Source organism: Mytilus edulis, chromosome 13, assembly GCF_963676685.1.
Source record: "Mytilus edulis chromosome 13, xbMytEdul2.2, whole genome shotgun sequence".
In the NCBI taxonomy this organism is placed as follows: domain Eukaryota; kingdom Metazoa; phylum Mollusca; class Bivalvia; order Mytilida; family Mytilidae; genus Mytilus; species Mytilus edulis.
In genome coordinates, this window is record NC_092356.1 from 35,632,178 (window position 1) to 35,693,125 (window position 60,948).

Below are 60,948 nucleotides of genomic sequence, written 5' to 3' on the forward strand. Positions count from 1 at the left end.
CTTCATTCGAGGTAGGGGTAGTTAAGAAAATTAGTGTTAGTTTAAACTCTGAAAAGTTCAGGGCATATAAACGATGAAAATATGCCGCACAGCCCTATATTTTGACCTTTGAAAGAATTGTAGTGCATATGAACTTTCAATTCTACGATAAGATTTTTTTCAAAACTTCATAGTAAAAGTGGTACAGTTTTAGCCGTAAAAGGAGTTCCTATGGGAAATTGAATTGTCAATATTTACAGAAATGCAACCTTGAAGTATAGATTCTGGGTAATAATGTTGTTTATTATCTTTATAACGTGTTACAGGTCATTGTTTAGTCCTGTTTGATACACATAACGGTGCTGAGTACTTATATATGCCTCCATTGCTTAATTGTTTTATGATAATTTTTGTATTCTTGATTTTCATTTTTGCCAATGTTCTTTGGTGTATAAGCCTTTTTGTGTTTCTTTGAGACATATGACGCAGCTCTGATTTTATACATCTTGTCATTATATAATTGAGAATGGAAATTGGGAATGTGTCAAAGAGACAGCAACCCGACCAAAGAGCAGAAATCAGCCGAAGGCCACCAATAATAGATACAAATCAAAATGACAATGATACATAAATTATCAAAGGAATACTATCAGTTACTGACATGCCAGCTCCAGATCTTACACTGATTAAAAGATTATGTCTTCATCATATGAATATCATTTCTGTATTTTTAATTTTTGCAAATATGCGTTGTCTGTATGCCTTTTTGTGCTTCTTTGTAACATATGTTGTTGTTTTTAAAGTGATTAAATTTATAACACAATGATGACTGCTGTTAATATAAAAAAGTAGATGTAGTATGATTGCCAATGAGACAACTGTCCACAAGAGACCAAATTGACACAGACATTTTAACAACTATAGGTCTAAGTACGGCTTTCAACAATGAACAAAGCCCATATCGCAAAGCCAATTACGAATCGTAAACAATTAAAAGCAAAATATGAAACCATTCAAACAACAGATCCCTAACGGTCTGATATATGACAAAACAATAACATGAATAAGAAAACCGGAAATTCAAGAGGGGGATAGGACCTTTATCGGGACTCCGGGATCGGGTGTTTTTAAGCTCGGGATTTCGAAATTGACCCTTTCGGGATCCGGGAATTCTTTTTTTCGGATTTCGGGATGTCGGGATTAAACTTATTTAAATTCGGAACTTCGGGGAATTTCATGTTTTTCAGCCCGGGATTTCGGGATCAGGACCCCCTCCTATCCCCCTCATTCAACAGATAGAAAACAACGACAGCCACGAAATGACAAGGAACCTGTTCAAATAGAATCTGACGGGTTGAAAAATATATGAGATCTAATTCCCATCCAGAACTTGCTTTGAAGAAACAATCATGTCAAAATTGTATGTATTTATCTAGAATTTATAACAAATTATATTTCAAAGTAATAAGATTCTCTCAAAAAGAGGGTGGTTCATTCATCTTTACTCTTTTCAAAAGTCTAAAAGTCCAATTAAGTGCTCATTATTATTTTACAGTATCCTCTATTTGCAACAATAGATGCAGAAACCTATTCAAGGGGTTGAATATAAACGTGAAAAGACATTGTTTTACTCTTTTTTACAATTATCTCATTAAGATGAAATGAACTTCGATCTTTTATATTTTAAAACGATTTAAGAAGAGTAAAATGAATCACTTGTTTCAAGATGCAGAATACAAAGCTGCTGATGTTATCTCATTATTCATTTTCAAAAAGATAATTGCACGAGATGAGATAAGCCACGTGCCTCATTTACGCGCCTACACCCTTTTCATTATACATGTTATAAATGAGACTATAAAACGGTGACAAATAAAGGCAACAGTAGTATACCGCTGATCAAAATTCATAAATCCATGGACAAAAAACAATCGGAGTAACAAACTAAAACTGAGGGAAACGCATTAAATATAAGAGGAGAAAAACGACACAACATTCAAATGCACACACACACACACACACACACACACACACACACACACACACACACACACACACACACACACACACACACACACACACACACACACACACACACACACACACACACACACACACACACACACACACACACACACACACACACACACACACACACACACACACACACAGAGAGAAACGGGCTAAGCATTAGACAAAGTCCTATGAGAATAACAACTATAACATCAAAACCAAATACATGAATTTGAGATAGATAAGTACCGTGACACGTCTTATAGTAATGTGAATTCACACAAAAATAAGAGAAAACAAAAGACACAACGGAAACACAACATTAAAATGTAGCACACACAGAAACGAACTATAATATAACAATGGCGTCATATAAATAAGTATATAAAAGAATAAGATTCAAGCAAAAATTTCTCTATGAAATAGATTCAGGAATATATTTTAATAATATCTTTCAAATATAAACTGATCATAATTACCTCCCTTTGATAAATTATGCAAATTTGTTCTACATTTGTGAAACATTTTATAATTACAGTAACATGAGTAAGGTATATATTGATTGTGAGTAACTTACACAGTAGTTAATGGGACTCTATTTCACAAGGTTCTGTGAAATACAGTAGGGCAAATATATACAAAGTATCCCAGGATAAAATATCACAGAGGAAGATATAAACCTTTACAATATCATCCCCGGTTTTTTGTTTGGTTCCTGATGCTCAGTTTGTATATCACCCCGTTGTTTTGTATCAGGCTAAACAGAATCGAGAACTTGGACTTGAATAATTTACAATAACAAAACTTGTAAACTTTGCTATTCCTACAAGTAGTAAGTGAACTCCTATCATTATCAATTCATAATATTTATACATTTTGATACGGACCCTCTATTTGTTAAATTAGTGTTGCGTGTGAGTGTAAGTATCAGTGTCTGTAAATTAAGACGACATTTCAAAATGTCTAATGAATTCCTGCCGATCGACCAATTATATTTGTTTGGATGAACTTATTCAGTTAATTTATAGATTTAAGAAATTCAAACAAATAATGCATCGCTCTGAAAAATAAAGGCTGTAGTATAACAGTGCTGTGTTCAAAATTCATAAATCGATTGATAGAACACAAATCCGGGTCACAAACTAAAACTAAAAACAAAGGATAAACAGGAACACTGAAGTGCACGAAAAACAAACGCCAACAACATGTCTAAACAGTTTTTTTATGCATCTGAATAATTTAGAGTGAGCATTGTCAAAGGTTGCACTAAATAATGGATTTATGCCCCTTTGAAAGTCGAAACGTGTATCACTGTACATGTAAACTTGAACTATCTTCTTTATTTGTTATTCCCGTAATATATGACAATATTAAATAAAGCGGGCAGTAGTATGGAATGAAAATTACTCTGTTTTGACTAAATATGAATACTTAAAAAAAAGAAAAATCTCAATAAGTGTATTTAAAGGTACGGATAGAAAACTCATGTCCGTTTAAAATCACAGACATAGAAATGTATAGTAGCATATAGACAAATCAAAATCAAAAACAGATGGTCCCTCAAAAAGTTTTATTTTGGGAATAAGGAATGGTTGATTAATGTATCATTTGTATGTTGGAAATGATAAGTCAACTATTGACTATCATTTTAACTGTATTTTATAACAAACTTTTGTTCCAATTTAAGTTGATGTGAAGAAGTATTTTTGTTCTTTATTGTGTATGGAAAAGAATGGATTGCCAGAAATTAAATTACCTTTAACAGGGCAATATGTACACGTACTAAATTTCAAAATCATCATTTTACGACAAAATAGTTTTCTAGTTTATTATCTACAGCGTTTTAATTCTGTTTGTTTATCTTCGTCGTCAGTTGTTCATAATATTTATATAATATTGCATATATTTAATGTTTCACTAAGAACATTCTGAGTATCGGGTAATTATATTGAAATGAACAGCCCGATCATTATGGAGCACAGTATTGAAATAAAGGTTTGTTTAATGCAGTATTGGATGTATGTATAATAGTCTCCCTTAAGTAAGGTTAATGTAAAACCTGAATGTAATCTTTGTAAACTTTGAGATTACCCCTTAACAAAAAAGTAACTATAGGTACAAGTGTCAGTGTTGATTAGATTTCGAAAATGTCGAAAATCAAAACATGAAGGAAACATACGCGTTTGATGTCTCTTATAATTAATTACAAGAGGTTTGCAGGTAAATATAGTAGATAGAAATATAGTCGTTAGCATGTAAATGGCAGGATAAGATATCCTGCTAGTATTACAAAATATTATTGTTATATACACCGAAGGTAATTTAAACCGGTTTTACCTGGGGTTATTTTTTGCTTACATTTTCAGTCTAATATAACTATAATAACATTAACGGTACCAATTTTCCTGCACCAGATGCGCATTTCGACAATACATGTCTCTTCAGTGATGCTTGTGGCCAAAATATTTGAAATCCAAAGCTTATATAAAAGATGAAGAGCTATAATCCAAAAGGTCCAAAAAGTATAGCCAAATCCGTGAATTCTCATGAAATGTTATACGTTCCACAACTAGAGAACACAATATTTATTCATCAAATATGAATAACACGGGGAGTCAGTCTAAAAATGGCTTTTGCAATGCAATTTGCAACCCATATTATATATTATAGTTTTCATTCTGACAATGCGTATTGTTTCTGAACTCAATCTTTTGGTTTTGTTAAATTTTATTTGTCCCTCATAACAAAAATTTCATAAAAGATAATTTTGTTATATACAAGAACAATCCTTTTTTAATACTTCTCACTGAGTTATCTGGTTTAATGTTAACGAAAAGAACAATTACTCACAATTTGTTTTATAAAAAAAAATGTAGTATTAGAGTATCATATTCTATAGCATGCATACTATGCAAACTTGTCATGCTAAAAACTAAATAAGTGTCTTTTATTTTAAACATGTTTTGTTCATTTTAAAAGATTTATGAAATGTCTGACATGGCATACTTAAAGTATATAAATGAGTAAAGCATAGATATAGGAAGATTTGGTGTGAGTGTCAATGAGACAACTCTCCATCCAAATAACAATTTTACAAAAGTAAACCATTTTAGGTCAATGTACGGCCTTAAAACATGTCTGTTTGAAAGCAATTTCGTCTTTCCCATCCAGTTTATTCTTCTTGATTCCTTTGACTTTAAATGGGTAAGCTACGAGACATTAAAACACATCAAAATGTAAATTGTGTTTGTTTAATCATTAGTATAAGAAAAATAGTGAAATAAAAATTCGCGTTTTAACAGTTATTATAGTTATTTTTTTCAAATAGGTGGAGAAAAATCTTTTTGATGAATTTTTCGCTTACAAGTTAAATATTCAACCTCATTGAATTCGGATTGATTTGGTTTTCAATTGGTAACGCATGTACTGTCCATGTTCAGCAATTTAAAAATAAAAAAAACGTCAACTTTAAAAGTGAAACACACGTGAACCAGGTCGTTGCTTGATTCGATCCACCAACAAAAAGTATTATTACACAAGTAAATACGATATATAACTTTTTTTTTTTTAAATCTATAACATGAAATCAAATTGACCTGAAAAGGTTCAATTGCAGGAGGTCTCTATCCATTTATAGTGATGTCTATGTTTATATCGTGTAATGTGACCATCAATAGTCTTCGAAGGTCATCAAAATGCCTACTAAGATGCTGTCTAGACTCAAATACACCAGAACTGCTGATACATATTGTCAAATCTTGTTAATTGTTTATTGCAGACTTATTATAATTTTGATATATTATAAATCAAATATGACAAATTGAGTCAAATTGGTGAACAAGAATTCAACAGTTAAATTAATAGGTATTGCAAATAGAAATTATAGAAAAATAGTTATTGTACAAAACTACTGAAATATGAAAACAACCATTTGTTTGTGTATGTATCTGTTGCATTACATAATTGTTAATCCTGTCACAGTTGTATGACCCAGTTCAAATTAAGGACCTTGTCAATGATTGTCTTTTGTTAAAATTCAAATGTTTTGTTGTTTAAGAAAATGTGCTACTTGTGGTAAATCTTGTATTGTTTCTATCGTGTTTTTTTTTTTTTTTTTTTTTGCGAAGTGTCTACACATGATTCAAGCCATTGATTAAATTTCGTATCTTATCTTTTGCTGTTCTTTATTGTTTGTTTAAACAAAGGCAACATTAGTATACCGCTGTTCGAAATTCATAAATCGATAGAAAAAAAAAACAAATACGGTTTACAAACAATAACTGAGGCAAACACATCAAATATAAGTGAAAAACGACACAACAGAAACACTTAAATGCAACACACTCAGAAACGAACTATAATATAACAATTGACAGTTTCCTGTCTTGGTACAGGATATTTTTCGAAAAAAGGTGGATTGAACCTGGTTTTGTGGCTAGCCAAACCTCCCGCTTCTATGGCAATGTTAAATATAACATAAACATATCAATATTACATGAATGGACTACAATGCAAATAAATGGAAGAACATACAGGACAGAGAAACACAAAAATAAACAATAGAAAGAAAAGCAAACAAAGATGAGTTTGTTAAAATGTTTAATGACAAATAATAAAAGAAAATTTGCATGAACTTAAGAAACAGGACGAAATGCAAGGCTCGGCCGAGCTTTTCATCTGTTTCGTGGCGAATACAAATAAATATTATATTTTTCGACAATGTACATATATTGTGTTTATCCTGAAATTACTCCTAACAATTGAAAATAGAGTAATTAAAATCTAAATCATTGTCTCTAATTTCTCAAAGAAATCGATATAGTTGAAACGCGGACCAGAAAGAGGACCCCAAAATGAAGTGGTTGAAAATCAGAAATATTTATATTACCGCTTTCTCAACATGAAAGTGGGGTAACAGGAGACTTTATTTGTACAAGTTCAAGTACAAATAAAGCAAACAATTATTTGTATACCTGTTATTTGTACAATATTTGTCTAATTGCAGGATAAATTACGTTATATGTATACTTACATGCTTATTAACAAATTCAAAAGGTATATTCGAAAAAGCCATTTGTTGGGTAAGTATAGAAACACTTTAATATGTTTAGACTGATTACGGAAATGGTTTTACTGGTAAACTAAAGGTTGATTTTTCGGGAAACTTGTTTTTATAAAGCGTTTTACTCTATGGGTCGTTTTTACTTTCCAATTGGATCTAAATAAATTTCTATATTGGAAATGATTTTTTATGAACTTTTAAAGTTCCAATAAGTTTTCATTGGATATTAGAGATTTCTCTATAGAAAGTTAAAATTTCTTTGAGGAAAAAGATTTCAGAAATGTTCCCGTGGGTCTTTATTATCCCATCGGGACTTTTATTTTCCCATAGACACCTTAGATTTTCTTATAAGTTTAACGAGTATACCATTGGAAATTCATCTCTATATGTGCATATTACCTTTTATAACATTCTTGACAAGTTTCATTACCATTTATTTCTTTTTTGGCCTTACCGTTGTTGATATAATGTTTACCATACAGTAGGGTGCCCAATTAACAAATTCGATCGATTTGCCTTAACGGAATGACACACGGCTATATTTTATATCATTGGAAAGAGAAGAACAAACCTCATCGAAATACCGTTGTCTGCCGTGGTCACGTTTTTTTCTTCGAATCACGGTCAAAGGTCAAAAGCAAAAATTTCAGAAAAATACACTTAGTGTTTTCATACTATAAAACGAACATACCGGTAGATCGTTACACTTGCAGTAGCTATTAAAGCGTTTGGTCATTCAAAAATTACGTATTATTAACGGAGCAAATTGTCCCCAAAATATAGAAACAAAACAACAATAATCGTATCATTTGTGCATGTTGTGCACGTGAATGAAGACGTAGTATGCAACGTACTATCATGATCACCTCGAAATTCAAATGAACTCAGTGAAGGCATGTTGGTGTAAAAAGGATTGATTTGTTACATCGGCGAAGTTTTTTTCTTTTTTATGTGTGGAACTAAAATAATAAATAAATAATTGTAAGAAATATCGTAGACTAGTTTATAAGGAATAATATAAATGTACTTTTTTCGATTTCAATTGACTGAAAACTTATCTTTTAATTTCATACCGAAAAATTAGTTGAACTATCCCCAAAGTGACGTGTTGCATGCATGCGTATTTAAAATGAAATACAAAATCATATATGAAAGATAAACTGAGAATCGAAATATTAAGTAACTACTAAGAAGGATGACTGAATGCATGTACAAGAAGGGACCTACCCGCTTTTTATCAATACATTTTTATCAACACGCTTTTAAAAACTGATTGTTTTCTATGTAAATATTTACAATATATAATTTACGTTCGTTTTTCGTTCGTTTTTCAACCGAGAATAGCAAAACGGATAATTATAAAATTCAAAAAGTATATCGCTGGAGTTTTTAAAGTAGATTCCTTCCACTGTGTCATGGTTTGCCATCTCCATTTTTCTCTAAACAAAGTATGGTTGGTTACGTGTTTTGAATTTACGTAGAATTCCGGATTTTTTTTTCAATTACAATTCAAAAAAGGAACAAAATGTTTCATCCAAGTCCCCCTCCCATCAAAATAAAATGGTAGATCTCTTAATTCAGAACCAAATGAGAGCACAGTTGAATATTTAAATATTTCGATGTAAAACTTATTATTAATAAGTTTTAAAATTTTACTATTGCACAAAATTATGAATCCAATGAATTTTACATGCACAATGTATAAAAGCTAGAATTGCTATGGGATAATCAAGAACACAATCACGTACGTGAATACGACGATGGAAGATTATAACAACCTTGACCGGCTACGAGAATACTTATCAGTCCATTCAACTTATAGTACGCGTGTTCTATTTTCGCAGGTGTGAGATCGAAGGTTTGAATTGACCAATGAAAACGATCGTTCCTTTACGAGTTATCTAATAAAGTTTGACTGATTACGTCGCACTACCTTTCACTAAGATTTGTCGCATATGAGTGTATTAAAAACATAAAAATCGACCCTACAACAAGAAAAAAGAGAAATGAAGTTAGTGGCAATTATCCTAGTTAATGACCTGATAGTGTAAGCTTCAAAATGATTAACGGCACGAGAAATGGCGTAATTGAATCAAGTCAGAAATATCACTAAATTTGTGTTTTAAATTGCTATTTTCCTCTCACCGATTAACATTACATTAATATGTTTGGCACACATATAAACCTTGTCTAATTGATGCAATCAGAGTAAAAATCTTGTGAAAGTTACGAGCAATCAATTTTCTTTTGTTCAAAATGTGGTAAATTTCAGCTAAAAACATAGTGTTACTAAAATCATGAAATACTTTTACTTGAATTATATATATTTTTTCAGCTTTTGTTATATGATACATTTAATCTTTAAGCTAAATGATAAGTATCATTCGTACAAATTACACAGAAAGCAATAATTTTATTTTTCGTGCTGAAGATGGCCTGTATGAGGATGTATATTTGGGTACCTAAGAAACCACAAAATTCTGAAAAACGTGACCACGGTAGCTAACGACGACATTCATGATTGAAAAATATAATGATTTTCCAATAGTTTGCATATAAATATAGCCGTTTGTTATCCGTTAACTTAAACTCGTTAACTGGACGTCTTTTTCGATACTGGGCACCCTACTAATATCGACTGGTATTAAATATACTCTTCTCTTAATTAAAATCTGTTGTCACTTCAACGGATTTTCAGAGTGTGTGCATTGAACTATGTTCTTGATCTAAATACCCTTACGGCATCGTTTAAAAACTTGTATTTCATAGACACCCCTGGTTAACTATTTTTTTAATCTTAAATATTCAATATTCTGTTCATTTTCTTTAAAATATCTGTCTCATTCTAAAATCATAATTTTTTCCCCCGTAGTTTGTTTATGTTTCATGTTTTGACTACTATCAGTATCTCATTAGTGCATTTTCACTTAAATTCTTTACATTTTTACGTTATCGTTGAATGATGTCATTCACCTCATATGACTTTTTGTAAAACATTCATCCAAAGCATACAACGTGGTTGTAAGATTGAAAAAGCTCAAACAAATTATCCTATCAGCTGATATATGAATATTTTTGAACTCTACTACGGGTGTGTACTAAAGAATTGGAATAACGTCATACTAGAATCAGGTTTTTGAAAACCAAAACGATAAATTAGATTTCTTTATATGTACTTTTGCCTATAAGAAATTAGCAACACTCTTCACCCAATCGAAAATGTTTTTTTATAACATAGTTTTATTCTGTTTTGATTCGCCTCGCTTTCGACATTTTTCACAATGTTTTACTCGTTATGCCTGCCGAATTTGAAATTTCATCAGGCAAAACGACGGATTCCACATGTGACTTGTTTACTCATGCAGAGAATCTGATATTACTACCGGTAAATTGAGGGGTTCGTCTTTTTATACTGTTGTTTGTCTGCGGGTTGCTTATCGTATTTTACAATGGCACTGTCAGTTCGCTTTAGAGTTTAATGTGTTTGATTGTCCGTTTGTATCTTTCGTCTTTCGTTTACTTTACAACTAAAATTGGACTGATAATTTGATGCGAAATTGAAATGGTTTAATGACTTATAGACAATGAATTGTTTTCTTCGTCTGTAGGTTTTGGGGAAGAAGAATTATCTGGTTTTGTAGTGTTCATGTGTATTTTATTACTACATCTGACAAAAAATGTAAATAAAAATTTAATAAGTCATTTAAAAAATGACGGTACCTTTAGCTATCTTATGGTCTTTATTATAGAGGTGAAATATGGATGTTAATGACGACAAAGATCTTTGCAGTCCATGTAAATTTGAAGGAAAGCAGAAAAAAGCTACAAAATGGTGTACTGAATGTGATGAGACTCTTTGTACTACCTGCCATGAGAATCACTACGCAAATATGTCTTCTAAAGAACATCATGTGATACTAGTAGTTGGCAAACACATGCTACAATCACTCCATATACCTCTTACTGAATACTGTGAAGATCATGAAAAAGAAAAGGATTTGTATTGTTCCTCATACAAAGAGATTATATGTCTGACATGCTCACAGACTTCTCATGGGAAATGTGAGCCAGCTGTCCGTTTGCGTGAAGTCTATAAGAATGCTAAGAGTTCATCAGTCGTGTCAGTGTTAGAAAACGATGCAATTGTCGTCATGGAAGAAGTAAAAGACATTATAAAAGATCGAGAAAACAATAAACTCCAACTTGAAAAACAAAGGACAGAAATCCTAGATACTGTTAAAGATATTAGAAAATGCATTAATGCTCAGCTTGACCAGGTAGAAAATAAAATTACTGAGGATTTAACAGCACAATTTGAAAACTATAACTTGCATATCGATAAGAATGTTAGGCTCCTTACCGATCATTTGAATGTGATTAAAGAAATACAAAAAAAAAATGGAAACTTTAAAAGAATATGCATCAGATTCACAAACGTTTATAGGCGCAAGTGAACTCGAGAAAAATCTTTGTTCCGAACAAGTAATGGTAGCATCATTTTTAAAGAAAATCAAAAGCTTTAACATTGATATTAAGATAAATGAAGACATTTTTGTTACATGCAGGAAAATAAAGTCATTCGGGGATATTCATGTTACTGCATTAGATACCGGTTATTGTATTTTCAACAAGATCAAAGGACAATACCCCATAGGCATTGAACCTAAAATCATGTCTACATTTAGTAAAGCTTTGGAAATCAAAATACCACAGACAGCCAGTATAGATAAATGTGCTATACTTCCAAATAAACAGATGATTTTTGTCGATACAAATAATAAAAAGTTGATACTTATTAATGAGGACGGTACTCACAATCGCAATATTAACATGAACAGTAGTCCATTTGATATCGCAGTGATTGGCAATGAAAAAATTGCCATGAGTTTTCCTTCGAGTACTCGCAAAAGAATCGAAATAATCAGTACAACCAATTATCAATCGGTGCATGAAATCCTTTACAAAAAGAAATATTATGGTATCGCATACGATAATGGTAATCTGTTTGTTATTGTCAAGAGTGAAGGGATTTTCGTAATGGACTTGTGTGGGGAGTTAAGGTTTTCTTTGCCGATTGAAGGTAAAGGTTTATTAAATATCCACGTGAAAAATGATAAAATTTATTGGTCTGATGAAAATAATGACACAGTACAGTGTTATGATATGAAAGGGACTGTTATTTGGACATTAAAAGATTCGAATTTAAGATCCCCAAGGTCAATTTCTTCAAACACAAATTTCATTTTTATAGCAGGGTACAAATCAGATAATATTGTATCCGTTAGCATAAACGGAAACACTGTCAAAGTAATTTGTGACAAACACAACGGCATTAGTGATCCGACAAGTGTATGTTTTGCTACACACCATCTTTTAATGTGCAATGGTAAAAATTCTAAGGCATTTTTATACAAGGAAAATTTACAATCTAATTAATTGTTCTATGTTTTAGCATTTTCTGTACATATAACTATCTGGTGATCATGCTTATTATTATATAAGAATACGTAGAATAAGATTAGATTTCATATAATTAAGAGTGTTATGTCTTTTAAATATATTGATTTGATATTATATATTTTGTTAAATAAGTTGTAAATAAAAAAAATATCAGTAATCACAAACACTACCGCTTATTATATTTATTATTTTGCTTCAGGCCAAACTCATGTTTCATTTGTGCCCACACGATATTGACGCATACTTTTCAATAACTCAATAGAACGATGTACGTGAATTGAGACATAAATGCACATGAAAATGATTGAAGTATCTTTTCTGACGTTTTCGTAAGAAAAAGTGATTGCCGATGAGAAACTATACAACATAGTCTAAATAGACGTTAATTTAATTAATAAAATATGAAGTATAACGTACGGTTTTCCACAACGCCCAGAACCAAAACTATACACTCAGCTAAACAGATACCGACTCAAAATAATTTAAATACATAACAGCTAGCTATTAATCATGTTTAATCCACCCTTGTCTACAAAAAAAAAAGACAAGTCAGGAATGTGACAGTGGTTATCCATTCGTTTGATGTTTAAAGTGTTTGAGCTTTTGATTTTGCTATTTTGTTAGGGACTAACCGTTTTGAATAATCCTTTGAGTCCGGTATTTTTGTGATTTTACCTCAGACCACTAAATCAAAGTACGTCATGCCCAGATGCTTACGAATAAGGGTCCTTTGAATATTACAGTCTTAGTTAATTAATCCTTCATTTAATTGCAGTATAAAATTTCTCAGTCATTAATATATATCGTGGGTGTTTCAAAGCACCATTATTTCTTGTTGGGTGTTTCTATCAAGCATTTTGGAAATTTACGGTTACATGGTTTCTCAAGCTTGTACACAGAAAAAAGAGGTGAACATTTGATTGGTTGATTTCCAGTGATTGTTATTATCTTATATGTTATGAATTGTGATGTGAAATTTTTATTGCAGTATTAGACAGGATAAAACTTTACTCATTCCATTCATTTTTTTTTTAATTTTCACACAAAGATAGATTCTGCATAGACGTATGGGGGTAAACAATTGGCGTATTACACCTGAAATAGAACAAACAAATAAGAAGAGAAGTGGTATGAGTGCAAAAAGTCACAATGTATGCAAAAAACACACAATTAAAATTACAAGTACAGCCTTCAACACAGAGCCTGCATCAATCGGAACAGATGGCTATAAAGGGCTCAAAATGACTTGCGAAAAACAACCCAAACAGGAAAATCAACTGTCTTGTGTGTGTTACATTTTGATGTTGTGTTGTTGTTCTCCTTTAATATTTAATGCGTTTCCCTCAGTTTTAGTTTTTTTCCCCGATTTTGTTTTTGGTCTATAGATTTATGAGTTTTGAACAGCGGTATACTACTGTTGTCTTTATTTGTCTTTATATATAAAACCAAACGAGAAATAAGTCACCGTTACTAACAAACATACAAAAATACTAGACTAGGGTATCAATCAGAACATATTCAGTGGATGAAGCATAGAGACGTCTTAAAAACAGTATCAGAAAAACATGACCTTGAATTTAATTTGAACTTTTAATTTTTTTAAATGTTGTAATATTGATTACAGTTTTTAAAAAGTGTCAATTCTACCGGCCTGAAAATTATCGACATTCAAAATTCATAAAAGACTAGTATTCATGTATTTATGGCAACAACCGTGCCAGTTGCTGATTTTTTTAGTTCTTTTCAGTTTTTTATTCTATATCGTAATTGACTTTTCTTCACGGGATTGTTGAAAATGAAATATTACCTTGTTGATTAATGTACAGCTTGACTCCGGACTGTTAATACCTTAACATATGGTATTTAAACGTGTTCGATGTAGAACTGTTTAAATGTTTGTACTAAACAAAAACGAATACCAAACAATGGAACAGTGCTGTAACTGCTGCTCCTCATGGAGAAAAATGGAAAAACACAACCAACTCACTGCGAGTTCAAAACGGTCTTTAACATCAGTTTTAGAAAAATTCAATGCAAAATGTCGAATTTTAAAAAGAAACTTTAGCAAAAACATCAAAGCCTTTGCGATACAAATATTTAAGAAAGCAAATTTTAGCCCGGAATATACAGTATACAGAATAAACATAGAATTCCGACAAACGTGTTAAAGAGATAATTGCAACAGCAAAACTAAAGAGCAGAAAACAGCAGAAGGCCACCAATGGGTCTTCAACTAAGCTAGCCAATCTCGCTTCTGAAGGCTGTCTCCAGCTTTTCCCTAAACAAAAAAGTATGCAAGTTCAAGGAAAATAGACGTGACACCCAACTCCAAAATGATATATAAACCAAAATAATAATAAAAAACCCAACATACAAGACTAACAAAGACTAGAGGTTCCTGACTTGTGACAAGCACAATAATGCGAAGGGGTTACACATATGTTGAGATCTCAAACATTCTCTTATACCTCTACTCAATGCTATTCATAGCGATGAAACAAAATGATTAGTTTTCGTATAATTGAAAGTAAAAGGGTCCTTACAAAATAAATAGGGTATTGTTTTTCTTTGTTGTGGCTGTATTTTTTTTGTCGCATCGTCTATCTTCTCAGCAGCACAGATTAGTCCACTTAAATGATCACTGATAGTTTATGATGAAATCTACCTTTCATAATAGCAAAATAGAAAGATGCAGAAACCAATTAAGGAGTTTTGTTTCATACTTGAAAAGAAAACAAATCACTCGGGTTTGGCAACTATTTCATGAATATGAAATCAGAATCAATCTCTGATGTTTTAGAACGAACTGAGAAGAACAATAGGATTTTTTTTTCAATATTCAAAATACATAGCTACTGATTTTATCTAATTATTCATTTTGGAAAAGATAATTGCACGAGTTGAGATAAGCCACATGCTTCATTGTCGCGCCTACATGCTTATTATTATAAATGAGACTATAAAACGGTGACAAAAGGGACAATCTTAAGAACAGAAGTTATTCATTCGATGATACAGAATAAAATTCTGCTTATTTTTCCCTCCACTGAATTGCAAAAAGATGATAGCAAGAAATGAGGTAAGATATATGTTTGTTTTTTTTTTTGAAGTTTTTTCCTGTTCACATCTATTGTTTCTATCTGATGCAGCACTCTTTATGTCTTAAAATATCAATAAATATCACCTTGATGCTGTGACAAAAAAAAAAAACAAAAAAAAACAAAAAAAAAAAACAATCGACTGATGTTTTCTGCAATTTACATCTATTCTGTAATTTACAACAATTTCTAAATTATGAAAATGTAGTGTCTTCAGTAAAGTTTATTCAATAAAAGTATTTTCTGGCTCATATTAGTACTCATTTGAAAGTAATAATGTTTTAGAGTTTTTTCACATGCATAAAGTATTTATCTTTTCTAAAACATTCAAGCAAAATTTGCCTCTAGAGGTTTAGTCACTTACAATTTATCAATATAGTATAAATTATAATAAAATTCCAAATCAAAATAAATTTGTCTTTTCTAAACAGCTATTCTCACTAACCCTTATTTAAGTCAGATGACCTTAAAGCATACAATATCGTGAGGTTATATATATTTAACATCAATTTCAAATTTGTTCAACCCGCAGTATCAGATTTCGACTATTACTTCGGTAAAGACTTTTTCAAATATGATTGTGGTTGCTTTCTTTTAATACGAGTATTAAACTCAAGAAGGTGTTTCCCTCGATTTTGGTTTGTGATCAATATGTGTTATTCCCTCAATCGATGTATGACTTTCGAACAGCGGTATACTACTGTTGCCTTTAGTTTTTAACACAAGTCAAGGTGCAAATTATATTAGATATATTAACCCCGCCACATTGTTGCATCTGGCACGAGACAGGAACATCCGGGCCTTTGTTAATCTTGAATGATTTTTAATTTTAGTTTCTTTTGTTCAATTCGGAGTCTACTATGACGTCCGTTATCACTAATGAACTAGTAAACATATTTGTTTAAGGGCCAACTGAAGGACGCCTCCAGGGGAGTGAGTTTCTCATTGCATTCAACACCCATTGGTGTTCTTCAGTTGTTGTCTGTTCTATGGTCGGGTTGTTGTCTCTTTGACACATTTTCTATTTCCATTCTCATCTTTTATATAGTTCAATTATTAATATGCTCGATACTTAAAATATTCGTCTGGGTTTGTACTCGTTTTCCTAGGGTACTAAATTTTATTTTTATTTCTTAACAGCAAAATATATAGGCAGATAATTGAAGTGACAAATTTCGATAATGTTGTTCATCTATTTTGTGATCCAAGTTGTTATATTCATTCGGCAGTGTGAATGCGAAGAGTCGTGTCCGGATCTGTGTTCCTGTTCAACTAAAGAAACATCGTGTATCAGTAGAAATTTGACGTCAATTCCTAGTGGTATTTTCGAACAAACCGAACGATTGTAAGTATCTTTCTTATCTTAAAACGTCATTTTAAGGCGGGATCAGGTTGATTTTTAAATATTTCACATTTAACTGTCATTTGTTTTACATCATTCAACAATCAATATTCAAAATTCGTTTTCCATATTATGTAATATTCGTTTTCAATATTGAACATTCAGAAATTAGTCATGCTCCTTTTTGTGTTCGTTTTCATTATTCGATATAATATTGTCATGTGGCAGATGTGATTTTCGTTTATTTTAAATAATTCAACATGCATTAATTGCCAACGAAACATGTTTTTCTTTGTGTACCAAAGTATGCTATCATTTCAAACGAGAACCGTGGAATACACAAACGACATAAAAGAACGTACAACACAAATCATTTTATCAAAAATTATATGGTTCAATAGCCTTAGTATTCGGAATATTTACAAAAAATAAGATAGTATCACAGGAAATAAGCAATTACTGGAAACTAGTTTAAAGTACTTCTTCTGTTGATCCGCTAACTAGGCGTTCTTTTCCTAGGTTTTTGTGTTGAAACAATGACCTCATTGACAGAATGGTAATACCAATGGTAGAAAAATTGCAACCAGAAACAATTATATATAACGAACTGTTATTATTTGATGTGAAATGTAGTTTGCGAATTTAATTTTTTTTAATAAATCTTATATATATATAAATCTTATTCAAATAAAAAGTAAAATCACAAATATACTGAACTCCTAGAAAAATCAACAAGTTAATATCAATACTAATAAAACAACACACAACATTTTGATATCAATCCTAAACTATATAAAACAGTATAGTTGTTACCATTTATTGCATGAAGTCTAATCGAAAAAAAAAATTCACAAAACAAAGTCTCTGAAAAAGTTCTCTTTGTACAGTACTAATATCAGAACAAAATATTTTCAAGAAAAACAGAAACTTACAATGAGTAAGTGTGTAATTTATACTTACAGGATCTTAGAATCAAATAGTATCAAAGATATACCACAAGGTGTCTTTTCTACATTACAAACATTGGAACATTTGTAAGTATGTAAACAGTATTTTTGGCGAAAGTGAACATACAGAAAGCAATTAATGCTTTCTAAATTTCAAGATACTATAAAGCAGAAATTGTTTGAAAAGTTACACATTTTTTTTTGTTACGGTAAGATTTTTTTCGACTTATTGACTCATGAATTATACAAAAAGTCATGTCAATCTGTCAAAATTATTGTTTCAAATAAATTTAGTTTGATATAATGTTAAATTCATTGTCTCAAATATAGTAGTCGACAACAACTTCTGAGTTGAGTAACAAAAGATTGATTGAAGAATGTACAGTTCAATAGCCCCGAAACAGTGCTAATACTAAGACTGTTCTACTTCAGGAATACATTACCTTAGCTGTATTTGGCAAAACTTTTAAAAATGTTTGGTCATCACTGCTTTTTAGCTTCGTACTTTGTGGTCTTTTTTAACAGTTTTAAATCGGGCGTCACTGATTAGTCTTTTGTAGACGCAACGCGCTTCTGGTGTAAGTATAAGATTTCACTCCTGGTATCTATGATGAGTTTATTAAATATATGATGCCGATATCATAGACAACTGAACCGACCCCATTTCTTCCGTTTCTCTTATATCAGCAAAACTATTTATTCAGGATAGTTCTTCCATAGTCTTGAACGTGTTTTTGCCCGATGCCCGAATTTCGGGTATGTGTAATATAAGAAAAATATGATTGCCAAAGAGGATTTAAAATATCGATATCTTCAAACGACCGAAGGGAAACGATGTCTACACATAAAAATCATCGTATGCATTCAACAATAAACATAACACATATCATAATCTTCAATTGGTGTAACCATTTAATATATGATTTTTTTAATAATAAAGAGTAAAAAAGTTAGGAATCAATCATATTTTATTGTTGTCTTTCGTGGCTCTGTGCAGATATATCCCGATATTCTGCTTTGATGATTTTTTGTTATCTTCGTTTTTCATTTTTGTTAATATGATGACGGACTTTCCGTTTTGACTTTCCTCGGAGCTCGTTTTTTTGTTATTTTACCTACATGCATTTCATTATCATTTGATGGAATAGATTTAATGTAATCCTAAGTTGAATAAATCTTCGGTCAAATTGTGCAGAAAAACATAAAACTTCAAATCCTAAAGCTGATTCAACTATTATATTTAGGAACACTATTTATTCCAATTTAAAAATTGAAAGAGAATTATTTGTATATAATGTTTGACATTTTGTAATTGAGCTAAATAGTTATAATTACGTAAAAAAGGTGAACACACACATGTAGAAAAGCCAGTCACCAGAATCCACGTACTATATCAAAGGTACATGTACATATATAATATAAAAAGGGGGACGAATGATACCAGAGGAACATTCAAACTCATAAATCGAAAACAAACTGACAATGCCATGGGAAAAAATCAAAATGACAAATATACAAATAATAGAACATAAGACACTACATTTAAAACCAAAGACTGAGCAACACTAACCGCACCCAAACTTGGGTTTATCTCTAGTGTTCCGGAGGAAAAGCAGATCCTGCTTCACATGTAACACAGCTCGTGTTGCTCATGTTATTGCAAACCCAGTAAATAGTCTAATTCGGTAATGTTATCTCTTTTATTTATTTGACATAGAAACAATATATATATTTTTAGGATCTTAAACAACAATGAAATTGAACTAATTAGGAATGATACATTTAGTGATTTGGGTAAACTTTTAATCTTGTAAGTATATTTGTAGTTGGTATGTTACTGGTAACCTGAATCCCAATATCATTTGTTCTTTTCAATTATGTATAAATGTTTGTTTTTATACAAACATTATTATTTACGATGACTTTAAGTCTTGCCTCTTCGAATTGATTGTTTTGTACTACGTATTTGAAAATATAGAAATGAGGAAAAATTACAATTTGGTCAGACTTCAAAAAAATAGAAATCCAGGAATGGCATACATTTTTTATTATCAATTATTCTTCTTCTTTAAAAAAAATACTTGACTTAAACAAATACTGTTACATATGATGATATATAAGATTCAATATATCTTTATAGATATTTGGACTCGAATAAAATAAGAGAATTGCCAGCACACGCCTTTAGCTCTCTAACAAACCTAAGAGTACTGTAAGTAATGCTGTAGAAATGGGATAAAATGTAAAACGAGTTTTTCTAACTTCTCTAACTTTCTGCAATTCTTTGAAAATGATGGATAAAAATCATTAATGAAGTCGATTGCACCACTATAACCCGTGTATTATGATAATTCTCCAGTCTCAATAGTTACATTTAAACTAAGTAAAAAGCTCGGCAAGCCTCGTGCTTTAAATATTAAAACTTAACAGTATCGAGTGGAGAAATATCGTAACACACTTGTTGCCATGGCAGAATCTATATTTTACCATCAATATTTTCTAAAAATCTACAAGAATACATGCTTTCCTGCCAGAATATCAAAATTATGTTATCGTACAATATTTATGCCAAAACTATACTTTTTACTAAACATGGTCTTGCTGTTTAAATTTGATTGTTATACAAATTTAGCTACAAAACCTTTATGATATAAAATACTTGCAGTAGATGCTATTACATCGTCAAACAATGATTGCTATGCTAAAATATTGTACATGTTGTGCAGGTTGGTGCATCTGTGAATTTTGATGTACCTAGTCTGCTTAAAAACTGTAACGCCTCTAGTTAGCGAAGTTTAAGTGAGTACATGTTTATCGAAAACAAAGCTTACTATATACTGACGCCTTCGTATAAAAATGAAAACCATTTTCCTTTTTTGAAGACGTTTAGCGGGAAACTTCATTAAAGCTATTAAAGAGGAAGTGTTTCTTGGTTTGCATAATCTTAACAATCTGTAAGTGTATTTTCTTTTATAATTAGTCTATAGTCGATAAAGTTTTGTCAATGATATAGTTATTAACTCAATCTATTAAATGAAGCGACAAAACAGATTAAAAAAGTTGTAGTAAAACCAGTTGCAACTGTTTTGATTTATTATTTAAGTGAATTACTTAAAAATGACAAAATTTATTCAAGTTTGAATTTGCATAAACTTTATATCTACATGTAACACTGACTACATCTATAACTTGCAGATTGGTACTATTCATGATATTATTCCCTGTAAATATGTATTTCTCTAATTGTGATATATAGGATAGAAATAGCAAATGTGAAAGTCATTCAACATACGTTGTGTTATATATATATATATATACATTATAACTGTACCATATAAAACGGTCAGATAACAAAATGTCCTTTTTTTGTCTTATTGATTATTTTCAACGCCACTTTCAACACAATTATGCTATTGCTATGCTGTATTTTGTTTTGTGAAGAAGCCAGAGACATTCGTTATGAAAACTGACGATCCTAGTCAATTAAGATTGAAGTCGAAGTCGCTTGTCCGATGTGGAATTTGAATTCACAACCTTAATGTGGACTAGCTAGTTATTCAAAAGCTTGACTACTAAGACCAGACAGGGGCCCCTTTTCTAAGACATCTCAAATTACACATAAAAAAATTGAAATACATATATAATGTATATTAACAAAATCAGTGGTAAAGACACCACAGTTGTTCATAAAAATTTGCAATTAACAAAAGTCGATCATCTTTTTAAGGTTGTTGTGTATTAACCTTCTTCTTTCTGTTCTATTAGATACTTGGGTGGCAATGACATCGAAATTATTCATAATGAAACCTTCCGTGGATTGCATAACCTGCAATTGTTGTAAGTAGTTACACTTGATTAATATAATGTTCCGTATACTGTGATGAGATAACTTGCGCTTTGTGCATATTGTAAAACACTAAATGGAATATATAGATATAAAATTTAGCTAACAGGAAAACTAAACAACTTTAATGGAAGTTTCTACATAATATAATTTACACTGAAGAAAAATTACAAAAAATGAATCGCTCAAACGGGAAGTGTCACTTTTGCAATGAAAACGAATCACTTTTTCATCTTTTTATTTATTGTAAACTGGTAGAAGACGTTTGGCGGGAAGTTTTTGAGAAAATATGGGCATTTTGTTCAAAATTAAATTTACAAAAATCTGTAACAAGTATAATATTGGGGGTCATTAATGCAGATGCATTTTATACCAAAATTTTAGATACGGTGCTTTTAATCACGAAATGGGTTATCTGGAAAACTAGAAATATCGCAAAATATCAAATAAAAGGGATAAGTAAATCGGTGATTTTAAATATGATAAAACATGAAATGCAATTTTTGCTCAAATATCTTAAACCAAATACGAAAAACGAAGCCTTCTCTACTATGTGTGACATTTTTTGTATATAAATATATATTTTGCGTGGTCAGGTCAGTGCAATGACCTCTTTGATACTGATTGCATAATAATATGTACACTGCTCTCAACTCCCTACATGTAATTTCTATTGTGTATGTAGTTCATGTATATCATCTAGTTGTAACAAGACATGTTGTATCAACAGGTTCATTTTATAAACAAATATTTACTCAACATATCTTTGAAATAAATCCTTTTTGGAAATCAAAATCATTAATCCATTTTTTATGAATGAACTACACATCCCTTTAACAATTCGCACGTGGTAAATGATCACTGGTCCAGAAATTGAATGTAATTGAAATTAACATAACAAAAGACTTGATGTACAATAAAATTGAAACTCCTTAATACAGGTAGTCTTTGTGAGAAATAAATAAACATAAAAAACATACTTTATTCAAAAAATTATATATGGTGAGAGGTAAAGATATATAGATCGATAATGATTGCAGGTACATGAACCTTTGTACAAGGATAGATAATATATATAAAGATTGATATTAATAATTCATAGTGGGAGGTTTTTTTTTCTCATTTGCTTTTCCACCGACAAATGAGACTGTAGAAATTGGGGCCTCCTTAGTTGATCCCCTGGGCAACTAAGGGTTGATGTAACAGGTGATTGTTAATAAAATACGTTTAATATATAAAAAAAATTGTTGAGAGTAATATTTTTTTCATTGTTTTGTTTTGTTTTGACCGGCATTCCTTGAATGTCCAAATTTTGTAAATGTTATTATCAAGTTTATAAACACATTTATCTTCATCTACAACTATATGACGTATATAAACTTAATAAAATAGATTATGCAGTTGATATTCATACTCGTTTGTCGTTTGTTCGTGTGGTTCATACCTTGATCTCGTTTTTCGTTTTTTCCAAAGATTAGACCGTTAGTTTTCCCGTTTTAATGGTTTTACACTATTAATTGTTGAGCCCTATAAAGCTTGTTGGTCGGTTGTAGCAAAGGCGCTGTGTTGAAGACCGTACTTTGACCTATAATGGTTTACTTTTACAAATTATGACTTGGATGGAGAGTTGTCTCATTGGCACTTATACCCCCATCTTCTTATATCTATCACAATGTAAAATCACATCAGTATATCACATCTCCTTGATGGGAGGGGGAACGTATCGATAGCAAGTCAGTCCATTAAAAAAAAATTACAAAGCGTGCGCAACTGAAACTACAAAATGTTCTTGAAAACACATATATTAATAAAATGAGGTTGGTTTGAGTGCCAATGAGACAAAACCTCTCGATCCAAGTGAAAATATGTAAAAAGTAATTAACCTATTATAGGTCAAAGAAAAATAAAATCACAAAAAAATCAGAGAAATTTAATCGTAAAGTCCCTAATCAAATTACAAAACACATCAAACGAATAAACAACAATGAAAGAACCCTAACAACAAAAAAAATGGCTCACATCGTACATCCATGATCAGCTATACATACAAGGCCCCAAAATGACTAGTGTAAAATAATTTAAGCAGGAAACAATTCTATATAAAAAAATGAAAAACATGAAACACTTATTAACCACGTATTTGCCAGTAGGTTGCTGTTTGTCCCAATATTGACTTTTAAATTGGCTATCGCAACATTATGTGAATCTACAGGTATCATGAACCATATGCATCACTTTTTCTATATAAAAAAAAACTAAGGACAAACTATATTTTATTGAGCTGCTAGTCAGAATCATTAAACATACAGAGAGATGACCCTTATTGACTACAAATATTATTTATTTATTTTGCTTATTGATGTATAGAGATTGTCAGAAAAACCAATTGCAGTATATACAAAACGGGACATTTGAAGATTTGGCAAAACTGGAAAAACTGTAAGTTTATTTAACCGTCATTGTATGTTGCGTTTTTGTTATGCGTTAGTATAGTAAACATTAAGTTTTTCTCGTTATCGGTGTTATAACAATATGTAGTTTATATTTGCAGTTTTATATGCATCGCTATATTTGTTTCGTCTGAGAGCAAATGTAAAGAAGGTGAATAATGCTTTTCTGGAGGTGGCTTTAACAATTTGTTTTTCTGTTTAAGTCAGTTTGATAGCAACTTCCGGTGAAACATTTAATATAATATGAATTCTATTTTCTTTAAAGTAACATTACTATTTAAACATATTATTTCATCAGGCTTGAGCTGTTTTCTGCTCTTTGATCATGGTGTTGTTTCTTTGACACATCCTATATTAATAATGATTCTAAATTTTAAAGACTAGTTTGTAGGTCTGCTACTTAAATAAAAATCCAGTTACTTTTGATTAATTATCAATTAATTAAAAGTAATTGAACCCTATTCTACTATCTTTTGTCACTCCTTTTCAATGTCACGGTTTTTGCTTCAGTCAGAAGTGATAGAAAAAATCCTTTTCGTACCGTATAATGACTATTTTGATGAGACATTCACACAGGAAAGTATAAAATGAACATTTAAAATACGAAATGAATTATCAGAAAAAAACGTGGTTTGCACCCTTCTTATAAGGTATATGGTATGTAATTTTTTATAACACGAAAACGAAGTACCATAGTGCAAATGTATTTGCTGCTTACATTTACCAAAAAGATAATGCACATTTCCCTGCATTCACATTTTCTGTTTTTTTTTAAATAGCGTCAATCGACCGAAAAAGAGAACGTACATAATTGTACATAGTACACAATTGAATAAATATTCTATTTTAAAATTTAACTTGTTAAGTATTCAACACAATTGAGTATACAAAGCATTAAATATAACAAAAGGCTGTTTGGACTATGAAGACCTAAACATATAACAAGTATTGCATGTCTGAGTATTGAACTTTACCGCATCAATCAAGACACGAATAAAGAGGAGCGAAAGATACCAGAGGGATATTCATAGATCAAAAACTAACTAACAATGCCATGTCTAAAAAAAGAAAAATACAAACAGACAAATAATAGTACACAAGAAAATTAGGACTAAGCAACACGAACGCCACCACAAAATAGGAATGTTCTCAGGAGCTCTGGAAGGGTAACATATTATGCTCCACAAGTGGCACCCCTGGTGTTGCTTATTTGATAACATTCTCTAGTGACAGCTACTGCTGTGGAATTGAACATCATTGCAGAACGTTTCTGTACTGTTGTTTCCTTTTAACTGTTTTATAAATGAACGTCATCCAAATACTTAATTACTTTTAGCAATTTACAAAACAATGATATAACAGATTTGGGTGAAGGAGTATTCAACAATCAGTTAAGACTGGTGGATATGTAAGTATACTTATTTGTAAGTTTAGACAGGAACATTAATTGTTTCCTTTGAAAAAGATAATATTTCACACATTTCCATTTTCCCATTTCATTGTAATGAGTTTTTATAAACATATATAATCTTGTTCATCAGACTTTGTCAGAAAAATGTTTAAAATTAATGTTAACCCTGTGAATAGAAACGTCTAACGGTTCATATATTTCAAATAACAAATGCAGTTTCCTTTTTCTTGCAAGTGTATTAAAAACAAACATCTTATTTAGTAGTTTTTATTTTGAAACAAAATAAAGTTCGGAGCACATTTCGAAACAAATTTTAAATATTTTTCTTTTGTTTTAGACGACTGAAATTGAATCGGCTTCATATTTTGAGAAATGGAACTTTTGATGGAATGTTGCATATTCAGATCATGTACGTAGCTTTACTTAGTATCATTCGAAAGGAACTTATGAGACCGAAACCAAATATACTAACAAAATTAGACACCTGTTATTTTTTATATGAACAAATAAAATACTAGATTCCTTTCATATTGACCAAAAGTTAATTTTCAAATCCTTTGTTTATTTGTTTATTTGTTAAGGAAATGTGACTGTCAATGTGACAACTTCCGATCCTATTCCAAGCCACAATCATTTGTAAAATTAAACCAATTGTTCGAAGTGGCAAAGTTGTTGTCCTCGGAAGAACTTTTTATGGTCAACATTACGAGTTGGTTGACCGCTAATGATTATATGTTCCATTGAGGACCATGGATGTGTACAAACAAACCCGTCTCGTTGTCTTGAATAAGATATTATCGACTGAGAATTGCCATTGTATTTGTAATAACATTAACAGAGCAATACGAAGGGTGTCACATACCGTTGTTTTAATAGTTCGTGCTGCTAAGTCAAGTTAGTTTTTTATTTTATTTTATGTTGAGTATTGTGAAGACCTTCGTTTGTATTTTCGTTGCCATTACAATGTCCACTTGTCTCCGACTTTTGAGATTAAATATGCAGTTGTATCTTTCGCCTCTAATTTGTTTATAATATCTTATCTTACCTCTACAATATTCCGAAATCACAGTGTAGAGTACGTTAATGAAGGTTCCCGAGATATGACAGATTGAAATAATAAGTATAGTACCATAATACTAATCGAAAAATAATTGTAAGATGCGGCAACCCATAATAACTACTAGTATTTGACTTAAGACACTTGTTTTGGACAGATATAAACATAATTAATATTAATCAATCCGACAACACTAACATTTGAACCATACATCTTTCAACCGATTACATATACCAAAGATTGCAATTCATATCAGGGTTTATACTGCAACTAGTTGTGTTTATTTTCTAAATATAGTAGCATAGCTATATTTTTTATAATTTCAACTACATCATGCAACCCTTTTCCACAATCAGAGGTCCATTAAGGGATGAAAATAAGTTTTACGATTAATAAAGCTATCATTTTTTTATTCAAGTTGCAGTATAAAAACAATATTTAGTCAATGTCATAAAAATATATTTTTTGTACTCGGTAGAACCTCTCCCTTCCCCAGTTTCTCAGCCTCATGCACAAAAATTTATATGTTCCTGACATTGACTTAATATTGTATGTTAAATAGAAAGCGGATATTTTCTTACGCTGGTTTAAATAGTTATTTGTTAAGTTATCCATTATATACTATTTTTAAAGACACAATTCTATGTTTAACGATATTAAAATATATGTATTTACTAAAATAGTCGCAAAAATTGTGGAATAGACTTAGAAGACTATTCGAGACATCTCAGATCACACCTGATCAATGTCGTTTAGTTTTTTGTGTTTTTTAGGCCGTTGCTTTGTCTGTCGGTTGTTTTTAAGTTTTTGCCTGGCTTTACTGTTTCTTTTTCAACTGATGAGTTTGAATATCATTTGGTATTTTCTGCCTCTCTTTTATGCACAACTTTTATCAAACGGTACCTTTTGTGTATCATGAGTCTATGAATAATAAATTTATTATATTTTATGAATGGGTTGGTTCTCATCAATGCTAAAAATAAAAATGAGAAAGAGGCTAGCTTGCCATTTATACGACAACTCTCCGCCAGTGACCAATGGCACAAAGCAATAACAGCTATAAGACATGCCTATTATCACGATTTGAATACATTGCATCATGAAATTTACCATGGAAACAACACTTGATAAACCTTTTGTTTTGTTGTATAAATTTTCAATTTTCATCAACGGTAATGATTTCAAAAATTTTGTTTTATTTTTCCTGGCAGACACCTATCAAGAAATGAAATTAACCTGGTAGAAAAGGGTGCGTTTCAAGGACTTTATGAGTTGGAAGAACTGTGAGTTGCGGTTTTGAAATTTTTCGAATTTAACTAATTGTATATCATGATCCTATGTGCAGGATACAGTTTTCGTTCGTTGAGCATAGATACCTACAATGTAACTAGACAAATGATGAGTTATATTCAGAGAAAAACCAATGGGGTTTTCATACCACAAAGTTACTTCGGATATATTTCTAAGACATATTCTATATCATTGCATTTTGCCTAAACTTTGGGCAAAATTCCAGACTCAATATTTCAGAGACAAATTGAAATTCATGGTCTTACTTGTTCGAATTTAATTTTTGAGCTAGTTCTAGTGTTTACATATAATTACATTTTCCAAACTAATCTAACATTTTCACTCAACCTCACATGCATTCAGAAAATCACAAACAAAAGAGAAACGGCATTGGTTTACGAAAATATCATAACCATTCAACTAAGTTTGAATGCAAACAAAATTTTCAGAATTATACTTCGGTTTAATAAGTAATAGTGAGTTTATTTATCAAGCATTATGCCTGAATAATTATTGACGCTTTTTAATTCTGATCTGTAGATCGATGGGCTTTAATAGCTTGAAAGATATATCCGGTTTGTTCGAGGGTTTAAAAGAATTGAAACACTTGTAAGTTTGTAATTTATGAAAGAAAATGCTGATTGTCAAAATTGATGCTTGCATATATATTGTCCACCTGAAAGGTCTTAGAAGGAATATAACAGCATTTCTTAATATAACAGTATTTTACTTAGTTTTTGTCATACCTAAACAAACACTTCATCTAGTCCCCTTATATACATAAAGTCAGCAGTAGTATGATTAAAAGAAAACAAATACGGGTTAATACTAAAACCGTTATCACATCAACTATAAGAGGAAAACAACGAAACAACGCAACACTGAAGTGCAACAAATCAACAAACGACAATGCAACATACAAAGAAACGAACTATTGGATAACAACTGCCATATTCCTGACTTGGTACAGAAAATTTTAAGAAAAAATGGTCTGTTGAACCTGGTTGTGTAGGTAGCCAAACATCCGCGCTTTATTGTAATGTTAAATATACCGCTAAAATAAAAAAAATCAGATGAAGGGAATACAGTATAAAAAAATGCATGAACACCCAAGACAGAGAGATATATAAATAAATTATGTAAAACAATATTTCGACATGTAAACCACATAATAACAAAGAATAACTAAAATAACTAAAATAACTAAAATTAATTTTTGACAGTACAAAAAACAGCTTAAAAGAATTACGAAATATGTGTTTGTCACATGAATGCATCAACGACACAAAAAGTAACGGACAGTCAAATTTCTTAGAAATGAATATAAATTAAGATTAGGTTTCTAATTATGTTATTTGATGTATTTTATAACAATATAAGAATATTAATATAAAATAGTTATAGTGCAATACAATATTAGATTTACTCAGAGTTATCACGATAGTGCGATAGATATAAGAAGATGTGGTATGAGTGTAAATGAGAAAACTCTTCATCCAAGTCACAATTTTATAAAAGTAAACCATCATAGGTCAAAGTACGGTCTTCGAAACGGAGTCTAGGTTCACATCGAGCAGCAATCTATAAAGGGCCCCAAAAATTACAAGTGTAAAACCATTCAAACGGGAAAACCAACTGTCTAATCTATATAAAAACGAGAAACATGAAACACTTATGAACCTTATCAACACATGACAATTACTTAACATCAGATCAATGGCTGTTTTCCTAATCTGTACAATATAGGTACCAAGTCAGGAATTGTTAATTTCTGTGTTATTTCGGTCTGTTGTGGAGAGTTGTGTCATTGGCAATCATACCGCATCTTTCTGTTTTATTTGTCATATTTGCTGAACAATACTTTAACAAATATTACTGACAATGAACCGAATATCTGAGCAAATAACTATGTATCGATTTGACGAGTGAAACCCTTTTCAACTTACTTTTATAATTTGTTTTTGTGTTGTACAGTTTCACAACTATCGAGTTGCCGCATTGGCAATCATACCACATCTTTTTTGTATCGATATCCCATGTTAATGACGAGTTTGTTGCCGAAACTTTGTTTTGCCCCGCCATATTGTGTTGGCGCCTGTCCCTAGTCCGGAGCCGCCTGTTTATTAGTTGTAGTCTTTTGTTGCTTATATCTTATTTGTTTTTGTTCATTGTTTTGTACATAAAGCAGGCCGTTCGTATTGAATTGTCAGGACAATTTCTAAGTCGACAATTACAAGTAACCTTCTTTGTTCTATTTAGAACAAGTATTGTGAGAGTTGTACATGATCTCACTCCTAAAAATATTCAACTTGTAATAGAAAGACAACACTCTATTGTTAGCTCAAAAACGAGGCAAATTGTAGGTCCAATATAACTGACAACAACGAACGTTGGATTTTTTCTAAGAAGTGAACTTAACATGTTAATGTACACGCAGTATTTGAATAAATGAGTGGGTTTAACTTGGTTTAATACATGTAGTAACTAAACCTCCAACTTGTATAACTTCACTTTTAATTTTATGAGTTTCATTGTTTTCTTCTTCATATTATAAGAGACCTGAGACACAACTTGGTAACATCTGTAGATATGGAGATGTACAAAGGACTAACAAAATTAGAGTATTTGTAAGTATTTATAAAAGTTTAAACAATTCCTTAAATAACATTTACATTACAGATAGTTATAAGAAGAAGTATGAGTGTCAATTAGACATTTCTCTATCCAAGTCTCAATTTATAAAAGTAAACCAATGGTTGAATTCCGATCTTCTACACGGAGCCTTTACTCACACCGAACAGCAGGTTATAAAGGGCCCCACAATCTTTTAGTGTAAAACCATTCAAACTGGAAAACAATGGTCTCATCTATATAAAAAACAACAAACGAGAAACATTTATGAACCACATCAACAAACGACAACTACTGAACATCAGATTCCGAACTTACGGCAGGTGCAAACAATTGCAGCGTGTTTAAACGTTTTAATGGTAAATATCATGTCATAATCAAGAAAAGAAGTGTATATTTTCATGGCTCTATTGTATATAAGTGCATGTTATTTATTCGTCCTTTTTGAGGTTAATTGGGGTATTTCCATGCACTTTTGAAGTTGACATTTTCATGATCTTATATTTTTCTTTTTAAATATCAGCGTATTTGTAACTAATTTATTACTAACAGAAGGAGTTATTTGTGAACAGATTTATTGAAAAAAGAAAAGATTGTGTCCATATAAATGAGACAATGATAGATCAGGTCACATATATGCATGTAGTTTTTATAAATGAAAATACCAAAGTTTTAATTAATTTTTTTTATGACGTTTAATGTCATGTTTTGCTGTATAGTCTTTGTCGTTATATAGATTAATGATTTTTACACAAAATTGACTGCTGTTCCTCAACTTTTACAGTTTTATCTAAAATATCATGTTTTTTTCCTACACATTTTTGTCAGTACAATGGAATTATATGCGCCTTTCTTAAAAATTAATGTTAATGTTTTTAACATTAAGAAATACCTGCACCATGCCAGAAAAAAAAATTGCTCTCCATTCGTTTGATGTGAATGAGTTTTTGATTTCACGTTTGATTTTTCCGATTTAAATTCTCCTTTGGGCGCAGATTATAATTTTCTTCATAAGAAAATGCCTGTGCCAAAACAGGAACATGACAGTTGTTATCAATTCGTTTAATGTGTTTGAGCTTTTGATTTTGCCATTTGATTAGGGACTTTCCTTTTTGAATTTCCTCTGAGTTTAGTACTTTTGTCAGTTTTCGTTTTAGTGTAATGTGGTCCTGAAACTACAATTAACTTGATAGTTATTTAAGGACCTTTAGTTATGGTTGTTTTAATTGATCAAACTCGAAATGCATTTTTTTATAACCTAGTAATTATCATTATGACTCTCTTTTTACATGTCTGTTGATATACTAATTAAGGGATTACTGAGGTTTATTGAACGATCCCCATACAATGGAATATTTTTTTTATTACCTTTGCAGGGAATTCAGCTTCAAATACATGTTTGCGTTTTTTCACTCGATATAATAAGGAAAAAATGAGCTAAGTTAAGTTATCGTGTTGAACTAACAAAATTCTTTCAAAACCATGCGCAATATAAAAAATAACATCATCATAACTTTTAATAATCCTAAAAAACTTATTAAAATAATTTGAACAAACGCTATTAGCATAATTGGGCATACAGTGAAAATATATTCTTATCTTTAGGAGTCTTTCTGAAAATCAGCTCATATGTAACTGTGCGATTGTAAGCCTGAAAGGTTTATATTTTGTTATAAACCATGGTGATAGTATTGTGTGTACTGATATGAAAGGAGCAGATCTTGAGAATGTTCCAGATTATGAACTGTGTACAAGCAAAGGTGAATTTTATTTTACCCTATTTATTGATTTCTTCTTTTTTTCTTTTCTTCGCAAATTTCTCCTCATCGGAGCAACCGTGTCACACGGTAGTTAAATCTAAATCTGTTCTCTTTAAAATATTAACTATAACTGTATGTGTCCAATTCAGAATACCTATAGACCATGCGTAGCACGAATTGGTATCATTTGTTTAGATACTTATTACTTTTGTTCAAGAACTGTCGTTGCACTGGCCTTGGCGTAAGTGTTGGACAGATAATGAAGTTAAATAAAGTTTATAATGTGCTATTCAGTAAGGGTAAACATTTTGAAGCAAATGTGTTTTTAATGGAACAGTTATTTCTGTCTAAAGCCTTTTTATTATTTCTTTGTTCTAAATCTAGAGTGTAGAGGATCAAGAGATATAACGGAAATTCGTCTTGTGATCATCATAAAATATGTATTATAATTGTACTATGTTACATGTAATATTGCTGTCAGAATTTTGCCATTTTCCATAGTTCATAACTGGAATAAACAGAAATTAATTTCAAATATCAAACATTAAGGTTATAAGCAAATATTTATAACAGGTATTTTTTTTTTAAATTATTGACTTCTTTGTAAACTCATTCCTTATTTCCTGACTGTAAAAAAGTCTGATCTCAAAGACAGTAGATATTTTGTTTCTAATCGTATACTAATATAAGAGTTTCTGAACAATATCGAAGAAAACCAAATCTTCTTGATCGAGTTTTGCCAAACTTTTCTAGATCAAGGTCGACTAAAGAGTTTAAGTAACGTAACCTCATATCATTATCAATCAAACTGCACAAAAAAGTCATATACTTATTAACATTACTACTTTGTTACAATTACAATGTACCAACCAACCTATAGCTATATCTGAGAAAAAAGAATTGAAAACATGTTTATTTCTATGATGTAATTATGGTTGATAACATCAGTATGTAGTAAGAGAAGTATTTGTTAAAGAACTCGCCAGTGAGATACTGAAATATAATGCACATTAAAACTATAGCATGTTATGGACTGATATGTTCGACAGCCATTTTGATACACAGTACCAATTGTATTGCACCAGATGCACTATTTAGCAATATATAAAATTGAGAATGGAAATGGGGAATATGTCAAAGGAACAGCAACCCGACCAAAAAGCAGACAACACCCGAAGGCCATCAATGGGACTTCAACGCCGCGAGAAAATTCTGCACCCGGAGGTGGTCCTCAGCTGACCCTAAAAAAAATTGTGTAAAAGTTCAGTGAAATATACGTCACACTATGCTACAAACCATATAAATTAACTTACGTTAAAAACATACAAGACAAATTAGGGCCAGAGGCTACGGACTTGGGACATGCAAAAAATGCAGCGTTTTTTTTTTTTTGTGAGATCTCCACCCTCTGTTTTACCTCTAACCAATGTAAAAAAAACACACATAGCAGTACGCCTAGTAAAACTCAGTTCAAAAGAAGTCAGAGTATCTTTAGTGATGCACGAGGCTGATATAAATGAAAATTCCAAACATAATACAAACGACCAAGAGCTGATTAAAATATTGCAACATTCGGATAAACAATTTAAGGTTTGTATAGGTTGCACTTTGTAAATACAGCTGTTTCTCAAAACACGCCTCTTTTGGGGAGATCTTGAATATTCATAGAAAATTAATTTTGTTTACATACTGGTTGCCAGTTATGCTCTCTGTGTTCCATCTCACATCGACATAACATGGGAATGTTACCAGTAAATAAACATGTGCATATTGTTTACATTGAAATCTGTGGTAACTTTTCATTAGAGGTAGGGGTAGTTAAGAAAATTAGTGTTAGTTTAAACTCTGAGAAGTTCAGGGCATATAAACCTTGAAAATATGCCGCACAGCCCTATATTTTGACCTTTGAAAAAAATTATGGTGCATATGAACTTTCAATTCTAGGATAAGATTTTTTTCAAAACTTCATAGTAAAAGTGGTACAGTTTTAGCCGTAAAAGGAGTTCCTATGGGAAATTGCATTGTCAATATTTACAGAAATGCAACCTATATAGGTGAAAAAGGGGAACATTCAGAATTTAACCAAATTTGCTTGATTTCACAGATTTTAAAGAAATTAACTCCAATATGAAGTTTTATAAATATTTAATGAAGATTGATAGAAATCCTGGGCCTTAAATATGATGACTCAGCAATAAATTCACAGTTTACAGTATGCATAGTTTACTTAAAGTCCTGGATACAAAATTAATTCATAATATTTGCATATTTGTAAGTTAAATTGTTAAGAAGAGCTTATATTTACTCTTCGCAGTCATTGAAACTGATAGATCCTTCCTGAATTTTATTTATGGGGTATTTGTGTCCTTTCGATAACCCAAAAGTAAGCCGCGACACCTAAATCTGCTTTTTTTGTCACCACGGCATAATAAATACAAGCTAGAAAAACAAAAATATCTCAAGAAAACTTACAATAGTGTCTTCTATCCTGAATATGTACTAAATATTCCAAATTGCTAGAAACAGCAGAATGATTTAGGAAATTTGAGGCCCCAGGGGCAAAAAACATAGAAATTTGCCTACCCCTGGGTCATAAAACAAATAATTTAATTTGTAAATGCTATGATTTTATGATTTTAAAGTTCTTGATATAGAAAACAATAACTATGCTTGGAAGTTATGCAAAAATCCGATATTAGCAGTGAACTCTACAACATTTTAAGTGAATTTATATCTCAGACTGGTATCTGCATACATACAACTATTGCAAATATGGCTTTGTTTGAACACTTCTAGTATATATATTAGCTAAATTGTGTCAGATATATGGTTACAGATGATACTGTTGTGACCAGAATTCTAAATTGACCATTTGAGTCAGAAAATGTGTTCTTTAATTGAAAAATAGGCATAAAAATATGCAAATAGGGTAAGCTGGCAGTAATTATAGACTTGTTTTCAAATTCTTTAAAAAAATTGAAACAGAGGAGGGGGTATAAAATTTTTTTGTAAAAAAAACTTAGAGTATACGCAGTGATTTCTTTAAGACTATAATTTTGATAAATGAGTATTAATGTGAGAAAAACTGATTTTAGATAGTTTTCTATTTGAATAAATGTCTGTATAGGTTGCACTTTGTAAATACAGCTGTTTCTCAAAACACGCCCCTTTGAAGGAGATCTTGAATATTCATAGAAAATTAATTTTTTTTACATACTGGTTCCCAGTTATGCTCTCTGTGTTCCATCTCACATAGACATAACTTGGGAATGTTACCAGTAAATAAACATGTGCATATTGTTTACATAGAAATCTGTGGTAACCTTTCATTCGAGGTAGAGGTAGTTAAGAAAATTAGTGTTAGTTTAAACTCTGAGAAGTTCAGGGCATATAAACGTTGAAAATATGCCGCACAGCCCTATATTTTGACCTTTGAAAAAAAGTGTGGTGCATATGAACTTTCAATTCTAGGATAAGATTTTTTTTCAAAACTTCATAGTAAAAGTGGTACAATTTTAGCCGTAAAAGGAGTTCCTATGGAAAATTGCATTGTCAATATTTACAGAAATGCAACCTGTAAGAGGGAGGTATTTCTTAAGCTTAAAAGGATTTCAGTTTAATAATAACCTATCTTTTGTTCTCATTTTGTTGCAGGTGATTACTGCAGGCAAGAAAATGTCACAATTATAAATGGCCATTCTATCGCTACTGTTTATGGTATCAGTGTCATCAGATGCGCATTCATGTGTGACGTTAATCAAGAGTGTAATGCGTTTCAACACCTCGACGATATGGAACGGATCTGTAGTCTGTGGAACATCAGGGATAAATCTTCATGGTTAATGAATGTTACGCGATATGTAGATCTTTACGATCGATGTTAACACTTTCAATTCTTTTTTTTTAGCTTGTTACTTTGCTTTTACTTTATATTTGTGATAAGATTAAAAGACGAGTACAATGTATTATACCATAAGAATTAAATGGCTGATTTCGACTTTACATAAAAGGCAAAAGATACCAAATGAACATGATGAATAATCAATCTCATTTATAGAAAATGAACTGTCTAAACCATAACAATAATCTGTTAAAACATAGATATATCTCGCCTTTTTTGTAATTTTGATAATGCAAATGTTAAAATTAAAATAGCAATACTTTAACATGTAAGTTATGCAAATATTCAAACTTATGACTGAAGGTACATGGCTAAACAATCGCCATGGAACTGAGGTATGCCAATGCTCATACTACTGCATACCAAATACTTTTGACTTATCATAAGTTGTTCCCTCTAAGCGAACCTCAACACAAACATTAATTTGTAAACTTTGTAAATATTCAAAATCCGTGAACCAGGATGAATGGGTGGTGCTATATAATTTTCATGGGAATAATACTTGCAAATGCCAAAACTTTTGAATACCAAATAACACTTATAATATGTAGTTCATCTTAAACTGATCTAATCACAAACTAATACATCAATAGATGACTGCGGGGGCGGAGCCAAATATTCTCTTTTGAAAATGAGACGTGCTGATGCGTATACAACTGCATACAAATCACTATTGGCCTACCACTAATGGTTCCCTTGAACTGACCTTGTCACAAACTAGTACATCTTAACTAAGCAAACATTTAAAAGTCAATAGACCATGACTGAGGGGGTGGAGCCAAATAATCTCCATGGATATGAGGTATGCCAACGCTTATTCAATTGCATACCAAATATCATTGACCTACCACTAGTGGTTCCCGCTAAAGTGACCTAATCACAAAGTAATACATGTAAATTAAGCAAAAGTTTTAAAGTCAATAGACCATGACTGAGAAGGCAGGGTCACATAATCTCCATGGCAATTAGATGTGACAATGATAATACAACTGCATACCAAATATCATTGCCTTCCACTAGTGGTTCCCCATAAAACTGACATAATCACAAACAAATACATTGTTGACGCTGCTGCAGACGCCTGAAACAGCATACATATGTCTCGCTTGTGGACTCCGTCAAGGCGAGACGAAAACGTAAATCGACGATTATTTTAGGTGCTCCGGGAAGGCTAGATGATCCTTTACCATATGTGAAAAGTACTGTGTTACTCATTTGAAACAAGCTGATAAGCTTAAGTCAATGGTCAAGGCATCACACAATAACCGATTGGAAGAATTTCTAACCCTGATACTTGGCAGAGTGTGAAATTTTGAAAATAGAATGTTTTTCATAACAAAGGATTGACAAAAATTGAGAATTTGAATGTCTCCTTTTGATATTAAAATTCCAAAAACCCGTGAAAACAAATGCAAAATAACAAACAACAAAAATTTAACCGAAAGTCACAAGTCGAACTCATTAACCTATATTTTATTTGCTCTTTGGTTCCTTTATTAATCCCCTATCAAAATATACTAGTGTTATGGACAACTTGTTATTTTGAAACTGAGTAGTGAAACCTCCTTCAAAAATAATTGTCTGGTATCCGTTAGCTCATTGTCATGATTTCTCTGTTTTTATACTGTTTATTAAAAAATGAAAATAATGCTTAATAAATTTGATGCATCTGATAGGTTTTCTTGATTTGCCTTATTCAGGGATTTTCAAACACCCTTTTATGCCATTAATTTATAAGTATTTGAAAACATGACGAGATAAACGATCAAACCTTGAAATAAAGGATACAATTAAACATGTCCCTCAGAATGTTATCAACAAAACTTATCAAATATACCAGGCTTATGATTTTGTACACCAAATACGCGGATCGTTTACAAAAGACTCATCAGTGACACTCATGGAATGGACTTTATGTGCCTGTCCCAAGTCGGTAGCCTCTAATTTAGTGCTCATGGTTGTTACTTTTTGTATTTCTCTTTTTTTTTTGTTCCTTGTCTCTCATATGTTGTTCTTATTTTGTACATTTAGACTACTGTCCCAGGTAAAGGGGATGGTTTGGCGCCAACACATGAGTTTAACCTTGCTACAGTGTGTATATGGCTTTCCCAAGTCAATAGCCTGTAAGGGAACGACCATTTAACTTCAAGGGGTGCAGGACGAATTGTTATGTTTTTTGTCGAGCCTTCGACTTTAGTCGAAAAAGTGAGACATAGCGATCCTACATTCCGTCGGCGTCTTCCACGTCGTCGTCGTCGTCGTTGTCGTCGGCGGCGTCCACAAATATTCACTCTGTGGTTAAAGTTTTTGACATTTTTAAAACTTTCTTAAACTATCCTGGATTTGTACCAAACTTGGATAGAAGCTTGTTTATGATCATAAGATTGTATGCAAAGTAATTTTGTAAACATAAAATTCCTATTTTTCCGTATTGAACTTATAAATGGACTTAGTTTTTCTACTGGGAAACATTACATACACTCAATGGTTAAAGTTTTTAGATTTGTAATAACTTACTAAAACTATCCTGCATTTGTACCAAACTTGGACAGAAGCTTGTTTATGACTATAAGATAGTATCCAGAAGTAAATTTCGTTAAAAAATAATTTTTTTCCCTAATTGTACTTATAAATGGACTTAGTTGTTCTGCCAGGAAACAATACACTCACTCTGTGGTTAAATTTTTAAAATTTTTAATAACTTTCTAAAACTATCCTGCATTTGTACAAAAATTGAACAGAAGTTTGTTGATGATCAAACTCTAGTATGCAATTTTGTTAAAATTTTGAACCTGTTTATCCGTATTTTACTTATAAATGGACTTAGTTTTTTGGTAAAGATTGCATGAAATGCAATCAAAACCTTATGGAACTGACTTGATATATAAATCTTCCAAGGCGTATCACTACCTTTTTGATACACAAAATATAGTGCATTGATGATAACCTTCCATTCATCCTATTAATGAATATTTCCAGAAATTGGTTGATGTATTATATGCTCAGATATTCAAGGCATAAAATGATGTTACACTTGTCAAGAAAATTACATAACTTTTGCAAAGTGCAGGAATCAAATATCTGTTCTTTAAAAAAATATAAATGATGTCATTGTTAAAGTCTTTAAAAAAATAGAGTTATCTTCCTTTGTCTAGAATTACTGTTAAATCAACTACAATCAGTGCAATCTTAAATGTTACTTCCCAGTGATAAATTGAAGCAATCTTTATCCTTTAGAGCTTACAAGCACTTTGATTCTTCGAGTTATTATTACATACGTTCTGCAGTTAAAGTTTTATAAACAACTATTAGATTCATCAACTATCTTTGATGTTTACCAAACTTGGACAGAAGCTTCCTACAATCAAAAGATAGCATCGAGAGGAATATTTTTATTATCTTTTTACTCGTTTTTGTTGAGCCTGCGATTAACAGCAAAAGTAGGCGAGACACCGGGTTCTGCGGAACCCTTACGAATGTTTTCCTAAAAAATGTTCTGATCTCCAATTTGATGAAGAAAAAACACGTGATCAAGCAAATGACAAAAATTAATATTCTAAATTTAGTTTTTCCCCATACCTTTATGTTTATTTAGTGTTAGATTTTGAAAAAAAAAATTATTTGATTGATAGCTTTTGAAAAATCTAAAGCAAAAATGATAGCAGTTTACGCGTAAAATATTCCTGACTCAGACTAAAACCGATATCCCCTTGGGGGTAAATGGTTTCTCCCTTATTCAGTGGTTGTTGTTTGTTGCTGTGTGATATATTTGTTTTTGTCTCCCCTGCGACAAATCTCTCAATAATCAAGAAAAAGGGATTTGTTTTCTTGCGATGGCTATGGCATCTACAATAATATTTTATTGTTAATTTTTCTGTTCAAATTTTTTTGATGACTAAGGAACTACTTGTGAAAAATCAATGATATTTCTACCCCAATTTAGAAAAAGTGGGTCCGTCTATCTATCCGTTAATCCGTCCCATGAATATTTTCGTCGCATCTTTCTAAGGAACAACATCATAAGGATTTCTGAAATTTGGTTTCAGGGTTTATATAATAATTATAAAAGGTACCAGGATCATAATTTAATACGCCAGACGTGCGTTTTGTCTACATAAGTACAAAGTTTGAAGAGCATTGAGGACATAAAATTCTAAAAAATGTGTGCCAAATACGGCTAAGGTAATATATTCTTGGGATAAGAATATAAGTCATCTATACCGTGTGTAGCGTTTTGAGATTTCTCAACAACTTCCCATTTACCGAAAACTTGTATCATTATACATGTGATAGCCAAGTTGGAAATTTTTTCACATTTTTCTCAGGAATTACAATAAAAAGATTTCTGAAATTTGGTTTCAGGGTTGATATTAGTCAGGTTTACCGTGTGATACGTTTTCAGATTCTTCGCTTAAGAAATTCCTGTTTACCTTATACTTTTTGTGTTCAATGTTAAGTTTCCTGCAAAAGATTGATAGGATCTATTTGTGGCGGATCAATGATATTTTTATGAAGTCGCATTACTCTCAGTTTGACGACTATTTATAGACCCTGCTCCCTAGGACATGGTCCAGTGACATTGAATAAATAAGCAATTTTCAATGTAAGACTTTCTGATTAAGTTAGCTTAGAAGGAACTACTTTTGATAGATCAATGACAATTTGTATGAAGTCATATTACTATCAGTACATATTAGTTTGATGACTATTTCGAGGCCTTGTTCCCTAGGAGGTGTTCTAGTGACTGCATTGATATAAGAGGCAATTTTCAATGTTAAGTTCTTCTGATTAAGCTATATTGATAGGAACTGCTTAAAACGTTATATTGATAGGAACTACTTACAACGTTATATTGATAGGAACTACTTACAACGTTATATTGATAGGAACTACTTACAACGTTATATATTGATAGGAACTATTTACAATAAGTATAGATTATAACATGCCCTTTTCCTTATTGGCCTTGGTATCATCCCGAGACTCCCATATCGGCCTCGAGGCTAAATTTGAGGCCCGATATGGGTCGAGGGATGATACCAGGGTCAATATGGAAAAGACATGTTGTCATCTATTTATCACATATTTAAGTTCTGCAGAATAGAGACACAAATTATTTCAATTTAATGAAACATAACAGGTAAAATTCTTAAATTTTGTATCACAAAAGTGTTATCAATTCTCGCCAAGGACGCAATGACGTGACGTCACTTGGAATCAGGGCATAACAACCAATAACCTCTTATTTGCCCCGGGCAATTTTGAGGTTATTACATATGCAAAACCCAACGTATTCGTAACAAATATGTGATAAACAACGATATCCTCTGTAAAGTTGAATAACTGTCTGTACATCTAGATTTTTATAGTATAAGGTGGTATTGCATGTTACGTTTTTTTTTGTACCTATGGGGTTTATACCATTTGTGTTTCGCATTCTAACTTAAGTTTTCCTCAATAATATTTTATGAAGCTTAAACACAATGCTGGGAACGATACATTCACATCTTATTGCACTGAATATGATGCGATATATATAATACTATTAAACAATCAATCAATCAATCATTCAATCGATCAGGGGGGGGGGGGGGAACGTACTAATTTGGATGCGTTCGATGCATATATCAAACTGGATTAAAATGAGTATTCCTAACAGCCAAACACATAAGAACAAGAACTTTCCTTTTTTTCTCTAAAATAAGGGCTACACAAACATATTATGTATATTGCAAATAACATCAATCTTACAAAGGGTTTGGAAAAATACATATAAAAAATATGTGGTGGATAGAGAATATGCTTGTATGACAACGCGAAATATAATCAATTAAAAAAAATGTGCATTATTAGTATATTTTATATAGTTAACATTATATAAGATGGTTTGAGTTCAATGTTTACATGGGTTAAGTAGTAACTGCTGCGTATATAAATGTCTACTATACTGTTCAGATAAACTCATCATAGATACCAGGAATAAAATTGTATATATACGCCAGACGCGCGTTTTGTCTACGAAAGACTCATCAGTGACGCTCGAATAGAAACATACTAAAAGACCAAACAAAGTACGAAGTCGAAGATCATTGAGGACCAAAAATTCCCTAATATAGGGAACTCCCTATTGTCCTCAGACATTACGAAGTTTATGTTGCCCGAAACATCATCATTCAATAATACAAAGGAATAAAACAGGTGCAAATTTATTATAACATCATTGAAACCAGGATGTGTATTTGCGTCAGACGCGCGTTTCGTCTTTAAAAGACGCATCAGTGACGCTCGAATATTTATTTTTTGAAAAAGCCAAAAACTGTACGAAGTTGAAGAGCATTGAGGACTAGGAATTTCTAAAAGGTTTTGCCAAATATAGCCAAGGTAATCTTTTCATGAGGTAGCAAAGCCTTAGTATTTCAAAAATTAAAAAGTTTTGTAAACAATTATTTTTTTTACAAGTAAAAATGCTGCTCACTGATGACACCCCCGCCGAAATATTTCGGTAAACAGGAAGTTATTGAGTGATGAATCTGAAAACAACATAAAAACAGGAAGTTGTTGAGTGATGAATCTGAAAACCAATCACACGGTATAACTGACTAATATAAACCCTGAAACCAACTTTCAGAAATCTTTATCTTGTAGTTCCTGAGACAAATGTGACGAAAATATTTATGGGACGGACGGACGAAATGATGGAAAGACGGACGGTTGGACTGACGAACGGACTGACGGATGGATCGAAAGACAGAGGTTAAACAGTATACCCCATTTTTAAATCGGGGGTATAATTATGATGACCATATCAATTAAAATGCATGTCAACACAAAAGCGCTGACTAATGGGCTGGTGATACCCTCGGTGAAAAAAACTCCACCAGCAAACCTCACTCAAACTGATGGTAATCTCAGCTTCTTAGGTAGGAATTGTAGTTCCTATGTATAACCTCATTTTTGCTCATGACAACTTAAAATTGAACAGATAACATGTGAACAATCAATTGACAACAAGGTTTCTTTATACCCTAAATATCGATGCAATATTCTACATCAATTATTCAAAAGTTGAACAAACATGTAATATTTAAATGTACAAATCCCTAAAAAAAAGAAACAAAAACATATCCATTGTAAAAAATCGCAAATTATACACAATTGAGTTATTTGGGTATTGATGATAAATTTTTCAAGATTCTTGTTGGTTAAATGCATATATTGCAAAACTATAATCTACTAGGAATGCCAAACTAAGCATAGTGTTATGCAGCTGTACCAGTTGGCTTTCCTTTTTCGGCACTGCTGAAGAAATTGTATGGGATTTTTTGGCCGAATAGCCATTCAGATGGATACCTTACTAATGGTATAACAAGAATAGCAGATTTATAGCTATCTATATCTATTAATATATTTTTTTCTGTCATGCAGTCAGTCAGTATTGTTAATATACAATGCATTGAAAACCTTTGAACAGTACGTCCTCTTCAAAACATAAACATGGGTTCTTTAGTACCTTTGACATGCACGATATGAACATTCATTGTTGTACCACGTTTTCCTACAAATATTTCATCAGACTGAATCAATTGCTCTTTGTAATGATTTTGTATTGGTTGGTTTTCTTTTCGGCTTTTTATTACATGCCATTGGTGTTGTATGATAAGCTTGAATTTTGACATATTCATGGTCAGGAATCAGGTTAAGATTTCATAAAAATGTTGAACCTTACCGATTTGTTTTTCAAAAACTTTCTAAGTGTCGTGGTTTATTTATATTTTGGTTCATTTGCATGTGTCGTAGATTGGTGTGAAGACCTTTTTTTTTGGAACTGTTGAACATTATTGCTTGGGGTCAAATGGAATCTGCCTCTGGGTGAGTTAAATTCTCGATGCAATTGAGACTCATTGTTAGCCTTGGGCTTTTTTCTGCTATTTGGGTAGGATGTTGTCTCTCTGACAGTTCATTCTGTATTCAAACTTTGGCCTCCAAAATTATAGCGTTGATGAACCATGTATACTAATAGGCGAAATATATGAGTATGATGCCAAATCAGCGAACCGATAAACATCTACTCTGATAATGAGATTGAATGAAGCAACCTTAGTAAATACCAACCCATTGTCAAAGGTCGTGAAACCAGTCATGACTTTCCCTTTATACACTCTGTAGCTTCCACCATATACAAAAATATTATTCAAATGTACCATACAGTCTTTATGTGAGTATTTGATATCTAAAATAAAATGTTACACAGACTTGAAATGCATTGGTTACCTAAGATACTATAGTATTTGCAACACAAGTTATTCATAGTTTTGAATTTTGTACCAGTTAAACTTTAACATGCTGACGAACTCTACAAATGAGTAATCCGAAAGAAATTTCAAGCTTTTTGTTTTATTATATTCTATATCTATAAAAAGTTTACAAAGAAACTGCTAGGAAAATGTATCTTTTATTCACCACTTTTTTCTTCTAAACAACATTCTAGAGTTTAACCAATTCATGTACTCAACTGATGAAAAGTAACTTATCAGAGAAAAAGACAGTTATAAAGATGAACAAATTGTATATTTTACCTGGGTCCTCACAACAGCGAACGTTTAATCCTATCCCTTCCTTGAATTCCCATCCACTTGCATAACCATACCCAGGACACCTGAAGGATCCTTTCAGGTTATAAACTTCCACAATAACAAAAAGACATCATTTAAATGCAAGTAAACGTACAGAAAGTTTTATTTAAATACAATATATTAATTAGCAAATAATGAACCAAACAGTTTATGTAAGATTAAAATAATACCTATTTTATTGCGGGACACATTTTCATCGAGTATCAGTATATCTAAACTGTTAACAAATTATTTGTTTTCTTCTACAGTGTACTCACAGTTCGTAAAAATATTCCGGCCGAGAATTAGACACAGATTAGATGATAAAAGTATGATGTAAGACCGCAGAAAAGTATGTCGCTAGTGAGTTCTGTAAACCACACGTCGTATCATTAACCCGATCATAATTGTGATATTTTATAGAATTATAAAATTTATATGTTGATGATTTCATTATTTTCTTTGTCATAAGTACTTTGTTTGAGGAGTTTTCGTGCAAGGTGCGCTATAATGACTTAAGTGAAGTGTGAACCAGCAATACTGAAATATCTGAGATAAAATGCATATATCAAATAACTGTTTAGTAAAATGATAACTTTTAAACAATAGCAGACAAAAGTCCGTACAAATTTATGTTAGGCGTCATTAGAACCTAATTAATCATTTGGTAAATACAAGATGTAAATTTAAACCAATGGTGTTTACCTTTAATTATCTTGTATGTATTGTACTTGCTTTTTTTTTTTATATCAAACATTATGAATTTGCATAAATTTGTTATTTTTCAATTATTATTTAAGTGTAAAATTGGTAGAATACTTACGAATATTTTGGCATTTTACAATTCTACCTGGCCCAGGTTTACAGGTATATGGGTATGGATCAGGAAAAAGTTTATCATGAGCATAACCATCTTTACAAAACTGCATAAATCTAACAGGCTTCCCTGAAAAAATTCTACCATTTGTCACGCATGGTAAAAACAAAGCCGAAACAAGTAAAATAAGTCCTATGAAAAGTTAAAAAAAAATGCATGAATATTACACCTAAAGTGTAAAACGGTTTATTTTTTTTCGCGGCAAATGAATTTCGATCTTCGAGAGTAAAAACGTTGTTCCTAGGATTTACTGTGCGATACTTGTTGTTGATCCCTTCCTTAAAGATTAAATTAATCTTATAGTATTGATTTTGTAGAGTATACTCTACCTGTGTGATTGGATACTGTAATTCCGAGATTGTCTGTTTTACCGTTTCCGATTTGACTAAAACTGCAACGTCGAGTGATAACTTCATAAAGCTATACAGCGTTTAACAATATGTCTGCATAAAACATTTGGACGACGTCACATTGATATGTTTTCATCATAGCGAGGATATCAAACGAGATCATCATGGTCGACTTCTATTAGATGGACATATAATTCAATTATAAATTTGCCTTATTCGACTCGTCACGTGAGACGACTTTTTTCTATCTCCAAATGTGTACGACAACTATCCCGTAACTCTCAATTTGTACACGAGGGTGAATACGCACGTGCCATTTGTTTTCGTAGTTTTTTTTACACGGTGAACCAACGTGTAAACAATGGTTTTAATCAATATAGTTGTGTCTGTTCTTAGTAAGGAGCTTTGCAAGTTTCTCTTGGTGATTTTATTAATTTTGCATTCAATGTTCAGTGGAGATCCTTATTTTTTGTTGGTTCATTTATGTTGATATACCCATAAGAAGAAAGCCTTTGTGTAATTGAAATTAAAATAGGATAAACGTTATGTCTGCTAGTAATACGAATATCCTTATTCAATACTTTAAAAGGCAAACAAAAACTGCAAATATGATTACGTTAAAAGTTATATGTGTAGAATTGAAAAGAAGGACGAAAGATACCAGAGAGACATTCAAACTCATAGATCGAGAACAAACTGACTCTAAAGACTAAGCAAAACGAACCCCACCAGAAACTGGGGGTTATCACAGGTGCTCCGGAAGGGTAATCGTGATTGGATGTTAAAATTGCGGACAGTTTTTAGAAATATAAAATATATAATTTCTATCAACAAGTTTCTATAAATTAGAAAAAAAAATATCATAAAAAGTAATTGAGGATTCTTAATGATGTTATTATTTTCAAAGTCTAAATTATCATTTAAGTAATACAACAGTTTGTACAAGGAAAATAGTCTTAAGGTAAAATTGAACAAATCGTTTATAATGTAAAAATAAAGATTTGTTCTGTTAAATATTTGTACAAAGGTTTTGGGTTTCTTGATCATTAATAAAAATTTGAGCCAACTTTAATATTTTTTGTGAGAAGGTTTTGATCGAAAAAAGTAAAATCACAAAAATACTGAACTCCGAGTAAAATTCAATCGCAAAGTCCCTAAACAAATGACAAAATAAAATGCCAAAACGCATCAAACGAATGGATTGGTCGTTGGTTGCTTAACGCCGCATTAGAACAATCAAACGAATGGACAACAACTGTGATATTCCTGACTTGGGAAAAGCATTTTCAAATGTAGAAAATGGTGGATTGAACCTGGTTTTATAGCGTTAAATCTCTCTCGTATTTGACAGTCGCATCACATTTCGTTATATTTACAAGGTGCGTGAACAATAAAAGCAACAGTGATATAAAACAGACATAATAAATAAAAGTCAAAATATGTGTACAACAGTCATCACTGTGTTACAATCTCAAAACAAGCAATTATTTAGAAAAAGGCACAAAAACAAATGTAAACGTCACATTGGAAGAAATTTTGTCGTTCAATGTTTATTCAAAACAATTATAATTTTACATTGTGAATGGTGGTATACAGGGTTACAAAAATCAAAAGTTATGTTAGAATTAATTTCAGAAATAGACCGAAATTTTAAATTGTCCGGAAGTTCTTTAAAATTTTTAGGAATCCGCATATGGTTTATACCATTACGCGAGTAAAATATTATTGTCATCATAACATATAATAGAACAATAACATAATAACCTATAATAGAAAAATAATATAATAACGGAATCTTTTAAAGTACGTAGTCACGTTATGAGAGCCAAAGAAACACCAAAAGTCGCATATACAAAACACACCTGCAAAAATATCAATAATAATACAAACACATTGACGGGATGTTTAAGTACCGAGCTTCGTCAAATAGGTATGACAGAAAACAAATTAACAGGAAAAGTAATATTAGTAATAGAACAAAGACAAATAAAAGAACAATATAACACTTCTTAAGATGATAAACAACGTCAGTACGCAAAATCTATATATCAACACCATCGTGTATTATTTGTGAAGTTGAATATTTATCAACAAGATATTTTACATTCTGATTAACTTATTTAGAAAAAGGACGGGACGTCCTTTGACATACTCTTGGTTTATCAACTTTCTGCTCAGACACTGGTGACGTTTTACAAAGTCTAAGTATGAGTGGCAAGCTCTTCAATTTCGAATACGTTTTGAAATGTATGTCTCATATGCAGGTGAATTTGATATATTGCTACTGATAAAGTTGGGGAAATTTATAATTTCAAAATTAAAATCGTCTTTTTTGTCATAGATTCTGGTCTGAGATGACTGTGTATCTCAAATTCGTGATATAAGTCTTAAAATGAGGCGGAGGTAACCGTGTCTGCTGTTTCTTTAATTTTAGGTGGGGTTATATTAATGGAACCCAATCAGAAACATTTGGGATAGTTAATGGGAAGAACTTTATTTAGATTTTGAAATTTACCTTACCATTTAATGTATTTGTGGTATTTTATATAGTTATTATATTATCCAATATCATATAGTTTAAGAACGTACAGTTGCCTATAACTGTTTACATCCCCTTCATTTGAACGTCGGTGGATAATCATACCACATTTCCTTTTTTTAATTTTTGCAATTAGCTTTTTCAATATGTGATACATCCGTTGATATATTCAAATTGCGTTTTGATTGTTTTAAAATGTTCCTAACAATAGATTTAAAACTAAGACCGAATGGTCATTGTGGTACCAACTATGAAAGATTTTTTTTAAATGAGGTACAAAACCAAATTAAGTAGAATGTTGTAAAAGAAAGAATTGAAATAGTTAACACAGACTAAACAAACCTGAATAACCATGTTTATGAAGAAAAATACTGTTTGATGTTAAATAAAGGATAGATACTTACCTTTGCGATTACTGTAATTGAATGACATTACAAAAAGTACAAATTGAGCCAAGTTGTATTTGTATAAGTGTTTTGTACCTTAAATAACAAATGCAAATACTGTATAAGTTTTAAACCTTTAAATACAGACATTTAAATTGATGAACTACATAAACATTGTTTGCATATTTCTAACTGTTATGGTTCAGACGATTTGTTAAATCACTATTGACATACTAAATGGATTTTAAGGATAGTTGTACATTAACAGCTGAACTGAAATAAAATGAAATGTCTTACTCAATCATTCAAACACATTGATCTTTTCAATCTTTTGTTTTACAAGTTTATTTTCTCAAGGTCGCGTTGACTTTCCATCACACTTGTTATCACTTGAAATCACTTGAAATAAACATTTGATTCTACATAAAGATAAAGTTAACTAAAGTTTAAAAAAAACATAATAATTTTAACATTATTTTTATTAATTAACACCGACATATACATGTAACTGTTCAAACTGACACCTGGAAATGTAAACCATAAATATTAAATTCACATTTTCTAAGAACATGCTTTTAATTCATTGAAATGTAATGAATACTTGAAGGATATACAAGAAACAACGAATCAAAGAAGGAACTCTACATTGGATAATGCAGTGTTCGTGGTAGAAAATGTGGAACTGGTTAATTCAGACAAATCTCTTTACATATGAAATTTGTTGAATGTCCGAATTAGTCAACATGGCTGACATTGTCAGTTTAACAAAGTAATTTCCCTTCCATAATGATTTTTTCCCAAAAACAGAGAATATGGTATGTAGAAAAAGAGTGCAAATCTGATAAAAAAAAAATAAAGATCAGTCGACTTATAGTTGTTTTCCTTCAGAAATGATTTGTACAAATGTTTTGGTTGCTTTTTTTGTGTAAAAATTATAAGGTGATAGAGGAAATATTTACAGAGAAAATTATAAGCATAGAAATATGTACAAATAATAATAAAATCGTCAGTCGGATACCCTTTATCATGTATATGATTTTTCCCTCTTAAAGGATACTTATAGGTTAATTAAAATGTTTTAACTAATATCCTGAAAACTAGGTATAGATCGACTTGGAGTTCAAAGTTTGAACATCAATAATAGTCTAATATACAGGATCTGTAAATATGATACGAATATAAATGATACTGTCTATGGACTACATATGCTGTTTGCCTCTTAATCATGTTAATCGGCAATACATTTTTCTCATTGTTATCTTTAAAATTATAAGGGATAGATAAAGACTCTGTGCAGCAACCAATAATTAGCAAGTTAAGATTTTACTTTCAAAATAAATAATTATATATTGTTGCATTGTATCATTCTTATGATTTGTACTAAAAATGCTATTGGAACTATAGACTCTAGTTTTATGAACGAGTAGATAGATGTTAAGTATAACGTGCATGTATGCTGGTATGTTATCGAATTGGTAGTTGATTGTGAATAGATAAAGTTCTAGAAGTTCCGTTATTAATGATCCTTATTGTTTTTGTTTTTTTTTTCATTTAGGTGTAATACAACAAAATCATAGAACGTCACAACACGTTGCATACGAAAATAGGTCGAAAAAAAAATCCTTAAATTTGACAGTTGAAGGTTATTGATCCTACATTTCATTGCAGTAACACATTTCTGTGTCATGAACATATATATCTTGGGTATTTTAAGGCACCATTGTATTTCTAATTGGGATTCTATATGATAATTAGGAAACTTGATGTTACATGATTACTAAAACTTGTACATTTGTTAAAATAGGGGGAAAATTTGATTGGTTAACTTACAGTGACGGTTATTTTTTTATATGCATTGAAAAATTATGTAAATGTTTTTTTCTATAGTACTGGACAGGATAAAACTTTACTACAGCGCAGTATTTCTTTATTTGAAACAAAGATCAATTCTGCCCAATTTAAAAAAAAAAGCAAACTTAACAAAGACTAATCATGTGCTACATTATTATGTAATAGGGGAAAACAATGGTGGTATTACACCTTTAGCTTATTTTGATTTTTAGAGTTCATCCATTAATCTTCATAGAAAGTCACTGCACATATAAATATAGGAAGATGTGGTGTGAGTGCCAATGTGACACTCTCCATCCAAATAACAATTTATAAAAGTAAACCATTATAGGTCAATGTACGGCCTTCAACACGGAGTCTCGGCTCACACCGAACAACAAGCTATCAAGGGCCCCAACATTTCTAGTGTAAAACCATTCAAACGGGAAAACCAACGGTCCAATCTATATAAAAAACGAAAAACGAGAAACACGTATAAATTAAATAAACAAACGACAACTACTGTACATCAGATTCCTGATGGTAAAATATGGTTATTTTGATTAAATTACAACTGAAAAGTTTTGTTATTATTTCATCTAAATATGGCGACATTAATATCAACAAGCGATATCTGCATCACTAAATCATGTAAATAAGGTATCGAAATTTACCTCTGGTTCATGTTTAAATGGTGAAGAAGCTATCTGCACTGATTGTGAAAACAACATAGTCGTATGAAATAAACAAAGAGTCATAAAACAGTACATGTAGACCATGCAAACATGTCATGGAGCAACGAAAATTAAAAAAACCCAGATCAGAAGTTAAAAAATAACATCATTACCAAAGTGCAAAACAATTGAATATTGTGTATTTTTTAAGATAGAAATAAATTACGACGGTGGACTTTTCAAGTACATATATAAGATATATATGGTGTAAAAATTTAATCATGACTATATGATATTAATTAAGTGGTTCAAAGAAGTCCGAAAGCAAAAACACTGAATGTTTACGGTTTTAAAAAAATCGAAAAACTAAGAAAAAAAAGATAAATATTTTATGTCACATGATATTTCTATAACTGTTAATGATGCATGTTAAGTACAGCTCTTTATAAGAACCAGGCAGAGTGCCATATACATGTGATACATGGGGGGTTTCAAATTTTAACTATAATTGGCCTAGTAGAAGACATAAATGAATCCTGCTCAAAAAATAATTTTGAGTGGGAAAATATGTGTGGTTGCCATGGTAACGGACATACAATTTTTTGGTTGTTAAGCGTAGTAAAATCTTTCAAAAATCAGCTAAATAACCACATTTCAGAGCCTGATTATGAATAGAACCATGCATGTTTCATTAATTTTCATATGTAACATTGATAGAACATGGTTTAAGCTTCATTTTAGTGAAGATTGCATGTCAACCAAATTTGTAAATATTTTGAAAAATTTGCTAAAAAATGCATATTTTCAACTTTTCTGAAGTTGGGATTTTTGCGAAATTATCAAATATTCTCTGGTGTTTTTCAGAAAAGTGCAAATGTGTACAGACTAGTTAGCACTGTAGCTATGAAGTGTGGATACTACTTAACCAAATTTAATAGAAAAATGCGTGGGATTTTTTTTAGTTTTATCACCATAGCAACCGATTTTTTCCTTGGAAACGGAGTTTTCATTTGCAGAATATTGCAGTTTAAGAGCTTAAATGTCCTGAATTGTTTTATAACCAACGCAAACTTTAAATTACTATCGTGAAGTGTTGCTGACTTCAATTGTTACCAAGGAAAGACATATTATTCATAGCAACATCCATTAAAAACCTGCATAAATAGAAATTTATGTAAAAAAATACATAAATAAAGGGTGTTAATTTTCAAATTGGAATATGACTTCCTTCTTTGCTTCACTCACAGTCTTGTCTAAATTTTTTCTTCAGATGGTTCAATAAATTTAATATGTAACGAAACATTGGGGTTGGGGGGCTTGGAAAAAGGGTGGAGGGGTATGTTGAGTTTTTAAAATGTTGCATACAAGTAGATACTTGAGAAAAAGAGAATTGCGTTACGTCGTCCGAAGACACATTGGTTTTTGCACTTTAACTTTAGTTTAAGTTAATAGAAATCTATTAAATTTAAACACAAGGTTAATTACCACAAAAAGAAGGTTGGGATTGATTTTGAGAGTTTTGGTCCCAACAGGTTAGGAATTAGGGGCCAAAAAAGGGTTTATTTAGGCATTTTTCGTGGTTTTCACACAATAATTTTAGTACAAGTTGATAGAAATCTATGAAATTCAAACACAAGGTTTATGAACACAAAAGAAAGTTGGGATTGATTTAGGGAGTTTTGGTCCCAACAGTTTAGGAATTAGGGGCCAAAAAGGGGCCAAATTAAGCATTTTTCTTGGTTTTCGCACCATAAATTTAGTACAAGTAAAATAGAAATCTATGAAATTTAAATACAAGGTTTATTACCATAAAAGGAAGGTTGGGATTGATTTTGGGAGTTTTGGTCCCAACAGTTTAGTAATTAGGGACCCAAAGGGTTAAAATTAAACTTTGTTTGATTTCATCGATCAAAAATTGAATAATTGGGGTTCTTTGATATGCCGAATCTTACTGTAAATGTAAATTTTTGGTCCAGTTTTTAAATTGTTTTACATTAAGGTCCAAAGGGTCCAAAATTAAACTTTTTACTTTGATTTTAACAAAAAATGAATTCTTGGGGTTCTTTGATATGCTGAATTTAACCATGTATTTAGATTTTGGATATTGGACCATAATAGGTAAATCTCCAATGTTTAAGTTTTTAAGTTTAAGTTCTTAGACTACATTCATTCTGTGTCAGAAAACTATGTTGTGTCAACTATTTTATGGCAATCCAAATTCAGAGCTGTATCAAGCTTGAATGTTGTGTCCATACTTGCCCCAACTGTTCAGGGTTCGAACTCTGTGGTCGTATAAAGCTGCGCCCTGTGGAGCATCTGGTTTAAGGTTAACAGATGATGAACTTCATGGGATTGGAATAGCCGTGCCAACCTGGCTTATGGAAAGGCAAGATAGATATGGCACTAACAATTGTAAGACAATTCTTAATTTCTTATGGCACACATCCGTCTGAGATGTTATTCCACCAGCATAAATCACAAAATTCACCCAGTAACATAATATTAACAAACCAATAATTTGGTCAAAGCATTTCTAAACTGAAACTGAAGTGTGATGGACGGGCGGATAGACGGACAGGCAAATTGAACATATTTTAAGTTGGTGGTGATTTAAAAAATAATAATAGTCAATGGGTGATAGCTAATATCGGAAGTCCAGTGTAATGGAATCCTCTTATTGAGTCTTAATATATGCATGTAGCTATTAACATATCATTAATAATTGCTTTGTTATACTACTATTCCGCAATTGGAATTCAGGATCTCCGAGATAGACAAATATGATACATCTGCTAAGTTAGAATTGTGCTAATCCCAGTAAAATAATTATGCTATTACCGGCAAAACTATGAAATCAAAATTATCAAGCAATATAATTGTATCAATAATGAATCATTTCTTACTATGCGTCGTTCTACATATATCTCACATTTTTTAAGTTCATGATTCCAATAATCATAATATCTTGTTTTGTGTGTGTGGGTGTGTGTGTTGGTGAGGGGTATTCAGCTGAGGCACACTTCTTATCCTTCTGAAATCCCCCTCCTCTCCTTTAAGAGACCTGTAAATTGAGGTATCATATTTTAGGATAAATCTTCAAAAAATTGTTTTGCTATTCTCAACGTTATTTTTTAACCTTTACATGAATTACGCCCTTATTTTCTGTATCTGTCTCTGTAACCTTTACAAAAGACTGCATTAATCCCGAGATTTGGAATGAAACCACTAAGCTGAGAATGTCTGCATAAATACAAGATTAAAAACAGTAATAATTTGAAGACAAATTCCACACATTCAATAAACTGAAACACTAGAAACAGCGCAGTACATACCAATCTTATTTTTCTTTGTAATTGTCAATGCTTTTTAATCCCAACAAGTTGTAAACATTCATGAATACAAGACTTTAGTGTCCCCTGTGAAATAAAAGAATAAATTTCCAATGTCCCACTCTTTGTGCACACATTTGATCGATTCAAGGTACAAGGCTGGGCAAAAACTAAAATAAACACTTTTATGATCGTGCCGCAATTTTTTGTTTTGGAGGGGGAAAAGGGGGGGGTTGTAGTAGCTTTAACCCATGTTTGTCAGTACATTAGTCGTCACATAGTTGGTTTCCATTTTATAATTTTAGTTTGCCTCAATCAAATCTTATGAAACATGTATACACAGAGAGATCAAGTTTGAATTTTGTTGGTGTCACTGTAAGTGTTAACTGTATAATTTGCCTAATATGGCCTGGTTAACTAAATAAATTTCTAAAAGTGACCATTTGATCTTAGGACTGAGAACCTTTTTGGATCCCTCTTTTTGTCATACATACAATACAATTTTATATTTTTCGACTTTCATGTAGATATTTTTTTATCTTTTCTGTTAATTTAAAAAAGAAGATGTGGTATAATTGTTGAGATGGTTACACGCCATTATTCCGACAGCCCATAACATGTAGTCTGACAACCCATTAGTCCGACAACCCATTGGTCCGACAGCCCATTGGTCCGACAGACTATTGGTCCAACAGTCCATTGGTCCGACAACCCATTAGTCCAACAACCCAATAATAGTAGTTCGACAATCAATTGCTTTGACAGCCCAATACTCCAACAACCCATTAGTCCAACACTTGCAAGTCAAGCATAAGGGTAACAGGATAAAAGAAAATTGTCTGTCTGTATTATTACGTTTAGATATACGATAAAGTAACATGTTTTTAAAGAAATAACTCTGTATATATAACATAAGGCATAAGTAGTTCGAATACGTTCTATATACTCAATTAGAAATCTGTATATAGAATAAAACAGAACAGAATATTTCATTTTTCCAAATTAAAAGGTCTATAAAGCGCATATTAACAACCAGTGGTGGTGCGAACTACTGATAATACAATGTAACCCGCCCAAATATTTCGTTGCAGTTAAGTTGTGAATCTGAAAAATCATCACTCAGTATAGCTGACTAATATAAACCCTGAAACCAAATTTCAGAAATCATTGTATTGTAGTCCCTCAGAAAACTTGGCAGTCATGTGAAAAGTTTTCGGTAAACAAGAAGTGGTTGAGTAATGAATCTGAAAACTTATCACAAGATATAGCCGACTTCAATAAACCTTTTAGAAATCCTTATAATAAAGTTCATGAAAAAAATGCAACGAAAATATTCATGGGCCGGAGGGATGAACTGACGGACAGACTGACAGATGAACGGTTGGAAGGACGGACAAACAAAGGTAAACCAGTATACCCCACGTTTTAAAGCGGCGGTATAATGATTGGATCAACATAAAGACTTTACAACAATAATAATATGATATAATATAAATCAAATCATTATGAATTAAGCATTCGATTGAAAAATGACGCTCATCCTCAACTCTATATATCAGCTGTACATTACGAGTGTCTGGCATTTTTCAATTCTTAATGTAATGGGTGAGCACCGATTCTTAAGTAATATATGCACTACCTTTCTTAAAATCTACGGAAGCGTATTAGTGCCAAACATTTTTAAAAAATTTTCTTCTAATGTTTGCGTTACAACGCAAACCTTTGCGAAATAACGCAAACCTTTGTTTTAGCTTATTTCTTATTTAAGATTAAAAGGAAACAGTAGTTATTAATAGATTGCAAAGTAAAATCCTTGAACAATTAGATCATATATCATTGACTTCAATAATGAGCAGAATTATATAAGAAAATGTGGTATGAATGCCAATAAGAAAACTCTCTATCTAAGTCACTATTCCTAAAAGTAAACCATCATAGGCCAAAGTACACTGAACAAGAAACTATAAAGGCCCCCAGAAACGATATCCTTGTTACTACTAGTATATATACTATAAAGAAAATTAAGTAAATTGAGGTTATACAGAAGAACAAAAATCAACCCTGCTAATATAACTATAACCGAATATAAATATACTTCCAAAGTAAGCTCTCGTTTGAGAACTATGTAAAGTAGTTTTGCAATAAATATATAGAATGAAGATGTTTTTATTTATCAAATCATGTTCTATCTATTCAAATTGCTACCCAAGCATCTTAAAAAGAATACTTTAATATATTGAAATGAAAATTCAATGACTTTCTATCAAAGAATCTTGATCATATTCTGAGATTTAAAAAAATTGTTTCCTTATTAAAAATTCTTTTTAAAGCAGAGAGATAATTTGACTTGGAGTTTCACAATTGTACACGCCATTATTTTGGATCTTTCAATTTAGATATCAGTGAATATCAATAGCGGATTAATAAAGGAATCAAAAGAGTAAACAAATATACAGATCAATGTGCTTGTTTTCGAGATATTAGCCATTGAAATTTTGGCGGGAAAACATTCTCTCTTGACTTTTCATAGCTTTATCATTGATAAGTTTACATTCTCAAAAACTATCAAGGAATAATTTAAATTTTATAAGACTTTTACATATGGCTTATCATTATACATGTTAAAGATTTATAAAAAGACAAATGGGGGTCAATGCCATTTATTTTTAAGGCATTCAAATGAATAAAACCTGAGGTTTCTGAAAAAGCTGACAAAAATCCCCCAAAATGACAAGCGAACTACAAAGTACCTTAACTAAGATTTGAAGCTAAAACCAAGTAATAGATTATCAATCTTATATATGAAATTTCTGAAAAAAAAATGATTCTATTTAAAATCAGGCTCTCCGACCAAACATAATCTTTTCAAGAATCTACATGTATGATATTTTTAAAAAAACAAACCTACCCTTCCTTTTTTCTAACCTTCCAACCCCAATACTACATTATATATTACATTTGTTGAGCCTTATGAAAAGAACAGGAAGGACTGTAAGTGAAGCAAAGCATGCAGTCATATTCAAATTTGAAAATAAACACCCTCTATTTATATATTTTTTTACATAAATTTCTATTTATCCAATTTCAGAGTGGATGTTGCTATAGATAATATGTGTTTCCATGGTAACAATTGAAGTCAACAACACTTGACGATTGTAATTTAAAGTTTGCGTTAGCTTTTATGTATTTTTCTTATCGGTTATAAAACAATTCAGGACATTTAAGCTCTTAAACTGCAATATTCTGCAAATAAAAACTCCGTTTCCAAGGAAAAAATCGGTTGCTATGGTGACAAAACTAAAAAAAAATCCCACGCATTTCACTATTTAATTTGATAAAGAAGTATCCAAACTTCATAACTACAGTGCTAACTATTCTGTACACATTTGCACTTTTCAGAAAAACACCAGAGAAAATTTGATAATTCAGCAAAAATCCCAATTTCAGAAAAGTTGAAAATATGCATTTTGTCACAAAATTTTTCCAAAAATTTACAAATTTGGTTGACATGCAATCTTCACTAAAATGAAGCTTAAACGATGTTCTATCAATGTTCCATATGAAAATTAATGAAAAATGCATGATTCTATTCATATTAAGGCTCTGAATTGTGGTGATTTAGCTGTTTTTTGACAGATTTTACCACGCTTAACAACCAAAAAATAAAGTGGCCGTTACCATGGCAACCACTCATATTTTCCCACTCAAAATTATTTTTTGAGCAGGATTCATTTATTGCTACTATACTAGGCCAATTATAGAAAAAATCTGAAACCATCATGTATCGCACTCTGCCTGGTTCTTACAAAGAGCTGTACGTAATTAGGACCAGATAAAATAGTGGACCGCTGTAAACATGTTATCGAAATAAAGTGTATAAAGATACTTATTGTAAATTACCAGATGTGCTTTATCTCTTAACCTAATAATTTGAGGTGTCATTTTAATCAGGACCATATGATATAAATTAAGATGTTCAGAGAAATCGAAAAGCAATTATACTGAATGTTTTACGATTGTCATGTTTATAAGATAAGAAAATCCAAAAACTAAAAAAAAAAAAGTAAATATTTTATGTATTGATATCAAACTTTTTAATCCAATTACAGATGGGTGCAGTCCTAACCTGTACAGCAAGTTAACTTGATAACCAGTCATTTGGACTGGTCAAAGTTAACCTGTGACCGAATTTAGGACTGCTCTGACCAGTCCTAGGACCAAAATCTATTTAACTTGAAAAGCGGACTTGGTCCTAGGACTGTTTTTATGTCTGCCAAAAAGTTAACTTCGAAACAGGTCCGCTATTGATATAAGTAAACTTCGAACCAGTCCTGCCGTAAAGTTAACATAAGTTAACTTCGAAACCAGTCCTGCCATAAAGTTAACATAAGTTAACTTCGAGACCAGTCCTGCCACAAAGTTAACATAAGTTAACTTTTGCTTTGACAAATCTGCTCGAAACCAGACCTGTTCCAAAGTTAACTTTTGACTGGTCTGCTCAACACTAAGTGAACTTGTAACCAGGACCGCTCTACATCGATTTTTTAAAAATATTTTTTAATATCTTTGTTTCGTAGTATAAACATCGAAAATAAAGTAAAACTAATACTTCCGTTATATAAACAGAATTTAATACAACTATTTGAAAATAAAGTACGCATAAAACATTGCTTGTAACACAAATTTATCTGTGATCTGCCAATCTATTAATTAAAAAACGATCTTGGTTACAATGATAACGGGCACTGAATATATATTCCAATACCTATCAAATTCAACCATATTTGCACTTTATTTATATTTATATCTATGAAAGGACGTATTTTAGAGGAAAGCATCATTTTAACACATCACTACAAATTTTTGTTCACATAAATTTAGGGTGCCAGCATGTCCTCCTTTTATTCAAAATATTGATGCGTAAAAAAATTTAGTTACATTGTGATGCCTCATGCTGACTTGTACAACAAAATTATTTGACCGCATTGACCAATACTGTGAACTTTTATTTATAAATCTATATACCTGCATAGTAATTCAGCCATATTTTTTTCAAATTTTTGTTCGCATAAATTTAGGGTACCAGGATGTCCTCCTTTTATTCAAAATTTTGATAAGTAACAAAATTTCAGTAGTTTTGATACCTCATACTGACTTGTACAACAAAATTATTTGACTGCATCAACTAAAACTGACCATATGTGCACTTTAATTTGTAAATCTATATACCGGCATAGTAAATCAGCCATATTTGTTTTGTCAGGATTCAAAGTATATTACAATGGACAGCAATATTGCTATACAATAACAACAATTTTTTGTTTGCATAAATTTAGGGTGCCAGCATATGTCCTCTGTTTATTCAAAATATTGATACGTAACAAAATTTCAGTAGTTTTGATACCTCTTGCTGACTTGTGCAACACAATTATTTGACCGTGTTGACCAAAACTGACCATGTGTGCACTTTTTTTATAAATCTATATACCCAGATAGTAAATCAGCCATATTTTTTCAAATTTTTGTTCGCATAAATTTAGGGTGCCAGCATGTCCTCCTTTTATTCAAAATTTTGATACGTAACAAAATTTCAGTAGTTTTGATACCTCATATTGACTTGTACAACAAAATTATTTGACTGCATCAACTAAAACTGACCGTATATGCACTTCAATTTGTAAATCTATATACCAGCATAGTAAATAGTTATCAAAAGTACCAGGATTATAATTTTATACGCCAGACGCGCGTTTCGTCTACATAAGACTCATCAGTGACGCTCAGATCAAAATAGTTAAAAAGCCAAACAAATACAAAGTTGAAGAGAATTGAGGACCCAAAATTCCAAAAAGTTGTGCCAAATACGGCTAAGGTAATCTACTCCTGGGGTAAGAAAATCCTTAGTTTTTCGAATAATTCAAAGTTTTGTAAACAGAAAATTTATAAAAATGACCATATAATTGATATTCATGTCAACACCGAAGTGCTGACTACTGGGCTGGTGATACCCTCGGGGACGAAACGTAGTAAATCAGCCATATTTGTTATGTCAGGATTCAATGTATATTACAATAGACAGCAATATTGCTATACAATAACAACAATT

At 31.4% G+C, this 60,948-nt stretch overlaps 3 protein-coding genes across 3 annotated transcripts; 2 read left to right on the top strand and 1 right to left on the bottom strand.

Annotated features, from left to right (window-relative positions):
* The first annotated feature begins 10,812 nt into the window (after positions 1–10,812).
* Positions 10,813–13,508, top strand: LOC139500267 (transcription intermediary factor 1-beta-like). Its single transcript, XM_071289009.1, has 2 exons — positions 10,813–11,331; positions 13,503–13,508. Exons 1-2 carry the CDS (start codon positions 10,813–10,815, stop codon positions 13,506–13,508), a joined length of 525 nt encoding a protein of 174 aa, XP_071145110.1.
* A 12,438-nt stretch (positions 13,509–25,946) lies between these two features.
* LOC139500676 (leucine-rich repeat-containing protein 70-like) lies at positions 25,947–36,373 on the top strand. The gene is made up of 6 exons (XM_071289472.1): positions 25,947–26,015; positions 27,875–27,946; positions 28,494–28,562; positions 30,509–30,580; positions 32,190–32,344; positions 35,999–36,373. The coding sequence occupies exons 1-6, from the start codon at positions 25,996–25,998 to the stop codon at positions 36,226–36,228; spliced, it is 618 nt and encodes a 205-aa protein (XP_071145573.1). The 5' UTR covers positions 25,947–25,995; the 3' UTR covers positions 36,229–36,373.
* A 7,048-nt stretch (positions 36,374–43,421) lies between these two features.
* Positions 43,422–49,147, bottom strand: LOC139500677 (uncharacterized). The gene is made up of 5 exons (XM_071289473.1): positions 49,028–49,147; positions 45,681–45,866; positions 44,822–44,926; positions 44,358–44,475; positions 43,422–43,800 (listed from the first exon to the last, which is right to left on the bottom strand). The coding sequence occupies exons 1-5, from the start codon at positions 49,053–49,055 to the stop codon at positions 43,749–43,751; spliced, it is 489 nt and encodes a 162-aa protein (XP_071145574.1). The 5' UTR covers positions 49,056–49,147; the 3' UTR covers positions 43,422–43,748.
* Between the last annotated feature and the right edge of the window lie 11,801 nt (positions 49,148–60,948).

Excerpts from the sequence above, each read along its gene's own strand:
- LOC139500267 (XM_071289009.1), top strand. The coding sequence starts at position 10,813 with ATGGATGTTAATGACGACAAAGATCTTTGCAGTCCATGTAAATTTGAA.
- LOC139500676 (XM_071289472.1), top strand. The coding sequence starts at position 25,996 with ATGTTGCATATTCAGATCAT. Across the intron at positions 26,016-27,874 it reads ATGTTGCATATTCAGATCAT|ACACCTATCAAGAAATGAAA; the intron begins GTACGTAGCTTT and ends TTTTCCTGGCAG. Across the intron at positions 28,563-30,508 it reads TTAAAAGAATTGAAACACTT|AGACCTGAGACACAACTTGG; the intron begins GTAAGTTTGTAA and ends TCATATTATAAG.
- LOC139500677 (XM_071289473.1), bottom strand. The coding sequence starts at position 49,055 with ATGTCATTCAATTACAGTAATCGCAAAG. Across the intron at positions 45,867-49,027 it reads CAATTACAGTAATCGCAAAG|GACTTATTTTACTTGTTTCG; the intron begins GTAAGTATCTAT and ends AACTTTTCATAG. Across the intron at positions 43,801-44,357 it reads TTCACGACCTTTGACAATGG|GAAAACGTGGTACAACAATG; the intron begins GTTGGTATTTAC and ends AAATATTTGTAG.